We start from the raw sequence: 72,089 nt of genomic DNA, 5'->3' as shown, positions 1-72,089 counted from the left end.
AAAGACCCAGCCTCCCAATGCCTTACAGAAGCTTATATACCATCTTGAGGTTACAGAAATAATGGGGGCTTGGATCCTGGTAAAACAGGTTATGGGAGGGGGAGAAGAATTCTATTTAAGGAGCAATAAATGATTACTAGGGAGAATGATTGGATCAGAGAACAGAAATTAACTTGGAAATAGTTCTCTTTGGAATTTAAATAATCCTTGGCTGCAGTCATTATCTTGAGAAAGGATGTGTTACTATGATGGCTAATAGAGGGTGAATGAGAAAGGTGATAAAACCAGTTGAGAAACTACACAAATTTGTAGCCATGTTGTCTCAAGTGAATAAAGTATTTAATTATTCTGCTGATGGCTAGAAGTGATGTTGAGGTTAAAAATATGGGGTTAGTGGCAAGTAAAATTGGATTGAAGTACACTTTCCTTTAATTTTATGGAGAATATTAATGCAATGACTAAAAGAAACAGTGTAGCACCGATATTGCAGAAAGTGTGGTAACAAATCTAGGTCTAGTGAGAATTTGGAGAAAGGTTGGAGATTGGGGTAATTGTAACTTTCCTCTTTTTTTCTCTAGTCCAGTAAGTATTTCGGTGTCCATTGGCCACGATGTCCTGTTGGGAGATCATGTTGTCATTTAGATTAGTGCTCACCTTTGAGTTACACTATTTGTATCATTGTTTTCCATATCTTTTTTTTTTTTTTTGAGACGGAGTCTCGCTCTGTCGCCCGGGCTGGAGTGCAGTGGCGCAATCTCGGCTCACTGAAGCTCCACCTCCCGAGTTCAAGCGAGTCTCCTGCCTCAGCCTCCCGAGTAGCTGGGACTACGGGGACCGCCACCACGGCCAGCTAGTTTTTGTATTTTTTGTAAAGATGGGGTTTCACTATGTTGGCCAGGCTGGTCTCGAATTCCTGACCTAGTGATCCGCCCGCCTCGGCCTCCCAAAGTGCTGGGATAACAGGAGCGACCCACCACATCCCGCTTCTATATCCTTTATGACCATAAAGGTAGTTGATTAAGGTAAGAGTGGGGGTTGCTTTTATAAAGCCTTTCTCTCTTATTTAGATTAAAACACCCCAGGTTAAGAGCTTGTTGGAATGTGCTCGTTTAGTCTAAGGTTTTAAGTTCTCTTTTCGGTAGTCCATTTAATCTCTCCTTATATTCTGCTGCACTGGGATTATAAGGGACTTGGAAATTCCATTGTATAACCCATTTATCTGCTAATGCTTCTGTAGTCTTTGATGTAAAATTAGTTTCCTGGTTACTTTCAATTATTTTAGAAGCTCCATAGTACACTGCCCAATTTTCTATGGCTAAGATGGTATATTTGGCAAATGGGTGGCTCGCCACTATTGCTATGCCAATCTCTGTATATGTATCCACTGTTGTTACGGCATATTTTTGTGGGCTGGAGTGATTTAATGGTCCTATAAAATCTATCTGTAGACAGAAGTTAAAGGTGTTGGGTTTGTGTGTATCTATGCTTTAGTGTATCCATATTTCTCCAGGTTAGTTTTACATTGCTCACAATTAGTTATATGCCTTTTAAATTTGATGTCTTGTCACCTTTTGATTTCTGTCTTAACAGCCACCTCAACAGTGAGTGTGTGCCTAAATGTCCTTTCTGCTTATGTAATTATAAGAATGTTTGTAGAGTGTAAGCTGCTCACAGCACCTGTTTAATTTTAAATTCATCTTGCTTTTTTATTATGGCTACTGGGGGTACTTGGGGTATCTCCCATTCATAGTCTGATTTTCTTCTGAGTTGTAGAGGTGGCGATGAATGTCTTCATGAGTTGTGTGGATTTCAGTGTAGCTTTAATTTGGGTACATTTTGTGTGTCAATTGTTATGTTCCTTGTAAATTCATCTAATTATCTATTAAATTGGTGGCCTTTGAATGATCTTTTTATTTTTTGTTTTTTGAGATAGGATCCTTCTCTGTCACTCAGCCTTGAGTGCAGTGGCATGATCTCAGCTTACCACAGCCTCAACCTTCTGGGCTCAAACTATTCTCCTGCCTCAGCCTTCCAAGTAGCTAGGACTACAGGTGTGTGCCACCATGTATGGCTAATTTTTTTTCTTATCTTTCATAGAGACAAGGGTCTTGCTATGTTGCCCAGGCTGGTCTTCAACTCCTGTGCTTAAGCAATCTTCTCACTTCAGCCTCCTAAAGTGTTGAGATTACAGGCATAAGCCAATGTGCCCGGCCTAAGTTATCTTTTTGGTATGCTGATATGTGTCATAAACATCTTAATTCTGTTTGATTATTTATATAGTTCCTCTCAGTAAGATTCGGACCATCTGTCATTGTCATTAATTTAAAAATTATTTTGTTTCCATTTGTGTGATTATGGGGCTATGTTGTTGTGACTGCTCATGAATTTGTAAATATATACACATATACATATTCTTTTGATTTGCTGATACTGAGTGTCCAAATGCTCTAACAACTGCAATCAGTTCTGCATGCTGTGGAGAGAGTAATTCATTTGACTCCTTCAGGATTATATGGTCCTGGAGTCTGAGTGCTGCTGCTGTTCATTGGGTCTGGCCTTTGGGTCATGGAAGCTGATCCTTCCGTAAACCAGGTGTTAGGCAAGACATTAAACCAGACCAGGACCCATTTTCCTATATTGTCACAGATTTTTCTTGTCTTCAGAATAAATTCTGGCAAGTCTATTTTTGTCTTGTGAATCTGCTCCATGAGAAGACCTGGTTGACCCTCAAAGCCAGTGTCTCCACCCTGGATGTATCCATTCTGTGTGAGCAGTTTTGGACCAATTTGGATACCTGTCAGTTTTCCAGGACTCAATTTTATCCAGTGAAGAAAAGGCATATGACATTTTTTGTAATGTTGTTGTTGCCAGTCAGATGCTTAGTGTTTGTTAGGGCTTCATGTGTAAGCCGTATGTATTTTTGAATGGGCTGTATTTGTTGTTCGAGTATGGGAATTTTGTTATCTGAAATCCAACCAGTAGGAAAGATTTAGAATCTAATTTCTATGTCTGTAATGATCATGTTCTATATTCATCACTCATCAGAACTTTCAACCCAAGTTGTGAATCTGAAGATGGGTAATGCAGTGTTTGAAATGTGCTAATGTAGTCTTTGAGTGTTTCAAGTTCTTGTCCCTATGTGAAGTCTTGGGATTTTCTAGATATATTGGTTCCAAGATGACGTTTAAGTAAGGTGTATGCTGTCTCCAATATCCAGATAAAACTGTTAGTCTTTGTTCCTCCTGTTTGTTTTTGTCAGCTTAAGGGCTTTTATTTTATCTATTACTGTGGTTGAGATTTTTCTCCCTTCTGATGACCGTCGAACTCCTAAAAATTTGCAGTTGGTGTCTGGGCTTGTGTTTTTATCTATATTAATAGTCTATCCCAATAATCTTAAATGTGTTATTAATTGGGATTTTTTCCTGTTTAATTTGTTTCTAGTCATTATTTACCATTATGATGTTATCTGTGTATAATATTATTAGTGACTTGTAGCATGATGTGTCCCCCACCAGGTTACTTAAGGGTATGTGTCTGCTGCCTGAACCCTGAAGGCTGAGCAGTGAGCCAAAGCCATGGTGCCCAGCCTAGGAGCAGGTGTCCCTGAGAGCCCAAACATCCCATGGAGTATCTGAGAACCTTCCGAGAAAAACAGTCTCATTGCTTAAACACAGCAGGCAAAGAGCCAGAAAATTAGCTTAAGCAGTTTAGAAATGAGAGGTGGTGTGGATCTCTAGAGCTATCCTACCACCATCTGGGAGTCCCTGTATGTAAGTCCAAATACATTCATTTACTTCTCAAGCTGGACTTGTCCAGGTCATTCTTTGGTTTCTTGGTTTCTTTCCAGTTTGGGGGATGCACATAACAGTCCCAAGTTTTTCTTGTTATAGATGTATATTTTGATTGGTCTATGTGTGATGACAAAATGGAGTGAACTATTACCGAACTATTTAGATATCCCTGTGGTAATGTTTTGAATTGGTATTGTTTACCTTCCCATGTAAAGTTGTTATATTCCTGGCTTTCTTTATTTATTGGTGTGGCAAAGAACACATCTGACATGTCTGTGATTGTATAGTATTTGTCATTATGATTAATGATCTTACTAACTAGCTCTTCTACATCTGGTAATGCTCTTGGCATTTTAGTTGAGACTTTATTTAAATTTCTATAGTCAATAGTTAATCTATAGCTCCTGCTTCTTTTTAAGACAGGCCATACTGAACTATTAAAGTTATTTGAAATGACAATTATAATAATATCTTCCTTGAGGAGTTCTACAATCTTTGCTGTTATTTCTTTAAGTCCTTTCTTTAATGAGTACTGTTTGGTGCATGTAGCCTGCTGTGGTGTAGACAGTGTTATGGACTCCATTTTAATTTGTACTAGGTTAGAAAATTTTAGTTCCTTTAGTTTCCTTTAATATAAGTTAAAAAGATTTGGAATAAAATTCATTCCTGTAATGTCTTATAATTTGGGTAAGCAGTAAAAAGTGCAGGGTATAGCTGTAGAGTCATAGAGCAGTATAGAAGCAGAGGCAAGAAAGCTTCAAGTGTATTTACCTCTGAGTCCTTCTGTATGAATGTTTATTGTGGGATCTGGCCAGCAGCCCGCAACGCAATGGGGCTCTCTCTTTGTTCCCAGGCAGATCGGCAGGTTGAGAAATAATAGACACACACAAGATAGTGAAAGCTTGGTCCAGGGGGGTCACCGCCTTCTGGTCCCGTGGTGCCAACAATGCACTGGATATACCAACATTTATTATTAAGTTTAGTGAGGGCAGGGGTAGGTTAGTGAGGGATTTAGGTCATTTGATTATGAGGTGAGATAGTCACATGGGGATGAAGTAATTCTTTAACATAACATCTGTATGCAGAAGTACCGTATACAGAGATAAGAATTTACAATATAGTGTGTGCATCAGTAATTTCTAACACAGCCTTAAAACAGAAACACAGTATTTCCATAACCTATGATTAGCAAGATATTAATCAGCAGTAACAGTTGCAGCAAAAGCTGGTTACAAACAATCCATAGAAACAGGACATGAAGCTAGACAATCAGTTAGACCAGAAATTCTCAGAAGGGAGTATGCCTTAACCCTAAAGAGGCCTAGAAGAGCTGTGGCAAGATGAGGGCGTTTATAGCCCTGTCTTATCCGTATGGACAGGCACCCCTCATGCGTCTGTTTATAGGCTCTCCACAAGGGTTGCATTCCATTCCCAGAGCTATGAACATCTGTTTTCCTGGGATAGGAATCTTAGTGATGTGAAACCTCCCTGACTGCACATCCATTCATAGGATCTCTGCAGAGGGAAGCACATCACGCACTGTTGGCTCATTCTGGCAGTCCAACCTGGCATTGTCTTTACACAATCCTGCATGCAATTTTGTGTTTACAATAATCAGGAGCATTTCATCTTTTATTCCATAGCAATAGTTTCGGGGGGTCTCCCTACAAATGTTTATGTCAGAATGTGGTGCATTATATTTTAGAAAGCTTACTTGTGATCCACAGCCTTAAAAAAATGGTATGTATGTATATATTTGTCAATTTATATATAGCTAATTGTTCATATGGTCTGTTATCCCCAGGTTTGAGTGTTATATAGCCTGCACCTGGAGGGTTTCTAGTTTTTAAAGAATTTGTTTGTTTGTTTGTTTTTTGAGACAGAGTTTCACTCTTGTTGCTCAGGCTGGAATGCAATGGCGGGATCTCGGCTCACCGCAAACTCCGCCTCCTGGGTTCAAGTGATTCTCCTGCCTCAGCCTCTCGAGTAGCTGGGATTACAGGCATGTGCCACTATGCCTGGCTAATTTTGTATTTTTAGTAGAGATGAGGTTTCTCCATGTTGGTCAGGCTGGTCTCAAACTCCCAACCTCAGGGGATCTGCCTGCCTCGGCCTCCCAAAGTGCTGGGATTACAGGCGTGGGCCACTGCACCCTGTCCTTTGCCCATTTTTAAATGGAGTTATTTGTTTTTTGCTTGATGATTTGTTTCAGTTTCAGTTCCTTATAGATTCTGGATATTAGGCCTTTTTCAGATGTATAGTTTGTGAAAATTTTCTCCCAACCTGTCTGTTCACTCGGCTGATAGTTTCTTTTTCTTTTTTTGTTTTTGAGACAGAGTCTCGCTCCTGTCACCTTGCACCCAGGCTGGAGTGCAGTGGCACGATCTCAGCTCACTGCAACCTTAGCCTCCCAGGTTCAAGCAATTCTCCTGCCTCAAGTAGTTGGTACTACAGGTGCCCGCCACCATGCCCAGCTAATTTTTTTGTATTTTTAGTAGAGACTGGGTTTCACCATGTTAGCCAGGATGGTCTCGATCTCCTGACCTCGTGATACACCCGCCTCGGCCTCCCAAAGTGCTGGGATTACAAGCGTGAGCCACCACGCCCGGCCCTAGTTTCTTCTACTGTGCAGAAGCTCTTTAGTTTAATTAGGTCCCACCTGTCAATTTTTGTTTTACTTGCAATTGCTTTTGAGCACTTAGTCATAAATTATTTGCTAAGGCTGATATCCAGAAGAGTATTTCCCAGGTTTTCTTCTAGGATTTTTATAGTTAGAGGTCTTATATTTAAATATTTAATCCATCTTGAATTCATTTTTGTATATAGTAAAAGGTAGGGTCCAGCTTCATTCTTCTGCATATGGCTAGTAAGGCACAAAATTTGAGTTAAGCTGTGTTAATAAAAAAAACCAAACTCGGTAAAATATTTTAAAGTGGTTTATTCTAAGCCAATATAAGTGATTTCAGCCCAAGGAAACCAGTCTCAAGGAGTCTTGGGAAAGTGCCCTTGAGGTGATCAGATTAGTTTTTCATTTTTGTTTTTGTTTTTGGTTTTTTTTTTGAGACAGAGTCTCGCTCCGTAGCCCAGGCTGGAGTGCAGTGGCGCGATCTCGGCTCATTGCAACCTTCGCCTCCTGGGTCCTGGTTCAAGCAATTCTCCTGCCTTAGCCTTTTGAGTAGCTGGGATTACAGGCACACACCACCATGCCCAGCTAATTTTTGTATTTTTAGTAGAGACGGGGTTTCACCCTATCAGCCAGGATGGTCTTGAACTCCTGACCTCGTGATCCTCCCACCTCATTATAGTTTTTTAAAAACACATTTTAGGGAGGCAAGAGTTACAGGCAAAGACATAAATCAATACATGGAAGGTATACATTGGTTTGGCCTGAAAAGGTGGGCTATCTTGAAGCAGGGGCTTATGGGTTATAGATAGATTCAGAGATTCTTTAATTTCAATTGAATGAGTAAAGCTCTGTCTAAAACTTGGAGTCAGCAGAAAGAAATGTTTTAAGTTAGGATAATAATTCTATGTAGCAAGATTAATGACCCGCAGGTGTGCCTTAAGTCATGCCTCGCATGGTCTTAGGTCTTGTTTATAATTTGATATCTCATTACCACAATGAGTCTGTTTTGTCAATCTTATGATCTCTATTTTCAGATGAATCCTGGTCAGTTTTTGTGCCTTAAATTTAAAAGGAAGAGGGTAAAATGAGGTGTATCCTACTTCCCATCTCATAGTGGCCAGAACTCAGTTTTTTAAGTGAGACTGCAGACTTTTTTTGCAGTCCCCTTGGCCACAAGGGGTCTCTTCTGTCATTGGAGGACTTAGGATTTTATTTTATTATCATTTTTTTAGAGGCAGGATCTCACTCTTTTGCCCAGGGTGGAGTGCAGTGGCATAATCATAGCTCACTGTAACCTTGAACTCCTGGCCTGAAGTGATTCTCTCACTTCAGTTTCTTGAGTAGCTAGGACTACAGGCATGAGCCATGATGTCTGGCTAATTTTTAATTTTTTTTTTTTTTTTTGTAGAGATGGGGTTTTGCTACGTTTCCCGGACTGGTCTTGAACTCCTAGCCTTAAGTATCCTCTCACCTCAGCCTCCTGCATGGCTAGGACTACAGTTGTGTGACCCCATGCTCAGCTAAAAATTTTATTTTTAGTTTACATTTGTTACATCAGGAATAGAAAATTAATATGGTACCCAACAGAGCCACAATTATTTTAATTTCAAAACCCAGTCTTGGTTCAGAAGCTAGACCTCCTTCGAATTAGACATGGGACTAATGAATGCACCCCCTAACCAACTCTATCCCACTTAAAGATGGTGAGGGTAGGGACCCCAGGAGAAACAGTGCTTGACGAAGACAATCTTAACAGTTCTATAACCCCCACACTCATCCCGTTCTTTATATATTTGAAGCTGACCATAAGAGAGGAATCACGGACCAGTTCCCCGGCCATTTCCTTCCTAAATTCTGCATTGAGAGATCTGTGGTATCTGATGTATCTAAATTGGCAATTCAAAGTAAAGCAGAGATGCATTTGAATAACCTGCTACACATGCAAATAGTTGCTAAATAAACACATGCAGGCCTTGAGATGGAACTATGTATCACATTTTCACATCTGCCATTAGAACATAATGTCTTCCTTCTACAAAGCAAACTTTCCTACCCTGTCAGTTTACTCCTCAATAATTTGTCTAAAGGTGTTACAAGGATACAAATCATGAATGAAAAAAAAAAACAAAAAAACGTGTCTTATGATATTTTGTACAAATAATGGTTACCAAAGAAAGGCCTTGCTGATGTTAACTCTGGTTTGTACCAACTTGCCCCATGTCCAAACGAGGAAAGTGATGAAGACAGATCACAGTATAGTTTCCAAAACCAGAAAGTTATCATTGATACAATGCAATTGACTAAAATACAGGCCTTATTCAAATTTCTCCAGCTTTCTTACTAATGTCTAGTCCAGGATACCACATTGCATTTGATTGACACATCTTAATCTCTTTCCATCTCTGATGATTCCTCAGTCTTTCCTTGTCTTTTTTTGACCTTGACACTTGTTAGGAGTTCTACTCAGTTGTCTTGTTGAATGGCCCTGAGTTTGAGTTTGTTGGCTGCTTGTTCATTATTAAATAGAGGACATGCATTTGGCAAGAGTGCCACAGAAGTTATATTGTATGCTTCCTAGAGCATTATATCAGGAGGCATATAATACCAATCCATCTTGTTAGTAATGATGTTATTCTTAATTAGCAAAAATGAGTTTTCAGTTAGGAGATGATGGGAGCGAAACACACCAAACCAGTAGAATGCTCCAGTCTGCACAAGAAACTGGCTTGATGGAAGGCAATGGCTTTGTAAAAAATTAAATTTTAATTTTAGATTCAGGGGGTACTTGTGCAGGTTTATCATTAGGTTGTTGCAAAAGTGACTGTGATTTTTGCCATTACATTCAATGGCAAAAACCACAAACACTTTTGCACCAACCTAATACAAGGGCAGATTGTGTGATGAATGGCTTTGGGCTTCTCTTGATCCCATCACCCAAATAGTGGACATAGTACTCAATAGGAAGTTTTTCAGCCCTTGCTCCTCTCCCTCCTTCCCTCCTTTTGGAGTCCCCAGTGTCTGTTGTTCCTAACCTTATGTCCATGTGGACCCAGAGTTTAGCCCCCACTACTAAGTGAGAACACATGATATTTGCTTTTCTGTTTCTGTGTTAATTCACTTAGGATAATGACCTCCAGCTGCATACATGTTGCTGCAAAGGACATAATTCTATTCTTTTTTTATGGTAGTGTAGTACTCCATGGTATATATGTACCACAGTTTCTTAATGCAATCCACCGTGGATGGTCATCTAGTTGATTCTGTGTCCATGCTATTGTGAATAGTCCTGCAATAAACTAATGAGTGCAGGTGTCTTTTTGGTAGAACAATATATTTACCCTTGAATATATACCCAGTAATGGGATTCATGGGTTGAATGGTAGTTCCAGGTTCCTTGAGAAATCTCCTAACTGCTTTCCACAGGGGCTGAACTAATTTACATTCCCACATAAGTATTCCCTTTTCTCTACAGCCTTGCCAGCATCTGTTATATTGTTACTTTTTAGTAATACTCATTCTGACTGGTGTGAGATGATATCTCATTGTGGTTTTGATTTGTATTTCTCTGATGATTAGTGATGTTGAACTTTTTTTACATATTGGTTGGCTCTATGTCTTCTTTTGAAAATTGTCTATTCATGTCCTTTGCTCATTTTTTAATGGAGTTATTTGTTTTTTGCTTGTTGATTTGTTTCAGTTCCTTATAGATTCTGGATATTAGACCTTTGTCAGATGTATAGTTTGTGAATATTTTCTCCCATTCTGTAGGTCATCTGTTTATTCTGTCGATAGTTTCTTTTGCTGTGCAGAAGCTCTTTAGTTTAATTAGGCCCAACTTGTCAATTTTTGTTTCTGTTGCAATTGCTTTTGAGCACCTAGTCATAAATTATTTGCCAAGGCAAATGTCCAGAAGTGTATTTCCTAGATTTTCTTCTAGGATTTTTTATAATTTGAGGTCTTACATTTAAATCTTTAATTCATCTTATTTTTTGTATATGGTGAGAAGTAGGAGTCTAATTTCATTCTTCTGCATATGGTTAGCCAGTTTTCCCAGCACCATTTATTGAATAGGGAGTCCTTTTCCCATAAGCACTGGCTTTGATGCATTCTAAGTGTTTCTTACTTTTGACCATGACTTATAATAGCAACAATAACAAGAATGATAAAAATAAAAAATGAAAGACATGGGGTGGTAACTGTGGCTCATGCCTGTAATCACAGCACTTTGGGAGGCCAAAGTGGGCGGATCATGAAGTCAGGAGTTCGAGACCAGCCTGGCCTCCCAAAGTGCTGGGATTACAGGCATGAGCCCCTGCACCTGGCCTGAATCCTTAAAAACTCTTACTCTGCAAAAGAGTGCAGCTTCTGCCCTAACTAGGTCAGAAGTCCCCACGGGTTTGTTTTCTGAAATAAACCTGTCTACTGTCGAGCCACCCTTCATCTTTCTCTCCTCTTTCTTTAATTCTTACAGGTACTATTATTGTGTTCAAGTTTTTATATGAAGAAACAGATGCAATGGGATTAGGAATCTTGCCCAAGGTCACAAAGTTCCTATGAGCCAGTGTCAAGATGCAAGTCTAGGCTGCCTGGCTCCTGACTATTCTACACAAACCATGTGGTCTCTTACCAGTCCAAGGGCTACAGAATTAATCCATGTCATGAAGGGACCCAGCCCACTTACAATCACTAACCCCACACACTACATGCACCACACACATACCACATCATACACATTATACACACACCACACATACCACACATCACAGATACACACATGCACCACACACACCAACACTGACCCCCACACACACCCACACCCAGCTACACTACAGACCACACACATTACACATTATACACTACACACCTCTCACACCACACATCACAGATACACACATGCACCACACACCACACACACAACATACACCACACACACCCACACACACTGCACACCTCCCCACACATCCACAGCCCCCCATCACACTGCAGATGCTATGCATCACAGATACACACATGCACCACACACCACACCTCCCCACACCTCACACACACACCCCACTCACAAACACTACACCTCCCACCCCCCACACACCCACACCTCTCTACACACCACAGACATCACACATCACAGATACACACATTCACCACCCACCACACACCCACAATATACACGCAGTCATGCACATACCACTCACAAATCACTCACAAACTGACGCATGCACAGTAACAGAGACATACTCTTATAGTTACATAACTGAAGAAAAGTTATGCAAACAAAATTTGTCTCTGTCAGATGTGTTGCTCCAAGATTTTGTTTTGTCTTTCATTTTATTTTTTAGAGTGCTGGACACTGCCCACTACATTAATGGTTCTCTCAAGGTGGGGCAGCCCTGCCTGTAGCCGACTAGACTGAGATAACAGTAATCGCCTCTTCTCTACAAATCCAATTTGACGCCAGACAACAGAGGGAACTGGGTGGGTGAGGACAGTGTAGACTGGCTGTGCTATAGATATTTTTGAGAAAATTTGTGATTGTGAGTGGGGCATATGGGTTATACTTTTTGGGTTTCATGATATAAATTTTGAGAATGCTTGATTCAATGATTTGTCATCTCTTTTGCTTAATAAGAGATATATACTTTGATGAAGAGCTACAGGAGAATGTCTAAAGTACTTTTAAGAAATATTTTTGGGCCAGGCACAGTGGTGCACACCTGTCATCCCAGCCCTTTGGGAGGCTGAGGCAGGTGAATTGCATGAGCCCAGGAGTTCAAGACCAGCCTGGGTAACATGGCAAGACCTCATCTCTACTAAAAATTTAAAAATCAGCCAGGCACAGATGCCTGTATTCCTAGGTACTAGGGAGGCTGAGGCAGGAAGATGGCTTGAGCCCTGGAGGTTGAGGCTGCAGTGAGCCAAGATTGAGCCACTGCATTCCAGCCTGGGCAACAGAATGAGAGCCTGTCTTTTTAAAAAAGAAAAAAAAAGTGTTTTTGAAGAAAAGTCCAATCTCTTGTAAATAAAGTCTTCACAGTTAATTTACACTTTCTAGGTAATGACTAACACAATGAAAACTAAGCTCTTTATGAAGTCTTTGCAGTAAAGGGTTGATTCAGCAGAAAAAAAGGCCTTGCCTGTGTCAACCCCAAATAACCAAAAGGATCAGAATCTAGTTTAAAGAGAGTTTATTCAAGCACAAAGTTGAGGACAGGCCTGCCTGGGAAGCACAGATTCCGAAGAATGGAAGTCAGTGCTCCAAACTGTAGAATTTGAGATTGGTGATATAAACAAAGCATGGGGAAGTTTAACAGACTTTCAACATCTTTCTATATAACGGTTAATGCATAGTTACAACAATCTGAGTAGGTCAAGGTAGTCTTGTTCCTTCCTTCCCTCCCTTCCTCCCTCCCTCCCTCCCTCCCTTCCTTCCTTCCCTTCCTTCCTTCTTTCCTTTCCTCCTTTTACTTTCTTTCTTTCTTTGAGAGGCATATTTAGCATTCTACCCTGAAGATGTATGGTCATAGAGGGACTTGGGTGTCATCTGGTCTGAGTTAGGTACAGGACAATAAAGGGGCAGTTAATAAAAAAAAAAAAAAACAGTGATTGGAAGGAGGCAAGAAGGTCTGGTTTCTGGTCTCCTAGTCATTTATAGAACAAGAATAAAAATGAAGAGAGTTAAGCTGTAATCTAAGAAGCACAATTGTAAACATTCTATGTGATTCAATCTCGGGGACTTAACTTCTCCTTTGGCATAATATATTTAGAGGGTCCTGAAATTTTATTTTCTTTCACACCTGGCCATTAACAGGCTACCTTTGAGCTCTTGGAATATCCTGCCTGATAAAAGTGTTTTTATTTACTTGCAGCTTGGGCTACCCCAGACAGTCTATGTGAACAATATGATTTATGGTGTGGGCCTTGGCTCATGCAGTACCAGCTTGACCTTTGGATGGGTTGGAGACTTAGGTTAACCACTCAGGTAGTCAATCATATCTATTTGACTCACCTCTGAGGGAAACTCTGGACACCCAGGCTTCAGTGTCCTTCCCTGGTTGACAGTTGTCTATATGCATTGTCATACATTGTTGCTTGGAGAACTAAGAACTGTCTATACAACTGCACAGGGAAAAGACAACTGGAAGTCTGTTGTGGTCTTTTCTGGATACTATATATGTTTTACCTTTGGTCATTTATTTTTCCCAGCTTTATTGAGGTATAATTGGTATCCAGAAAATGGCACATAATTAATGTATACAATTTGGACATAGGTGCATACTCATGTTACCATCACCTCAGTAAAGGCAATGAACACATCCAACAATTTCAGAAGTTTCCTTTTATCCCTTTGTTGTTGTTTTTGATAAAAACATTCAACATGAGAAAAATCCTCTAACATTTTTAAGTGCACAATACCTTATTGTTAACTTATGCACTATGTTGTACAGCAGTTCTTCGGAACTTATTTTATGTAACTGTAACTTTATATCCATTGAATACCAACTCCCCATATCCCTCTCCCCCATCTCCTGGTAACCAGGATTCTATTGCCTACTTTTATATGTTTGACTATTTTAAATACCTCATATGAGAGGAATCAGGCAGTATCTGTCATACTGTAACTGACTTATTTCATTTAGTATCATGTCTTTCAAGTCCATCTCAATGACTGCAAATGGTAGGATTTCCTTCTTTTTAAAGGGCTGAATAATATTCTGTTGTCTGTATGTTTGTGTATACACATGTGCATTTTCTTTATCCACTCATCTCTCAATGGACATTTGGGCTGTTTCCATATCTTGGCTATTGTGGATAATGCTACTATCAACGGGAGTGCAAATACCTCTTCAAGATTCTAATGTTTATTCTTTTGGCTACATACCCACAAGTGTTATTGCTGGATTATTTGGCAGTTCTAGTTTAATTCTTTTTTTCAGGAAACTCCACTCTATTTTCCATAATAGCTGTATCAATTCACATCTCCACTAACAATGTATAAGGGTTCCCTTTTCATTACATCTTTGACAATATTCTTTTCTTTTTTGCTGATTAATTAAAGACATTCTAACAGGTATGAGATGATATTTCATTGTGGTTTTGATTCCTGTTTCTCTGATGATTAGTGATGTTGAGCATCTTTTTATATGTCTGCTGGCCACGGCCATTTGTAGGTCTTTGGAGAAATGTGTGTACTCAGGTCGTTTACTCATTTTTATATCAGGTTATTTTTGTTTTTGCTATTTATAGAAATTCCTTATGTTGGAAATTAACCTATCATCAGATATGTTCTTTGAAAATATTTTCTCTCATTCTTTGGGTTGTCTTTTCATTTTATGGGTTGTTTCCTTTGTAATGCTGAAACTTTTTAGTTTGATATAGTCCCACTTGTCTATTTTTGCTTTTTTTTTTTTTTTCTCTGTCTTTTTGCTGTCAGATATATGAAATAATTGCCTGGACCTAGAAAAGTCAAGGAGCTTTACTTCTATGTTTTCTTCTAGGATTTTTAGGGTTATATAACTTATGTTTTAGTGGTTAATCCATTTTGAGTTAATTTTTGTGTATGGTGTGACAAGACTCCGATTACATGCTTTTGGATGTGGATATACAATTTTCCCTATTTATTGAAGAGACTATCATTTTCCTATTGTGTACTCATGGCACTCTTGTTAAACATCAGCTGACAATGTATGCATGGGTAACTTTGCTGATTTTAACCTGTATTCTTTCACTTTAACAAGTCAAAACTCACTGTAATGAATATACACATTTTATTTTTTCTTTTTCCTTTTCTTCCCTCCCTCCCTCCCTTCCTCCTTTCTTTCTTGCTTGCTTGCTTGCTTTCCTTTCCTTCCTTCCCCTTCCCCTTCCTCTTCTCCTTCATTCCTTCCTTTTCTCTCTCTCTCTTTCTTTCTTCTTTCTTAGATGAGGTCTCACTCTGATTGTGTCACTGGCTGGAGTGCAATGACACAATCATAGCTCACTGCAACCTCAAACTCCTGGGCTCAGGTGATCCTCCTGCCTCAGCCTCCTGAGTAGTTGGGACTCCAGGTGTGCATGGCCTGCATCTGGCTATTTTGTTGTTGTTGTTGTTTTAATTTTTGTAGAGATGGGATCTTGCTATGTTGTCCAGGCTGGTCCCTAACTTCTAGTCTCAAGCTATCCTCCACCTCAGCCTCCCAAAGTGTTGGAATTATAGGCTTGAGCCATCACACCCAGCCTATAACAAGTTTTCTGAGTTCTGTAAGTCCTTCCAGCCAATCACTGAACCTGAGAGTGGTCTTTGGGTCAACCAACAACAGGCTGATGTTTGGGAACTTAACAAAGAGAAAGAAGCCAGAGAAGTGTGACTGTGGCCACAGTCTGGTTTTCCTCTGATTTCACAGGGACCAGTCCTGCCCACAGAGTGCTAGGCCTCCTCTTTGGTGGTGAGTGGCCCCCATATTTGTGGCTATACTGCCAGCCCAACCTGGCACACAAAGAGGAGGAAGGACAAAGAGGAGGAAGGTCTGAGTAGCAAGGGGTCTGCTGCTCAAGGAAGCAAGACTACCTTTAAGAATTGGCTCCTGTTCTGTTCCCCAATCCAATCATCCTCATGTCTGGTGCTGTTAGACATTTAAGGAACTAAATATCTTAATGATATTTAAGGCTTGCAGGGTATTTTTTTTTCTTCATTATTTTGGAGGAAACAGGTAGTTCTTGGTTACATGGATAAGTTCTTTAGTGGGATTTCTGAGATTTTGGTGCACTAAGATTTTGGTACCTGAGCAGTGTACACTGTACCCAATGTATAGATTTTTTTTTTTATAGCTATCTTGAAATTTTTTTTTTTGTTTTTGTTTTTTTTTTTTTTTAGTATTTATTGATCATTCTTGGGTGTTTCTCAGAGAGGGGGATGTGGCAGGGTCATTGGATAATAGTGGAGAGAAGGTCAGCAGATAAACACATGAACAAAGGTCTCTGGTTTTCCTAGGCAGAGGTCCCTGTGGCCTTCCACAGTGTTTGTGTCCCTGGGTACTTGAGATTAGGGAGTGGTGATGACTCTTAATGAGCATGCTGCCTTCAAGCATCTGTTTAACCAAGCACATCTTGCAATGCCCTTAATCCATTTAACCCTGAGTTGACACAGCACATGTTTCAGAGAGCACGGGGTTGGGGGTAAGGTTATAGATTAACAGCATCCCAAGGCAGAAGAATTTTTCTTAGTACAGAACAAAATGGAGTCTCCTATGTCTACTTCTTTCTATACAGACACAGTAACAATCTGATCTCTCTTTCTTTTCCCCACATTTCCCCCTTTTCTTTTCCACAAAACTGACATCGTCATCATGGCCCGTTCTCTATGGTCACTGACTCTTCAGAGCTGTTGGGTACACCTCCCAGATGGGGCAGCTGGGCAGAGGCGCTCCCCACCTCCCAGATGGGGTGGCCGGGCAGAGGCACTCTTCACATCCCGGACGCGGCGGCCAGGCAGAGGAGCTCCTCACATCCCAGACGATGGGCGGCCGGGCAGAGGCGCTCCTCACTTCCCAGATGGTCTGGCAGCCTGGCAGAGGCTGCAATCTTAGCACTTTGGGAGGCCAAGGCAGGCGGCTGGGAGGTGGAGGTTGCAGCGAGCCGAGACCACGCCACTGCACTCCAGCCTGGGCAACATTGAGCATTGAGTGAGCGAGACTCCGTCCGCAATCCCAGCACCCCGGGAGGCCGAGGCGGGCAGATCACTCAAGGTCAGGAGCTGGAGACCAGCCCGGCCAACACTGCGAAACCCTGTCTCCACCAAAAAGACAAAAACCAGTCAGGCGTGGTGGCGGCTGCCTGCAATCCCAGGCACTTGGCAGGCCAAGGCAGGAGAATCACGGGAGCCCGAGATAGGGAGGTTACAGCGAGCCAAGATCACGGCAGTACAGTCCAGCCTCGGCAACAGAGGGAGACCATCGAAAGAAAGAAAGGAAGAAAGGAAGGGAGGGAGGGAGGGAAGGGTTTTGTTTTGTTTTTTAGACAGAATCTTGCTCTGTCACCAGGCTGGAGTGCAGTGGTGTGATCTTGGCTCACTGCAACTTTCGCCTCCCAGGTTCAAGCGATTCTCTTGCCTCAGTCTCCCAAGCAGCTGGGACTACAGGCACGTGCCACCACGCCCAGCTAATTTTTGTATTTTTAGTAGAGACAGGGTTTCACCATGTTGGCCAGGATGGTCTCGATTGCTTGACCTCGTGATCCGTTCGCCTCGGCCTCCCAAAGTGCTGGGATTACAGGCCTGAGCCACTGCACCCGGCCCACTGTATAGTCTTTTATCCATCACGCCCCTCCAACCCTTCCCCCTGCCCCGAGTCCCCCAAGTCTGTTATATCATTCTTGTGCCTTTGCATCCTCATAGCTTAGCTCCCTTATAAGTGAGAGCATACAATATTTGATTTTCCATTCCTGAGTTACTTCATTTGGAATAATGGTCTTCAACTCCATCCAAGTTGCTGCAAATGTACGGCTTGCAGTTTTATGCAGTTTTAAATAGGCTCCCTGGTTCTCAGGCCGTTGACTCAAATTGGAATTACAACACTGGCTTTCCTGGGTCTCCAGCTTGCAGACAGCAGATTTTGAAACCTCTTAGTCTCCATAATCCATAAGCCAATTTCTCATAAATCTTTTCATATATATATGTATATATTGTCTTGGTTCTCTTTATCTGGAAAACTCTAACTCTCACAATCACGCATACATTTATCATTCCTTATGGATATTCTTTTTGTTTTAGAGATGGGGTCTTGCTCTGTCACCTAGGTTGGAGTGCAGTGGCACAATCACAACTCATGGCAGCCTCAAGCTCCTGGGCTCAAGCAATCTTCCTGCCTCAGCCTCCTGAGTAGCAGCACACCTATAGCTCCAGCTGCTTCTAATCGGCCATCTTGGCCCCTCCCTCCTACAAAAAACTTTTAGAGGGAAGGGACAAAATTACTGATTAGAAGCAGCTGCAGTCTTCAGTGCTCACCAAGAAGAATGAAAATGGTAAGTGCATTCTATACCTTCAACTGAGGTATCCAGTTGATATTGGATGCTGGCTAGGCAGTGACCCATGGAGAGCAAGGAAAAGCAGGGTGGGGCGACAGCCCACCTGGGAGCTGCATGGAGCAAGGGGATCACCCACTCCCAGGCCAGGGAGGCGGTGAGGGATTGCACTACCCCACCCAGGAAATCACACTTTTCCCATGGATCTTTGCAACTCATAGATCAGGATGTAAAAAGTAAAGTAGAGGTTCCTCTTCAAAGATTTTCCTCCCCATTTAATTAGGAATAAATAGTAACTTCTCTTAGAAGCAAAATTTATTCAAAGACCTGTGCTAACATTCTTAAATATCTGCTAGCCATGGTAAAGAAATCAGTGTACTTTATGTCACAATTTAGCCTAAATATTTGCCCTAGCATGCTTATACTGGTCCAAGCAAGCATTAGGTCATAGCCTGTTCCTCTTCCTTATGTGAAGGTGTTTTTACCTTTCTCAGCATTCCACAAGTTACTTCCTCCTTCCTTTGTTCCCCTCTACTTTTGCCTCTTTAAAAAAGTTCTAAGTTGCTAGCCAATCGGAACAAATATAGGATGTGAGGTCCCGTTCCAGCCAATGGAAACCAGACACAGCAGTAGGGTGGATGCATCAGGTTATAAATGACCCTGTCTTCTTTGTTTGGTGTACTCTCATGGCAAAACTGCTGGCAAGCATACCTTTTCTGCAGTAAGTAAAAATGGCCTTGCTGAGTAAATTAAATTTATGTTTAAGTGCTATTTCTTTACAGCACTGGGGAACAAGCATTTCAAACAAGGAGATTCCCTCTTGAGCCTATGCCACCAGGGCCTTGGGTCCCAAGCACAGAGCTGTGCAGACCTGGTGGCCACTCCAGTCAGCAGCTGCTCGGGAAGGCACAGAGATGCAGGAGTTTTTGCATACTGAAGCTTGAAAATTCCTGTGAGGCAGGAGATCTGTCTGTTCCTGTAGGAAGGGGGCTGAAGCCAGGAACCCAAGAGGCATCTTTCAGTGGGCTCCAATCCCACAAAACCTTACCAGCTAAGACCCACTGGCTTAGAAATCCCCATGGGCCAGTGGCAGCAGACTGGAGACTGCCTGAGATGACCGAGTTCCTGGGGAAAGGGGCAGCCGCCATCTCTGCAGCTCCAGTTGGCTATTTTGCCCTCCTAATGCTGGGGAGACTGGGTGGTTTGGACTGGGAGGGATTCCCCACAGTGGAGCTCAGCAGCTACAGCAGGTTGTGGCCAGATTGCTTCTTTACATGGGATCCCGACCCATTCCTCCTTACTGGGTGAGGCCTCCCTGTGGGAATTTCAGCAACTCCAGCCAGGGTTTTATGGACAGAACTCTGATCTCCCTGGGATGCAGCCCCTTGGGGGAGGGGCAGCCACAGTCTCTGCAGTTCAGCTGACAGCCTTTCCTGCCTGCTGGCTTTGGAGAGTCTGGGCAGTCCAGATGAGGGGGGTTCTCCCCAACAGTGTACCAACTCCACCAAGGGGCAGCCAGACTACTTCTTCAAGCAGGTCTCCAATCCTATTCCTCCTGACTGAATGAGACCTCCCAACAGGGGTCGCCGGACACCTCCAGGAGCCTTTGGGCTTGAATCAGGTCAATGTTCCTCTGGGAAGGAGCAGGCTGCCACCTTTGCTCTCCTGACCTCATGATCCACCCACCTCGGCCTCCCAAAGTGCTGGGATTACAGGCGTGAGTCACCGCACCCAGCTCAAAATTTTTAAAGAAAAGAATTTCAAACTCAGAATTTCATATCCAGCCACACTAAGCTTTATAAGCAAAAAAGAAATAAGACCCTTTTCAGATGAGCAAATGCTGAGGGAATTCATCACCACCAGGCCTGCCTTACAGGAGCTCCTGAAGGAAGCACTAAATATGGAAAGGAAAAACTGTTACCAGCCACTACGAAAACACACTGAAGTACACAGACCAACAACACTATGAAGCAACTACATAAACAAATCTACAAAATAACCAGCTAGCATCATGATGACGGGAACAAATTCACAAAGAAAAACATTAACCTTAAATGTAAATGGGCTAAATGCTCCAATTAAAGGACACAAAATGGCAAACTGGATAGAGTCAAGACCCATCAGTATGCTATATTCAACAGACGCATCTCACATGCAGAGACACAAATTGGCTCAAAATAAAGGGATGGATGAAAATGTACCAAGCAAATGGAAAACAAAAAAGCAGGGTTTTTTTGTAGTTTCTGACAAAACAGACTTTAAACCATCAGAGATTAAAAACACAAAGAAGGGCATTACATAATGGTAAAGGGTTCAATTAAACAAGAGGAGTTAACTATCCTAAATATATATGCACCCAATGCTGGGGCGCCCAGATTCTTAAAACAACTTCTTGGAGACTTACAGAGAAACTTAGACTCCCCTACAATAATAGTGGGAGACTTTAATACCCCACTGAAAATATTAGACAGATTAAAGAGACAGAAAATTAACAAAAATATTCAGGACCTGAACTCAGATCTGAATCAAGTGGATCTTATAGATATCTACAAAACTCTCCACCCAAATTCAACAGAATATACGTTCTTCTCATCACCACAAAGAACTTACTATAGTTGAACATGTAATCTGAAGTAAAACACTCCTCAGCAAATGCAAAAAACTGAAATCATAAAAAACAGTTTCTCAGAACACAGTGCAATCAAATTAGAACTCAAGATTAAGAAACTCACTCAAAACCACACCACTACATAGAAATTGAAAAACCTGATCCTGAATGACTCCTGGGTAAATAATAAGGCAGAAATCAAGAAGTTCTTTGAAGCCAATGAGAACAAAGAGACAACATACCAGAATCTCTGGAATGCAGCAAAAGCAGTGTTAAGAGGAAAATTTATAGTACTAAATGCCCACATCAAAAAGCTAGAAAGAGCTCAAGTCAATACCCTAACATCACAAATAAAAAACTATCCCCAAAGCTAGCATAAGACAAGAAATAACCAAGATCAGAGTAGAAATAAAGGTGATAGAGACATCAAAAACCCTTCAAAAAATCAGCAAATCCAGGAGCTGTTTTTTTGGAAAAAAAAAAAGTAAAATAGATAGACTACTAGCTACATTAATACAGAAAAGAAGGAGAAGAATCAAATAGATACAATTAGAAACAATAAAGGGGATATCACCACTGACGCCATGGAAATATGAACAACCATCAGAAAATACTACAAACACCTCTATGCAAATAAACTAGAAAATCTAGAAGAAATGGATAAATTGCTGGATATATACACCCTCCCAAGACTGAACCAGGAAGAAGTTGAGTCCCTGAATAGACCAATAATGAGTTCTGAAATTGAGGCAGTAATAAATAGCCTACCAAAAAAAAAAAAAAAAAAAAAGCCCAGGATCAGAAGGATTATAGCTTAATTCTACCAGAGGTATAAAGAGGAGCTGGTAACATTTCTTCTGAAACTATTTCAAACAACTGAAAAGGAGGGACTCCTCCCTAACTCATTTTATGAGGAAAGCATCATCCTGTTACCAAGACCTGGCAGAAATACAACAACAACAAAAAAACAGAAATCAGGCCAGTATCCCTGATGAATATCAATCCAAAAATACTCAGTAAAATACTGGCAAACTGAATCCAGCATCACATCAAAAAGTTTATCCACCATGATCAAGTTGTCTTCATCCCCAGGATCCAAGGTTGGTTCAACCTATACAAATCAATGTATGTAATTCATCACATAAACAGAACTAAAGACAAAAACCACATGGTTGTCTCAATAGAAGCAGAAAAGATCTTTGATAAAATTCAACATCCTTCATGTTAAAAACTCTCAATAAACTAAGTATTGAAGAAAATACCTCAAAATAATAAGAGCCATAGATGACAAACCCACAGTCAATATCATACTTAATAGTCAAAAGGTGGAAGGAATCTCTTTAAAAACTGGCACAAGACAAGGATGTCCTCTCTCACTATTCCTATTCAACATAGTATTGGAAGTTTTGGCCAGGGCAGTCAGACAAGAGAAGGAAAGAAAAGTTATTCAAGTAGAAGACAGGAAGTCAAATTATCTTTGTTTGCAGGTGACATGATCATATATCTAGAAAACCCCATTGGCTCAGCCCAAAAGCTTGTTAAGCTCATAAGGAACTTTAGCAAAGTCTCAGGATACAAAGTCAGTGTGCAAAAATCACAAGCATTGCTATGTACCAAGAACAGACAAGCAGAGAGCCAAACCATGAATGAACTCCCATTTGCAATGCCCACAAACAAAATAAAATACCTAGGAATAAAGCTAACAGGGGAAGTGAAGGACCTCTTCAAGGAGAGCTACAAACCACTGCTCAAGGAAATCAGAGAGGACACAAACAAATGGGAAAACACTCCATGCTCATGGATAGGAAGAATCAATATTGTGAAAATGGCCATACTGCCCAAACTAATTTATAGATTCAATGCTCTTCCTATTAAATTGTTATTGACATTTTTCACAGAAATAAAAAAAATATTTTAAATTTCATATGGAACCAAAAAAAAGTCCTAATAGCCAAGACAATCCAAAGCAACAAGAGCAAAGCTGGAGGCATCAGGCTACCTGACTTCAAACTATACAAGAAGGCTATGGTAACCAAGACAGCATGGTACTGGTACAAAAATGACAAATAGATCAATGGAACAGAATAGAGAACTCAGAAATAAAACTGCACACCTACAACTATCTGATCTTTGATAAACCTGACAAAAACAAGCAATGAAGAAATAATTCTCTATTTAACAAATGGTACTGGGAAAACTGGTTAGCCCTATGCAGAAAACTGAAACTGGACCCCATCCTTACACTTTATACAAAAAATAACTCAAGATGGATTAAAGGCTTAAATGTAAAATCCAAAACTATAAAAACCCAGAAGAAAATCTAGGCAATACCATTCAGGACATAGACACGGGCAAAGCTTTTATGACAAAAATGCCAAAAGCCATTGCAACAAAAGTGAAAATTGACAAATTGGATCTAATTAAACTAAAAAGCTTCTGCACAGCAAAAACAAAACCAAACACAAACAAACTATCATCAGAGTGAACAGACAACCTCCAGAATGGGAGAAAAATTTTGCAATCTATTCATTTGACAAAGGTCTGATATCCAGAGTCTACAAGGAATAAAAACAAATTTGCAAGAACAAAAACAAACAGCCCCATTAAAAACATCATTGATCATTAGAGAAATGCAAATCAAAACTATAATGAAGGCTGGATGAAATGGTTCATGCCTGTGATCCCAGCATTTTTGGAGGCCAAGGCAAGCGGATCACTTGAGACTAGGCGTTCAAGACCAGCCTGGCTAACATGGTGAAACCCCATCTCTACTAACATTACAAAAATAGCCAGGCATGGTGGCACACACCTGTAGTCCTAGGTACTTGGGAGGCTGAGGCAGGAGAATTGCTTGAACTCAGGAGGCGAAGGTTGCAGTGAGCCAAGACCATACCACTGCACTCCAGCCTGGACAACAGAGCAAGACTCCATCTCAAAAAAAAAAAAAAAAAAAAAACTATAATGAGATACCATCTCATGCCAGTCAGAATGTCAATTATTAAAAAGTCAAGAAACAATAGTTACTGGCAAGGTTGCAGAGAAATCGGAATGCTTTTACACTGTTGGTTCAAATGTAAATGACTTCAACCATTGTGAAAGACAGTGTGGTGATTCCTCAAAGATCTAGAATCAGAAATACCATGTGACTCAGCAATCCTATTACTGGGCATATACCCACAGGAATATAAATCATTCTATGATAAACATAACATGCATGCATATGTTCATTGCAGCACTACTCACAACAGCTAAGACATCGAATCAACCCAAATGCCCATCAATGACAGATTGGATAAAGAAAATGTGGTACATATACAACATGGAATACTATGCAGCAATAAAATGGACTGAGATCATATCTTTTTGCAGGGAGATGCATGGAGCTGGGAACCATTATCCTCAGCAAACTAATGTAGGAACAGAAAACCCAACACCACATGTTCTCACTTATAATTGGGAGATGAACTATGAGAACACACAGATGGGGCAGTGGGGGTGGGGTGGTGGGGGACAACACAGTGGGGCCTGTCAGGGGCCTATGGGGAGGGGGAGCATCAGGAAAAGTAGCTAATGCTTGTTAAGCTTAATACCTAGGTGATGGGTTGATCTGTGCAGCAAAATCAGCATGGCACACATTTACCTATATAACAAAGCTGCACACCCTGCACACGTACCCCTGAACTGAAAATAAAAGCGGAAGAAAAAACAAGTTTTTTTTGTAGAGATGGGATCTTCCTATATTGCCCAGGCTGGTTTCAAACTTCTGTGCTCAAATGATCCTCCTGCTTTGGCCTTCCAAAGTTCTGGGATTTCAGACATGAACCATTGCTCCTGACTCCCTATCAACTAATTCTTAACTTTAATTTATTTTTATTTTTTGTTTTCTTTTAGAGACAGGGTCTCATTCTGTCACCTAGGTTGGAGTGCAGTGGCATGATCATAGCTCATTGTGGTCTCAAACTCCTGGGCTCAAGCAGTCCTCCTGTCTTAGCTTCCTGAGTATCTGGGGCTACAGGTGTGCACTATCACGCCTGGCTAACTTTAATGTAGCATAGTCTTACTATGTTGCCCAGGCTGGTCTTGAACTCTTGGCCTCAGGCGATTCTCCCACCTCAGCTTTCCAAAGTGCTGGGATTACAGGTGTCAGCCACCACTGCCCAGCCTGATTCTTAACTTTATGCAGGACATCAAATCCTTAATCATACATAGTGCGTCAAATCAATTCAATTGTCATCGGAATGCATGCCACCTCCATATCATTTCTTAACAAGCAAGCTTCAAGAAACCAGCAATCTCTTCTTATCCTGGGCCCATTAATCATGGGCGCTTGGGAGTTCTAGCCTGAAATTATTTGGCATCTGGTTCTTTCTTCAGGTCTGGCTCACCTGATATCTCTAGTAATTTCCTTAACTAAAATATCCTGATGGACTAATGAGTATCTTCTCATAATTCCATACAACTGTGGTTTCATGTATGTGACATTCTTAATTGTTGGGTAGGCTGTGATACTGCTATGGCTGTCAAAAACTTTAATATAGTCAGCAACTTGTAGCTGAGCTTTAATTGCTGCTATGTACTAACATCATTAACCATAAGGTGTTATTTAGTCAATGCGACATGAGAATTTTTATATGTAAAATCTCACCCCATACATACACACAAAGACATGTACAGGTGAAATAAACTAAATGAAATAAATTAATAAATATATAAGTTTAATTCCCTAAGTCCATTTTCTTCTTCTTATTTTTTTTTTTAAATTTGTTAACTCCCTAAAGCAAGATAGTATCTATAAGCAAACTAGGCTGCAAGGCTTTTATGAAATTTGCTCATAATACACATAATTTAAATATTTTTCCCCCAATTTTTTCCTTAAAGCTTATTTAGCCTATTTCTCAATTAAAGACAACTTCAAAATATGTATTTTCCTCAAAGGATTCTAGCTTAACGGGCTAAGTTTTTTTTTTCTCCCAATTCCTATCATGCAGTTCTTCTGCCATTCTACCCCAAATTTGACATTGTTTTCAAAGATCTGACTTTGTTTTTAAACATAGCTTTATACAAAGCAATGCACTGAAAATGTCTAGATGGGCCCTTTGCAGCTCCATAAACACTTACACTTGGTTCCGATCTTTTTATTAACTTTAAATTACATATGCAAGTATCCAAATTGCAGTGAGAATTCTCTCTGGATCATAAAGGTATGGAAGAAACAGCCAGCAAGCACCTTATTACTCCTTGTTCAACTTACCGCCTCTTTGACCTCATTTCTTTGACTCTCTTCTTTTGTCTCCAGCCATTCTCAAATGTGCTAGGCTTGCTTCGCCTCAGAGCATTTGCACATGCCATTCTCTCTGCTTCAAATATTTTCCCCCTTGAATTCTGCATGGGGAATTTGCTCTTCATATTCTTTGGCTTTTCCCTCAAATACAACCTTCTCACTTACCAACCTTCTCTGACCAAATTATTTAAAACTGAATTCACAACAGTCTTTTTGGTCCCCTTTGCTTCCTTTATTTTCTTCCTAGCACTTTCCACTTTGACATACCATATATTTTGTTTACTGTCTGGTTCTCCCACTGAAACGCAGGCATCATGACAAGAGGGTTTTTCTCTGTGCCTTTTTTTTTTTCACTGTTCTAACATCACTGCTCAGAGGAGTGACTGTCACAGACAGGACACTCATTTAACACTTGAATGAATGAATGAATGAGACAGGATCTGGGGAACAAAGCAAGTTAGAAACACCACCCTACCTTACCTAGAGTAGCACTCCTATTTTCCCAGGGCTTATTATCTGTTTTCTCAATTTGCTCATATGTGGAATGAATGACAAACTAATACGTGCCCTTCACTCCAGAATCTCACAAATGAGCATGATTTTTTTTTTCTTCTGATCCAGGTGTTTTGGAATACACTTTACAGTGACGAAAAAACCTTTGTGAAGTGTCAGGGTGGAGAAGCAAATACAAACTCTTCACTAAGTGGCCCTCTTTTTGAATGTTAACAGGGTTTGGTCCCAGGGATTTCTGTGTTCAAAGCCTTTCAGGGCAAGGCAGTTTTCTGTGGAGTACACTGTCCTATATACCTAATGGGCTACTGGGTTTCAGCTGGACAAAGTCCTTATAGAGCCGTGATTCTCAAGAAGTAGGGGGAGATACTTTTATTTGTCATAACTAGAGTGGAGAGAGTGTGGTGTGCTACTGGAATTTAGTTGCTAGGGATGCTCAATATCCTACAATTAGGGTTCTATTTTTACCAAGTAAAAATATAGGTAGGCAAGGTAGCCAGATGAAAGACAGGGATTTCCAGTTAAATGTGAATCTTAGATGAACAACACTGTTACCTGAAACTGAAATTTAACTGTATTTTATCCATGACCCTGCCTCCTATAATGCACAGGACAGCCTCCTTCCCTCTCAACAAAGAATTATCCAGGCCCAAAATGTCAAGAGTGGAGGTTGAGAAACCCTGCCATATAGCAGTGGTTCTCAAGCCCTAGTTTGTACCACAATTACCTTCAGGGTTGGTAAGGCCGATTATTGGGCGCACCCTCAGAGTTTCTTATTCAGTAGGCCTGTAGTGGGGTCCCAAGATTTGCATTTCCATCAATTTCCCAGGTGAAGCTGCTGTTAGATTGGTGGCACATTTGAGAACCACTACCCTAGAAAGTCCCCATGCTCTCCTGATTAGGAAGGAGCGAGGAAGGTTTCCAAGGTAGGACAGAGGTGGAAGGGTAAGGGAGAGTGGCGGGAAGAGCTGGCCCGCTGGGGTGGGTTATTTCGGCTGTTCTGGCCTCGCAGGCGTTTTTTGGGATCCCTCTAGGCGCCGCGGAGGTCCCGGAGTCTCGATGGTCGCTGGGGCCGGGGCGTGGCCTGGCCCGGGGGCGTGGCATGGAAGGCCGGCCGAGGTGCAGCGAGCGCTCTCGTGCCGGACGTTGCGCGGCCGCGACGCCCGACGCCAACGCAGGCGCAGCGCTCCGGTTCGGCGCGGCTCATGGTCCGGTTCGGGCTCGCGAGTCTGCGTCTGGGGTAGGGCAGGTAGGCATCATTGTGCTCGCGCTGCAGGCAGGGCTTCGCTTGAGTACAGGAGCGGTTGGCCTTGATGTTGCGTTTTCTCAACGGCGGCGTCCAAGGAGTCGGTCCTCATTGCTGCGCGCCGACGGTGGGCTGCCGGGACCAGGACAGGAACAATGGGATTCCGAGGGCCGCAAGGGGGCGCTCCTTCTGCGGGTTGGAGTGCGAGGCTGAGGCCGGGCCGGCTGAGCGGAGGCGGAGCGGGGTGGGTGGGGACCAGGGCGGGGTCGGGCTAAAGAGGGATGGATTCAGGGCGGGGTGGGCGGGGCTCATGAGGCGGGCCGCCTGAGGCTGGCGGCCGGGCTGCGAATACGACGTCACATCCTGGGGCGGGTTGGCTCCCTGCCGGGGCGCGCTGAGGGCGGGTCGTTTTTATCTCCGTCTGTTAAAGCGGTCTGGGAAGCCGTTGAGGTTTCTGAGGGTCTTTGTTTGCCCTTCTTTCTCTTTTGCTATTGAGGTGAAGAGAAGGGTTCCTCTGTATCCCACAAAAGCCATTCTGAGCTGTTGGGTGAAGGGGTGGCCTGCCCTTCCACACCTGTGGGATATCTTGTCAGTTGCGAGGAGAGACTGAGAAAAGAAATAAGACACAGAGACAAAGTATAGAGAAACAACAGTGGGCCCAGGAGACCGTCACTCAGCATACCAAGGACTTGCACCAGCACCAGTCTCTTGAGTTCCCTCAGTTTTTATTGATTATTGTTTTCATTATCTCAGCAAGAGGAATGCGGTAGGAGAGCAGGGTGATGATAAGGAGGTCAGCAAAAAAACGTGAGCAAAAGAATCTATGTCATAAGTTCAAGGGGAGGTACTATGCCTGGATGTGCACATAGGCAACATTTATGTTTCTCTCTGCCCAAACATCTCAGTGGAATAAAGAATAACAGGGCAGTATTGCTGCCAGCGTGTTTCGCCTCCCGCCATAGGGCGGTTTTTCTCCTATCTCAGAATTGAACAAATGTACAATTGGGTTTTATACGGAGACATTCAGTTCCCAGGGGCAGGCGGGAGACAGTGGCCTTCCTCTATCTCAACTGCAAGAGGCTTTGCTCTTTTACTAATCCACCTCAGCACAGATGGGTGTCGGGCTGGGGGACGGACAGGTCTTTCTCTTCCCACGAGGCCATATTTCAGACTATCACATGGGGAGAAACCTTGGACAATACCCAGCTTTCCAGGGCAGAGGTCCCTACAGCTTTTCGTGGTGCATTGTTCCCCTGGTTTATTGAGACTAGAGAATGGCGATGACTTTTACCAAGCATACTGCTTGTAAACATTGTTAATAAGACGTGTCCTGCACAGCCCTGGATCCCTTAAACCTTGATTCCATACAACACATGTTTTTGTGAGCTCAAGATTGGAGCAAAGAGGTTGGGGCAAAGTTACAGATTAACGGCATCTCAGGGCAAAGCAATTGTTCAAGGTACACGTCAAAATGGAATTTCTTATGTCTCCTTTCTACGTAGACACAGTAACAGTCTGACTTCTCTTTCTTTTCCCTACAGTTAGGCACCTGGCTCAGCTTTGGGGTGTTTACATCTATAAAATGTCTTTTGAATAATTTTTATCTTGAATTAATTTCAGAATTTCAGAGTGTTGTAAAACAAGCAAAAATTCCCATGTACAGTTCGCCCAGATTTCCTAGGGGTTAACATCTTGTTTTACAGAACAGTCAACAAAACCAGGATATTAACACCTACAGGCCGTACTCAAATTTCTCTGCTCTTACCTATTTCTGTTTTGTAATTTAGGTTCCAAGACAGCATTTAGTTGTCCTGTCTTTCCATGGAGAAATTTACATTTTAAACAGCAGCTCTCCCACCTCCCAATCCCCTAGGACCCTTTAGAGTGGCCTGGGGAGCTCCAGGTCTCACACCAAGTTGCTTTTTCTTTGCCGAGTGCCTGGGCCAGTTTAGTTGAGAATGCCCAGTTGGACCTCTGGGCAGCCCGTGACCACCCTGTGTTCCTCCTCCCAGTGCTGCTAGGCTTAGTGAATGGCACCTCTGTGCACCAGAAATCTAGGAAATCTGTGCCTGAAATCTAGGAGGCTGCCACGATCAGCTTTCTCCCCTGCCCTACCCCCTCAACCAATTATCCAGACTTGATGGTTTTACATTTTAAGTCCTCCTTAGGTGTGTCCATTTCTCTCCATAGGCCCCACCCTTTTGCCGTAGCCTTTTTGTCCATCTCCCTGCATCTGTGTTGGGGCCTGCATACTCAGCTGTCCATACTGCACCCAGAATAAGCTTGTTAACATACACCCTTCATTCTGTTATGCTCTGCCTGTAATTTTTTTTTTAACTTCCCATTGCTCTTATAAAGACAGGCCTCCTTAATAGGGTCTTCAAGTCTCTGCAGGGCTGGTACAGCCTCTTGTACCCTCTCCCGCAGATTCCTTACTCTGGTCTGACTGCTTTGCTTCTCCTGTGCTGTGCCTTTTGCCTGGGGTGCTATTCCCTGCCTGCTGAGGGAATTGTTACTCTTTCTGCAGCTCTCCATTATTTTGTCTTTTCCTCAGGGAGATATTCTCTGACCTCCCTGACTAGATCAGTTTCTGTTTTACGGGTTCTGATAAACACCTCCTTTCCTTCTTAGCCCTGTCATAGTTACAATTTTATGCATATATGCCTGGCACCCAGTAGATACTTCAGATGTTTGCCAAACGAATGAAAAAGTGATAGTGTGGCTGCCTAACAGCCTCTATCTAGACATTATTCCCTTTGTGAGTTTGCTTGGTATGTAGGGGCACTGGCTATCCATGTCCCCTTCCTCTGTTGGTTGTCTCAGGCAGGGCAAGAAAGATGGAGGAGCCACATGTGAGGGGATGGAGGGCCTGGGTTGCACAGTCTACAGACTCCTGAAAGGTAGAATGGGTTTTTGCTAAGCTTCTTACGTATGTAAGACCTCTGACCTGGTTGAGTCCACTGTATTAGATTCTTCACTGACAGATATTTCCTATGCATGGTTTCAGAGACTCTTTTAGGAGTATATTTTAGTTAGGGTCAAGCATATATCAAGAGCTTCTGGTTCTTTTCTAAATAGTTGTCTCAAAGCCAAACAGTAAAGATGAAAATGAAAGTCTGCAGCAGGTTGAAATGGATGGGGTGCCCTGGAGTGTGGCCATTTGGCTCTGTGGCATGATTAATTTGGTTCAGCGAGTATTTATTGAGGGCCTGCTGCATGCCAGATGCCATGTTGCCTTCTGGGGATACAGAGGTGGGGTCGACCTGAAGATGGATTATTAATTTCAGTCTATTTTGGTGAAAGCTGTGATAAGAGGAAGACTTGATTGGAAGCTTGATGGATGAGAAAGACATTGCAGGGGATCCCATAGGCAGGGAATAACACCCCAAGCAAAAGACACAGCACACAAGAAGGAAGCAAAGCAGTCAGGCCAGAGTAGGGAACCTGAGAGAGACAGGATACAAGAAACTGGACCAGCCCTCAGGAGTGGTCTGAACCTAGAGGCAGAACTGGGTGGGGATAAGGCTGGGGACCAGGCTGTGAATGGCTTTGATTTTACTTCAGAGCTTGGTTGGATTGTGACCCAGAGCAAGTTCTTGGTAGGCTGTGAAAATGGGCTCATGCCCTAATGGCTGGAGGCTGTCAGTCTGGATGTTAGCAAGTGGATGGGGCCAGCCTGAGGCACAGTGGAGGAAAAGGTGGTAAACTGCTGAGAGGTGGAGCAACTGTGAAATGGTAACACAAGTCAGGCTTCTTGACCCAAACCTGGCTGGAGCTAGGGAAGAAGTCAGACTGTTTGAGTTTTATCAGTCATACTGACGCATCCTTAATCAAACATAATTTCTGCAGCAAAATGTATGGATATTTATAGTAACAGAATTAGACATTATGAAGAGCCTCAGGTCAGTCCAGGTTTTGCTTCCAAAGAGTTTGTTGCAAAGTTTTGAAAGAAAGTTCAGTTTTTAAACCATATTTGACTTTTGGAATTGCAGGTGAGGGGTTGTGGACCTGAAATTATAGTTAACACTTGGGAATCCGGGCTTGTTGTGTCTGCTTTACACACATTGACTCTTACTGTTTTCACAATGCAATGAGGGTAGGTACCATGATGATCCCATTTTAGATGTGAAAGACAAGGGCACCAGGAAGTCTCTTTGGTAAGTGACTTTCCAAAATCTCACAGCTCATCACTGGTGGCTCCACATTACACATTTTTCCTGGGCTACAGACTTGTGAAAGAGGGTGGGGAGATTGAGGGACTGAGGTCTTTCTTCTGCACCTTACACACCTGGCATCTGCCTGCAGCAAGCCTGCCTTAGTGCCAAGAAGGTCAGAGCAGAAGGGAAGCTGGAGCCCCACAGACATCACAATCACACACTTGGGCCATGAAGGCCCATGGGGACTCATGTCTGTGATTACTGGAGCTTATGATCTAATCAGGTGATGAGCTTTTCTTACAAGCCATAGAGGAATTTAAGTGTGATGTCATGTGGACCAGAGGTGATCAGAGGCCCTGTGTATGGATAAGTTGGGATGCAGGCTGGCTGGGCTTTGAAGAAATTCAGGTAAACAATTTTATAAGGATTTCATAAAGAGATTCTTTATAAGGGACACAGACTGTTACATGTGGAGATGACCTAATTTTCTTCTTTTAGCTGTGTGAGATGTGTGTGTTCTGGAACATCACAGATGAACATCTTTTGCTTGCGACTCCCTCATCACTGCAGAGCAGCATTCCCATCAGGCACTGACTGGGTCAGCTGGAGAGTGTTTGTTCAGGTGTTTCTTTGCAAGTGTCCCTGTGCCTGTGTGTGTTTGTGTGAGTGTGTAAAATATACATACCAAAATATATAAAATGCACAGGAACAGTTTAAAGAATAATGAACAACTCTGAATATCCTACTCAGTTTAAGAAATTGAACCTTATGAAAACTTTATTTTTTATTTCCATGTTTTGGGGGAATAGGTGGTATTTGGTTACATGATTTTTTTTGTTTTGTTTTGTTTTGTTTTTTTGAGACAGAGTCTCTCTGTCGCCCAGGCTGGAGTGCAGTTGTGCGATCTCGGCTCACTGCAAGCTCTGCCTCCTGGGTTCATGCCATTCTCCTGCCTCAGCCTCCCGAGTAGCTGGGACTACAGGCATCTGCCACCATGCCCAACTGATTTTGTATTTTTAGTAGAGATCTGTGTTAGCCAGGATGATCTAGCTCCTGACCTCATGATCCGCCCGCCTCTGCCTCCCAAAGTGCTGGGATTATAGGTGTGAGCCACCGCGCCCGGCCCAAAAGTTCTAATTTTTCTACATCCTTGCTGATACCATTTTCTGTTTTCTTGATAGTGGCCAGCGTAATGGGTGTAATGTGATATCTCATGGTTTTGATTTGTATTTCCCTTATGACTTTTAAAACTTTTCTTAGGTAGTTTAGTTTTTATTCCTATTTGTTGTATTTGGTTCTTTTTAAGTGTGCTTGACCTTTTTTTTTTCATTTCAGATTTTGTTTCTTGTTCATATTGTTTCTTACAATATATTAAACTATATATTTTGTATTCTATGGTAATTATGACATCTGTAGTCCATGGGTCTGATTATGCTGTCCGTTGTTTCTGCTGACTCCCATTCATGGTACTTTATTTCCTTGTTTACTTTTTTATTTCCTTGTTTATGACTTTTTTTTTCAGAATGTGAATTCATCTTTGGAACTGTTATCAGTGGAGCTCTTCAATGTTTTTGTTGGGGATATAGTCCTCCAGAGAGGTTTTATCTGTTTTCACTATTCCTGGGGAAGCACTGCTAATGAAGGGCACTTAGGGTTAAAATTTTTACTTGAGGTTATTGAGTCCATTAAGCAGTATCAATTGGCCTCATAAACCTTCATAGTTACAAGTTCTTAGGAGACACTCCGTCCTCGACTTTTATTCAGTGGTATGGTTAACTCAAGCATGTTTGTTTTCTGGCCTCTTCTTCAGAGTTGGGTTACTTTTCATTTATCCTTGTCTCTTGGGTGCAGCCCTTTGGTAGGCCCTTTGTGCAGGCCTATTTTCCTAGCCCTTTGTGCTGGCTTGCCTTTAGTTTCCTCTAGTTTTTATACTCCATGTAGTTCAGAATAGGAGGCTTAATGTCACCACAATTCATGAGAATGCCTCAGAGTGAAAGCTAGCTGAAGACTCCCTTGCTCCTTAGGGCTCCCAGATTGATTTTGCTTTTTGACCCAGTGAGATTCCATATTTTCTTGTCAGGTCAGTGCAGCACTTAAAATTTTATCCAGCTCTTTAAGTTTTCATCAGGAGAGATTTTTTGGGATCTGTGGTCTGCCATACTGCTGGAAATGGAATTTAGGCATCTCATTTGGTGGGTGTCTTTTCTACTTCCCCTTACTCCTGAGAGCCACCTTGAGGCAGGAGCGAGGGGCCCATAGGAGTGGAGGTCACTGATTGCAGGAGCTACATTTTCTCTTATCTTCTGTGTCTGCGGAACCCAGGCCAGGATCCACCCCACAGGACATGCCAGCCACTGTTACTGCCTGACCACAAAAGCTTGAGAATGAACCTACAGAGACTAGAAATTGGGTAGTTGGGGAGAGGAAGTAGAATAACATCAGGAGGATAATATACTTGTCATCCTTTCTGGAGGGCTAGGGGGGCATAGGAGGTGTGTTGGAGCAAGATTGATTGTATGTATGTGCATGCATAACACTTAGAATTGGCTGCAAAGGGGCGGATGGAGTCAGAATTTGCTGAGTTTGGTTTGCTTTTATGGGTTCGTAGGTAGACGATTCAGTGAACTTCCTGGCAGGCTGGCAGGGTAGAAGTTCATTGGTGAGGTTGGGCTTAAAAGCTTCCTGACATAGCATGGGGAGTCTGTGGGATTAGTCCTTTGGTAAGGGCTCTTGCCACACAACATTGAAGTTGTATTTTCAGGTTACCAGGACAACCAGTTGATGATGGGGTCATTTGGGCCATGGTTTGCATGTAGGGTACTAAACAACTCCTAACACCCTTTTTCCTGGCCACATAGCATTTTCACTTTATCGCTATGTGCCTTGTGGTTTGGGAGCTGTTGGTTGGCCCCTGAGAACAGCCCACTGAGCATCCATTCACCTCCTCCTGGTGGATAAAGGAGAAGAGGCTGGAGGCATTAGTGTTCCCCTGCTCTGTCCCTGTTATGGGAGGAAATGGACTCGAGGAGCTACTTTACTGAGTATTTTTGCATTCAAGGCCCTGGGTTCTATAGTCGAGTCTGAAGGATAGGGGCAAGTGACCCATTGGTGATACGTGCCTGGAATGGGCTCAGCTAGGCAATAGCAGAGGGGGCAGAGGCCTGGTGTGTCTAATATATTAGAGAAGACTAGGAAGCAGACCTGGAGAAGATTAGGAAGATGATGCTGAGGGTTTTATTTTAGCCTTTAGGAGAGGCCTTTGGATTCTCATAGAAAAAAAAAATTCTCAAGGCCTCTCCTGAGGGTTCTGGCCCAGCTCCTGTGTCTGCTGGATCCTGTAAGCAAGCACTGTGTGTATATATAATATGGATCAGACCCAGCTACTATGTAAGTGTTGTATATACAGTTGTGGTTAGGCTCAGCCTCCCTCTGAGTGTGCTTTGGTATACAGTGGAGATCAGACCCAGACCAGAGCAGATAGTATTCATGAAATGGTCTCACAAACAACAAAAGGAGACTGGTCTGTGAAGGGCATGCTCTGAGTAGCTGACAAAGGGGCCCTTGGCTCAGTTATCGAGAATTGGTCAGAAGCAGTGTGACTGAGCTGACTTCAGGGCCAAGTGGGGCTTCCTTTGGTGGGGGTGAGGTAGGAATTTAAATGAATTTTAGACAAGGCCACATTCACCTGAAGAGTGTTGGCACTTGTTCTTTGTATCTGGCACTGTTATAGAAGGGTTGCATATGCATATGTCAAGCAACCATGAATGCGATAGCTACAGATACAAAAGGACCTATGTGTGTTGCATTGATGGTGACTTGCATCACAAACATTGAAACTATTGGTGATGTAATTTTTCAAAATGGTCAACAAGTGTTGGTAAAGCTCTGATAAAAAGATCTTCATTTTCTCTACTATTAGGATGTTTACTATATTAAAATTGTGCAAAAGATGTTTTATATTTATATAAATCTGAGTTTGATTCTAAGCCCAAGTTAAATCATTGCACTTAGGTTTTGGCAGGACAGATGGAAGTTGTGAGGGTATGAGACAGGTGTGGTTCTGGGACTGACCCACACATTGTGGGACTGCTGTAACCCTTTCCACCCTTCTCCCATTGTGACAACTAACCTTCTCCCCCAACAAATTTTAAAGCACCCTCTGGGTGCTCTACTTCCTTCCTCCACTAACTGCCGCTGTTCTGGGTGCAGCAGGGAGACAGAGAAGGATATGACGCCAGGTGGGAGAGCTGTTGGAGATGTGCAGAGAGGGGTTGTTGGTCTATTCTTGTGGTTGTAAAAGTGGCCCAGAGTGAGTTGTCCAGGGAAATTAAAATGCATAGAAAGTTTAATATCTTAAAATGAGAAGTTAACTTGAATCAGCTGTCCAGGTGGCTTGCTAGCAGTCATCACCGTTTTGAAAATATTGGCATGGGGTCCCTGTGGTGCTGAGATATTTGCGTAGCTGGAATCCTTGTGGAAACTCCCATCACCATTGTGCACACGTGCAAATCCCCCTACTCCTATAATTAATTTCTGTGAGCTCTGGATAAACAGGGATGCCTCCTGACTTCTGTTTGTATTTCCCCCCAGTATTACTGCATTTTATCAGTGTATTGACAGGCTCAGGGCGACTGGTTTTCCATTAAATTATTCAAGCGTGACTGTCTAATCTCCTGGAAAACTAATTAGATGCCCTTGGACACTAACACTTTCCAAATCTGTTGTGATTTTGTTCTGCATCGCTCGGCAAGTCACTTCTTTCCATGCCTCAGTTTCCTCAGTGGTTAAATGGGGGTTATTACAACCTCAAGAAGATATGAAAGGAATGAAATGCATTGACATCGGTAAAAATGCTTAAAACAGTACTCTGCACTTAAGTGCTCACTTGCTAAAAGGGTTTCTAATGTCTTTACTCCAAAATATTTCAAACATACAAAAAATACAGAGAAAAATATATCAACATCCATGTCCCCACCTCCCAGATTTAACACATAGTAACACATTTTGCCATATTTGATTCAGATTTTTTTTAAATATGGAACTTACGAATTTGCATGTCATCTTTGTGGACAGGCTATGCTAATCTTCTCAGTATTGGTCCAATTTTAGTATATGTGCTGCCGAAGTGAGCACTCAGATTTTTTTTTGTTGTTGTTGTTGTTGAGATGGGGTTTCACTCTTGTTGCCCAGGCTGGAGTGTAATGGCGCGATCTCGGCTCACTGCAACCTCGCCTCCTGGGTTCCAGCGATTCTCCTGCCTCAGCCTTCTGAGTAGCTGGGATTACAGGCATGTGCCACCACGCCTGGCTAATTTTGTAGTTTTAGTAGACACAGGGTTTCTCCATGTTGGTGATGCTGGTCTCGAACTCCCGACCTTAGGTGATCCACCCACCTCGGCCTCCCAAAGTGGTGGGATTACAGGCGTGAGCCACCGCGCCTGGCCAGAGCACTCAGATTTTATAAAAAGAACTAACAGATCTGGTTGGCCTTCCTCTCCCCCCTCACCCCATCTCATCTTCCACTTCCTCACTCCAGTTTCCCTCCCTCCCCTGTGGGTACCCCTTCTGTAAAGAGCTAGCGTGTAGCCTTCCAGTTCTGGTTTTATACTCCTTCTCTGCCCATAGTATCCACTGAGAACACAGGGAATTTCTTGTGGGTATTTATAGTTATATAAGTGGTGTTCTACACTTTCTGTCTGCAGCTTTGTTTCATTAAGTGTTGTTTTCAGGATCTGTCTGCTGTCTAGGTAGTTCATTTTTTTAAACTTCTAATTAATATAGTTATATTCATTTCCCAGTTGGTAGTCTTTTAGGTTTTTCTGATGTTTAGCTATTATGGACAGTGCAGTGGGATGCTCTACTGGCATCTATTAGTAGAAGCCAGGGATGCTGTTAAACGTCCTAGAATGCAGTGGAAAGCCCCTTGCCACCCCACAAGGAAAGACTCATCTAGCCCCAAATGTCATCTACTTTAGAATGTATTTTGGTGTGAGTTGTGAGATGAAGGAGTTTGTTCTTTTCCCTCTGAATAACCAGTTGACCCAGACACTATTAAGGTAGTGAATCTTAAGTCAGATATATTTTTCCCTTAAATGGTAGAAAAGATCCTGTTGCCTTGCTTCTTAGGATACAATTTTTTTTTTAAATTGACTTTTCTTGTCTTACAGGTTCTTAGACTCTGTGAGCAAAGACAGCTTCGTCTTCCTGGTTCATCATGGCTTCAGCATCCAGGTAGGAGTGCCGTTTGATCACATATTTTAGTGAAGAATTTATTCCCCTATGCTTTTGGAAGGCCAAGTCCATGACATTTTTAGCTCTTGGCCTCACTATAACAGTTGGTGTCCAGGAAGAATAAAGGAAGAAGGGAGAGGAGATGGGAGAAGAATGGGGAAAATGGGAAAAGGCCGACGGTTGTGTGGTATGGGTGTGGTCATGTAGCACTAATGTTTACACTCGATAGAAAACCGTGACTTCACTTTCCTCATCTTTCAAGATAAAGACACCAGATGGTTACTCCTGGGGCCACCTCAGTCCCTGCAGGCTTTCTCATGCCTGGGGTTTGAACAGTCATGTGCAGAAGTTGTTTGAGAGTCTGGAGGTGAGCAGGAGCTTGGGCAGTCAAACCTGGTAGAGACCTTGAGCTTGCAGCCTTGGATCTGCCCCTGTGAACTGGGTGAGGACAGGTCAGGAAAGTGTGAAGATGGCTGCTGTCCCCTGAGAACCTTACTCCAAGGCCCATGAGAAGGGCTTTTAATTTCCTTCCCCTTCAAACTGGTCTCTTTTCCTGGCCCATGCAGAGCTTGGATGAGTGAATACCTCACCTCCCTGGAGGTCAGCATGGCAGCTGGCAGTCAATCTCCAGGAAGTGAGGTTGGAGGGAATTTCTTGCAGCCTGAACCCAAAGTCCATGGGCAGGTCTGCACTGATGTAGCCTCTGTGGTAAATCCTGCATCCTTCCTTTGGGATGGAGGGTCCTCACGTAGAGGTTGGGGCCTGCAAAGGGGCACAGGGAAGCTGCAGGGACCTCTGTGCCTACCCTCCCTGCTGAGTCCATTCTCATAGCCAGGGTGATGTGTTTACAGCCTAGATATGACTCCTCACTACCCTGTTCCATGGTTCACCCCCACCCCTGGGGTACCTATGGCAGCTGAACACTGGAAGTCCTGGCCAGGGCCTGTGGAGTCCTGTGGGGCCTGGTTCTCTCTGGCTCTGCTCTGCTCTCTTGTCCTCATTGCACCTGTAGCCTCGCTGATCTCCTTGCCGTTCTGCAGATGTCGAATCCCTTCAGTGTCCGGGCCGTGTGCCTGTGGTTCTTTCTGTCTGCCTGCGACAGCTTGTCTCCAGCTGTCTGCAGGGCTCTTTCTCTCGCCTCCTTCAGGTCTCCCACCCTGTGAGCCTTCTCTCACCATTCTGTCCAAAATAGCAGCCCTAGCTCTACCCCTTTGTTGCATTCTGTCCCTTATCTGGGATGGCATTCATTGCTACCTGACACCATCCTGCATAGCTACTTGTCTGTTGATTTGTTGTCTGACTCCTCCAGTTAGAACTAAAATACTGTGCAAGGTGGGAGTGGAGTTTACCCATCGCCAGCCCCTGGGCAGCACCTGCTCACTGTCTGTGCTCAAATGCAAGTACAGAGAGTCTCCCACTTAGCGTGGTTCAACGTAAGATGGTGTAAAAGCCAGATACATTCTGTAGAAACTGTACTTTCAGTACCCATACTGTCACTCTGTTTTTCACTTTCAGTCCAGTAGTCAATAAATTATATGAGCTATTTAATACTTTATTATAAAATAGGCTTTGTGTTAGATGACTTTTTTCCCAACTATAGGCTAATGTAAATGTTCTGAGCATGTTTAAGGTAGGCTAGGCTACACTACGATGTTTGGTAGGTTAGGTGTATTAAATGCATTTTTGACTTATGACATTTTTAACTCATGATGGGTTTATTGGGATGTAACCTGATTGTAAGTCGAGGAGCACCTATATCACTCACCATCCATTTGGTTCCTATGTCCACAGGGCCAGAGAGTATCAAGAGTTTCCATGTTTTCCAAATTGATTTGGCTTCTGAATTGCAGTTAGCATACAGTAGGATAGCCGCAAGGGAGCTATCTGAAAATCCAAATCTGTTCAGTTCTTGAATTTGGGTAGTGAGAGTTCAAGTAGGGAGGGTTTGAGAATTTGGGGAATGAGGGAAACTTCTATTTGTCAATAAGAAAGGGAAGGTATAGTAAGACAAATGTAATTGCAGAGCTCCTAGGGCCATTGAGTCTGAGGGGACAGGAGTGGGTGTCACTCCAGCTGACCAGGGCTCCCTGTTGCCAGTTTCTGTTACCTGGGGTGATGACAGCAGTGTCTGGATTCATCACTGAAGGGGATCCTCTGTTTTAGAGCACATCATTTAAGAAGGAAAGGAAGTAGGTAAGACCTCTTTATTCTGTCTCCCATTGTTAAAAAACTTCTGCACTGAAAAGCAAAATCTGTGGGCCAGGTGCCATGGCTTATGCCTGTAATCCCAGCACTTTTGGAGGCTGAGGCGGGTGGATCACGAGGTCAGGAGATCGAGACCATCCTCACTAACACGGTGAAACCCCATCTCTATTAAAAATATAAAAAAATTAGCTGGGCTTGTAGTCTGGCTTGTAGTCCCAGGTACTCGGGAGGCTGAGACAGGAGAATCACTTGAACCTGGGAGGCGGAGGTTACGGTGAGTTGAGATTGCGCCGCTGCACTCCAGCCTGGGTGACAGAGCGTGACTCCGTCTCAAAAAATAATAATAATAATAAACAGCAGAATCTGTGGGCCGGATGCCATGGCTTACGCCTGTAATCCCAGCACTTTGGGAGGCTGAGGTGGGTGGATCACGAGGTCAGGAGATCAAGACCATCCTAACACGGTGAAACCCCATCTCTACTAAAAGTAGAAAAAATTAGCCGGGCATGGTGGCACGCACCTGTAGTCCCAGCTACTCGGGATGCTGAGGCAAGAGAATCACTTGAACCCAGGAGGCGGAGGTTGCAATGCGCCACTGCACTCCAGCCTGGGTGACAGAGCATGACTCCATCTTAAAAAAAAAAAAAAAAATTATGATAATAAAAAGCAGAATCTGTGTTTAGCTGGAAAATTTACTTACTAAATGCTGTGCCTTGTGGTGCCAGATCTGTGAAGCCATTCAAGTGAAAGTGTTTTATAGTGGGAGCACCCTCCTCTTTTCTGCTGAAGCACTGGCTTTCTGGCATGGCCTCTTCCTGATTCTGTTTCCTGTCATAACAGAGATGTCATTGCTGGGAGAGGTATCCACTCAAAGGTGAAGTCTGCAAAGCTGCTTGAGGTTCTGAATGCTATGGAGGAGGAAGAGTCCAACAACAACAGGGAAGAGATTTTCATTGCACCTCCCGACAATGCTGCAGGGGAATTCACTGATGAGGACTCAGGTGATGAAGACAGCCAGCGAGGTGCTCATCTACCTGGCAGTGTGCTGCATGCTTCAGTCCTGTGTGAGGACTCTGGCACCGGGGAGGATAATGACGACCTGGAGCTGCAGCCGGCCAAGAAGAGGCAGAAAGCAGTTGTGAAACCTCAGCGCATTTGGACCAAACGAGATATTCGTCCAGACTTTGGCAGTTGGACGGCATCAGATCCTCATATTGAGGATCTGAAAAGCCAAGAGCTGAGTCCCGTGGGCCTTTTTGAGTTGTTTTTTGATGAAGGAACAATTAATTTCATTGTTAATGAAACCAATCGTTATGCTTGGCAGAAAAATGTCAATCTGAGTCTTACAGCTCAGGAATTGAAGTGTGTTTTGGGCATTTTGATTTTAAGTGGGTACATCTCTTATCCAAGGAGAAGGATGTTCTGGGAAACCTCTCCTGATTCACATCATCATCTTGTGGCTGATGCAATTAGAAGGGACAGATTTGAACTAATCTTCTCATACTTACATTTTGCAGATAACAACGAACTTGATGCAAGTGATAGGTTTGCCAAGGTCAGACCTCTCATCATCCGGATGAACTGCAATTTCCAGAAGCATGCACCCTTGGAAGAGTTCTACAGCTTTGGCGAGTCTATGTGTGAGTACTTTGGGCACCGGGGGTCCAAGCAGCTGCACAGGGGGAAGCCTGTGCGACTTGGCTACAAGATTTGGTGTGGGACAACCAGCAGAGGCTACTTGGTGTGGTTTGAGCCCTCACAGGGCACATTGTTTACCAAGCCAGACAGGAGCTTGGATTTAGGAGGCAGTATGGTAATAAAATTTGTGGATGCGCTTCAGGAGCGTGGTTTTCTGCCATATCATATATTTTTTGACAAGGTTTTCACAAGTGTTAAACTGATGTCCATTTTGAGGAAAAAGGGGGTGAAAGCCACAGGAACTGTTCGTGAGTACAGGACTGAGCGATGTCCCCTAAAAGACCCCAAAGAACTGAAAAAAATGAAGAGGGGTTCATTTGATTACAAAGTCGATGAGAGTGAGGAGATCATTGTGTGCCGCTGGCATGATAGCAGCGTGGTCAACATTTGCTCCAATGCTGTGGGCATAGAGCCAGTGAGGCTGACCAGTCGTCACTCTGGAGCAGCTAAAACGCGGACTCAGGTCCACCAGCCATCACTGGTGAAGCTGTATCAGGAGAAGGTGGGCGGTGTTGGTAGGATGGATCAGAATATTGCCAAGTACAAGGTGAAGATCCGAGGCATGAAGTGGTACTCAAGCTTTATTGGCTATGTCATTGATGCTGCCCTCAACAATGCATGGCAGCTGCATAGAATCTGCTGCCAAGATGCCCAGGTGGATCTCCTTGCCTTCCGGAGATACATTGCCTGTGTGTATCTGGAGAGCAATGCTGACACGACCTCTCAAGGGAGGCGAAGCAGGCGGTTGGAGACTGAGAGCCGCTTTGATATGATTGGACACTGGATTATCCATCAGGACAAGAGGACCAGGTGTGCCCTCTGCCACTCACAGACCAATACCCGGTGTGAGAAGTGCCAGAAGGGTGTCCATGCCAAGTGCTTCAGGGAGTACCACATCCGGTGACATCATGAGACATGCTTGTTTGGTTTATAATGAGATGTTTACAGTTAAATACAGATAGCAGTTGAGCACTTCTGTTTTGTGTTGGAAAAAAGACCTGAATTTCTGATGACTTGATTTTCTATTTTCTCCCTACCCACAATACAGTTATCTTTTTTATTGTATTCTATTATGCCTACATATGATATAAATTAATATTTATATTCATTTATATTTATATTTTTGAACTTATTTATTTAAAGTTATGGATCACTTTTTATTCAAATAAAAGTTGTGCTTTGGGGTATATTTGAATCCTAGCAAGAATAATCAAAGGAAAACTTGCAAGAACAGTAAGAAGACTACCATTGCATGCCATGGTTTATAATCTAAGATAGGCAATAGTGTATAAATATCATGTAAATGTGATGGATTTCTTAATCATATATGTATTTCATATTAATCCAAGGTTATCAAACTTTCGAGGGATAGATAATCTGCCTTGTATTTAGTCAGAGGGCTAGAGGTGCAGAGTTCATATTTTCTTGATGAAAATATTTTCCTAATACACATATATCCATGTGGGATTCATTTTTGTAAAATTATTTTTTTAATTTTTGTGGGTACATAGTAGGTGTGTATTTTTATGGGTTACATGAGATATTTTGATACAGACATGCAATGTGTAGAAATCACATCAGGGTAAATGGGGTATCCATCTTGTCAAACACTTGTCGTTTGTGTTTCAGACAATCCAATTATACTGTTATTTTAAAATGTACAATTAAATTATTTTTAACTATATTCACCCTGTTGTGCTAGCAAATACTAGGTCTTACTCATTCTATTTTTTCATACCCATTAACTATTCCCACACTCCCCCACCCCCTAACTACCCTTTCCAAGCTCTGGTAACCTTCTTTCCACTCTGTATGTCCATGAGTTCAGTTGTTTTCATTTTTAGCTCCCACAAATAAGTGAGAACATCTGAAGTTTGTCTGTCTTTCTTGGCTTATTTCACTTAACATAATGACCTCCAGTTCCATTCATGTTGTTGCAAATGACTGAATTTTTTTTTGTGGCTAAATATTAATAATACTTCATTGTGTATATGTACATTTTCTTTATCCATTCTTCTGTTGATGGACACTTAGGTTGCTCCCAAATCATGACTATTGAGAATAGTGCAGAAAATAAACATGAGTTCAGATCTTTCTTCAATATACTGATTTTTTTCTTTTGGGTGTATCTTAGGAATGGGATTCCTGAATCATATGGTAGCTCTATTTTTAGTTTTTGAGGAAGCTTCAAACTGTTCTCCATAGAGATTGTACTAATTTACATTCCCACCAACAGTGTTCAAGGGTTCCCTTTTCTCCACATCCTTGCCAGCATTTGTTATTGTCTGTCATTTGGATTACAGCCATTTCTGCCCGGATGAGATATCTCAATGTAGTTTTCACTTGCATTTTTCTGTTGATCAGTGATGTTGAGCACCTTTTTTATACCTGTTTGCCATTTGTACCTTTTGTTTTTGTTTTGAGATAGAGTTGCCTTGTCACCCAGGCTGGAATGCAGTGGTGTGCAATCTCGGCTCACTGCATCCTCTGTCTCCTGGGCTCAAGTGATTCTCCTGCCTCAGCCTCCCAAGTAGCTGGGATTAGAGGCACCCACCACCACACCCAGCTAATTTTTCTATTTTTAGTAGAGATGGTGTTTCACCATGTTGGCCAGGCTGGTCTTGAACTCTTGAGCTGAAGTGATTTGCCCACCTCAGCCTCCCAGTATACATCTTTTTTTTTCTTAATTATACTTTAAGTTCTGGGGTACATGTGCAGAATGTGCAGTTTTTGTTACATAGGTATACACGTGCCATGGTGGCTTGCTGCACCCATCAACCCGTCACCTATGTTAGGTATTTCCCCTAATGCTATCCCTCCCCTAGCCCCCCACCCCCCGACAGGTCCTAGTGTGAGGTTCACCTCCCTATGTCCATGTGTTCTCATTGTTCAACTCCCACTTATGAGTGAGAACTTGCAGTGTTTGGTTTTCTGTTCTTGTGACAGTTTGTTGAGAATGATGGTTTCCAGCTTCATCCATGTCCCTGCAAAGGACATGAACTCATCTTTTTTTATGGCTGCATAGTATTCCATGGTGTATATGTGCCACATTTTCTTTAGTCTATTATTGATGGGCATTTGGGTTGGTTCCAAGTCTTTGCTATTGTGAATAGTGCTGCAATAAACATATGTATGCATGTGTCTTTGTAGTAGAATGATTTATAATCTTTTGGGTATATGCCCAGTAATGGGATTGCTGGGTCAAATGGTATTTCTAGTTCTAGATTCTTAAGGAATCGCCACACTGTCTTCCACAATGGTTGAACTAATTTACACTCCCACCAACAGTGTAAAAGCGTCCCTATTTCTCCACATCCTCTCCAGCATCTGTTGTTTCCTGACTTGTTAATGATTGCCATTCTAACAGGCATGAGATGGTATCTCATTGTGGTTTTGATTTGCATTTATCTAATGACCAGTGATGATGAACATTTTTTCATATGTCTGTTGGCTGCATAAATGTCTTCCTTTGAGAAGTGTCTGTTCATATTCTTTGCCTACTTTTTGATGGGTTTTTTTTTCTTGTAAATTTGTTTAAGTTCTTTGTAGATTCTGGATAGTAGCCCTTTGTCAGATGAGTAGATTGCAAAAATTGTCTCCCATTCTGTAGGTTGCCTGTTCAGTCTGATGGTAGTTTCTTTTGCTGTGCAAAAGCTCTTTAGCTTAATTAGATCCCATTTGTCAATTTTGGCTTTTGTTGCCATTGCTTTTGGTGTTTTAGACATGAAGTCTTTGCCCATGCCTATGTCCTGAATGGTATTGCCCAGGGTTTCTTCTAGGATTTTTATGATTCTAGGTCTTATGTTTCAGTCTTTGATCCATCTTGAGTTGATTTTTGTATAAGGTGTAAGGAAGGGGTCTAGTTTCAGTTTTCTGCATATGGCTAGCCAGTTTTCCCAACACTATTTATTAAATAGGGAATCTTTTCACCATTGCTTGTTTTTGTCAGGTTTGTCAAAGATCAGATGCTAGTAGATGTGGATGTTGTTTCTGAGGTCTCTATTCTGTTCCATTGTCTATATATCTTTTTCCCCAGAACTGTCTTGGCTATGTGTGCTCTTTTTTAGTTCCATATGAAATTTGAAGTAGTTTTTTCCAATTCTCTGAAGAAAGTCAGTGTTAGCTTGATGTGGATCGCATTGAATCTATAAATTACTTTGGGCAGTGTGGCCATTTTCACGATATTGATTCTTCCTATCCATGAGCATGGAATGTTTTTCCGTTTGTTTGTGTCCTGTCTTATTTCTTTGAGCAGTGATTTGTAGTTCTCCTTGAAGAGGTCCTTCACATCCCTTGTAAATTGTATTCCCAGGTATTTATTCTGTTTGCAGCAGTTGTGAATGGGAGTTCACTCATGATTTGGCTCTCTGTTTGTGTGTTATTGGTGTATAGGAATGCTTGTGATTTTTGCACATTGATTTTATATCCTGAGACTTTGCTGATGTTGCTTATCAGCTTAAGGAGATTTTGGACTCAGACGATGGGGTTTTCTTTTTTTTTTTTTTCTGAGACAGAGTCTCACTCTGTCGCCCAGGCTGGAGTGCAGTGGTGCGATCTCGGCTCACTGCAAGCTCCGCCTCATGGGTTCACGCCATTCTCCTGCCTCAGTCTCCCGAGTAGCTGGGACCACAGGCGCCCGCCACCACACCCAGCTAATTTTTTGTATTTTTGGGAGAGATGGGGTTTCACTGTGTTAGCCAGGATGGTCTGGATCTCCTGACCTCGTGATCCACCCGCCTCAGCCTCCCAAAGTGCTGGGATTACGGGTGTGAGCCACCGTGCCCAGCTGAGACAATGGGGTTTTCTAAATATACAATCATGTCATCTGCAAACAGAGACAATTTGACTTCCTCTCTTCCTATTTGAATACCCTTTATTTCTTTCTCTTGCCTCATTGCCCTGGCCAGAACTTCCAATACTGTGTTGAATAGGCGTGGTAAGAGAGGGGCATCCTTGTGCCTGTTTTCAAAGGGAATGCTTCCAGTTTTTGCCCATTCAGTATGATATTGGCTATGAGTTTGTCACAAATAGCTCTTATTATTTTGAGATACATTCCATCAATACCTAGTTTATTGAGAGTTTTTAGCATGAAGGGCTGTTGAATTTTGTCGAAGGCCTTTTCTGCATCTATTGAGATAATCATGTGGTTTTTGTCTTTGGTTCTGTTTATGTGGTGGATTACATTTATTGATTTGCATATGTTGAACCAGTCTTGCATCCCAGGGATGAAGCTGACTTGATCGGTGGATAAGCTTTCTGATGTGCTGCTGGACTCGGTTTGCCGGTATTTTGTTGAGGATTTTTGCGTTGATGTTCATCAGGGATACTGGCCTGAAATTTTCTTTCGTTCTTATGTCTCTGCCAGGTTTTGGTATCAGGATGATGCTGGCCTCATAAAATGAGTTAGGGAGGATTCCCTCTTTTTCTATTGTTTGGAATAGTTTCAGAAGGAATGGTGCCAGCTCCTGTTTGTACCTCTGGTAGAATTCGGCTGTGAATCCATCTGGTACTGGACTTTTTTTGGTTGGTAGGCTATTAATTGCAGCCTCGATTTCAGAACTTGTTATTGGTTTATTCAGGGATTCGACTTCCTCCTGGTTTAGACTTGGGAGGGTGTATGTGTCCAGTAATTTATCTTTTTCTTCTAGATTTTCTAGTTTATTTGCATAGATGTGTTTATAGTATTCTCTGATGACAGTTTGTATTTCTGTGGGATCAGTGGTGATATCCCCTATATACTTTTTTATTGCGTCTATTTGATTCTTCTCTCTTTTCTTCTTTATTAGTCTGGCTATTGGTCTATTTTGTGGATCTTTTAAAAAAGCCAGCTCCTGGAGTCACTGATTTTTTTTGAAGGGTTTTCATGTCTCTATCGCCTTCAGTTCTGCTCTGATCTTGCCACCAGTGCACCTCACATCATCGTTTACATGGAAATGTTGGGACTGAGGTGACCTCATGCCTCTCAGTTCCCAGTAAGCTTTCTCTCCCACTGGCTCTTAGCCAGCCTGTTAAACAGAAAATAATCAGACAAATAAAAAACACCCTAGTGTTCTAGCAAGTTACACATTATTGCTTGCTTACCAATTGTCTACCTTACAACTTTCTTTTCCTCATACAGTCAATATAATCATCCATTTTAAATTTGGCTTTTGCCATTTTACAGTCCAAGATGCAGGACTTTGCATAGGGCATGGATGGATTTCCACAGTCAGTATGAGGATGGGAGGAGAACAGGGCAGATCCAGCCCCACTCAGTGAGAGTTCTGGCTAGAGTTACTTGGCTGGACCTCACTCCAGGGAGAGGAGACCTTCCTCTGGACCAGCTACCAAGACAGCTCCTAGTTGGAAAATGTTTTCTTCTAAGGTGAGATGCAGCCCCCACTGGACAGGAAAACACCAGAGAGTTTTAAAAAGGAAAAACCAAGGTAAGCCATGGAGCTTCTTGACAGGGGACACAGCAGAGTCCACCCAGCTGGGGTGAATCTCCATGGTTCCCCAATGGGACGGCGTGTGGGAGCCCCAAGTCACTGGCCCCTACAGTGTGGGAGCAGCGTGAGCCATCTGCAGTGGCATTGTCTCCTCTGGCAGCAGCCTCCATCCAGAAATCCATCTCAGGGTCTGTCCTCACAGGAACCTGATGCCAGAGCTGTGTGCTGAAAGGATTTGGACACAGGTATTTTGTGGAACTCAGCATTTTCCAGGTCTTGCTGGAGGTCATTCTGTGCGAACTTGATGGAGCTCTTTCTTATGCGCTTTTTTACTAAGTGTGGGAGAGCATGGCCTGCATGACTGCTGGCTTCCAGCATGTGGCATGCAAACCCAAGCCAGGGTGTGTAATTCACTGTAGCCCTTGACAGAATAACAGGATAAAAGTCATTTTTTAATCTTCTATTTATTACCCTCAGCCAATTAACTTGTATCTACAGTAGAAGATATGTTGCCAAATTTTTTTTTCAAAATGGAGAAATACCTTGCTCTTAAGTCTTTTAGAGGCACAGACTTCTCAATTTCATTAAATTAAAATCACTAAAAGATATAAAAAAGTGAAATTCACATATCAAAAGAAGTTCTCTTTTGTCAAAATACTCTATTTTGGTTTCAAATGTTTGTGAATTTTCCATGCATGTGTCCAGATGCATAGGGAGTTTATTCATTCAATTAAGTTAAAACATTAGATAACATGGTAAATTCAAAAAGTAGCGAAGACACATTTTGTTTCTGACTCTTTAACTGAGAAAACTGGTTGATGCCTCTTGTGTGCGAGCACTATGTAGCTGATGCAGATACAGAAACCGAGGTTTTCTTACTTGCTGCCACTGGCCCCGGCACTGGAGGTTGGCTCTGGGAGGGCAGGGTGTCTGTTTTTCTTACCACTCAGCAGGTGCCACACAAATATACATGGGTGTCTCTGCCCTCTAGTGGATTCTGGCAGGCACTGGGAGCAAATGTGACTATAAAAAAAGTGAAAGATTTAAAAAATACACATTATCTCCAGAGGGGATTTAATTCTAATGGGGGGCTTTTTTTTTTTTCTTTTTCAAATGGGCTGATGGGTAAAAATGCAAGACTGGAGATGTTTGAAAAAAGCCCACTGCATTTGCTTTTCAGCATCTGTGATGACTGAGTCCTTCCTCAGCGCTGCCACAGGGAGCACATTCACACGTGTGTCACACAAATACCAGGGTTAGGTCAAAAAACCAAGTGTTACCTGGAGGAAGCCACAAAGGCTATGAGACCAAGCCTTCACCTGGAAGACACCTGACAGTTCAGTAGCTGAGATCCTGTGAGGTGTCTCGGAGAGCTCAGCTGTGACCCCGCACTGTATGGAAGGGTGGGCAGTGGGGCCCAGGCAGGGGAATAGAATTGTCCACTGTTGAGCATCATCAGCCTAAAACCCACATGCAATGCTATTGCTGCAAAACCGCTGATGTTGAAGCCGCAAACCACAGAAACAGACTCCCTTTATGGTCCTCACTGTGCAACCAGTGGCTTTTCAGAAGATGAAGATTAAACATATTAATCATAAATTCAAAGCATCAGAAGAAATACTAGGAGATTTTCTAACCTCTGCTACCATGACTTTCTTTTTTTTTTTTTTTTTTTGGCGAGATTTGTGAATTATTGTAAATAAGCTCACAGAAGCCAAAGTGCTCCCCTGAGGTCATCCAGAAAGAGGCAGGCTGCTAATCCCCACGTCTGAGACATCTGTGTTTTCTTAGGATAATAAAAAGTTAAGGGAAAGAGAGAGGGACAGAAAGAGACAGAAAGACAGAGAATTGGAGCTAAGAGGAAACATTTTCACGTTTGCCCCCCAAAATTCCCAGTGAACATTCCCATTGCTAGCAGGTGAAATCCAAGGCCCTGGCTCCAGGATCCTGCTCTTTGGTGACTCCTGTGCAGATTTGGCATAGAAACAATATGGAACTTGTTACACTTCTCTGGACAAGTCATTATGCTTTTGGCTCACAGGCTCCACTTTTCTGGACACCCCTTCACCCTAAGCTTCAAGTAATTCAGCTTCACCCTTCAGAGAGGAGCTCAGATGTCACTTTCTCTAAGGACCCTCCCTAGCCACCTCTCCAGCAGAAGGGCCTCCACCTTGCTCTTTGCACATCTGTCCCTCGAGGTGCTGCTGTTCTCTGTGGAGGGTGGGACCCTGGGAACTAGGGCCCCTCTCGTGCTGGAGACACTTGGCACTCAGTAAGTGTGTGCTGAGTGGATACAAGTGCAGCGAGCTTGCACAGCCTTACAATGTATACTCTCATGTCTGTAATTGGTAAAATGAGTAAGTGGGGCTGGGTGACCCATACTCTCTTTTCAACTCAGAAGTCCACATTGAGCCTGACATCAAATAGCTTCCCAGCCAGCGCCAGGCCAGGACCCAGGTTGTTCAATGTGCCTGTGTCCCCCACAGAGTGGAGAAAGCATGGAGAAATGGGACAAGCTCTGCTGCCTGCTGCCCAGTGCCAGCCAGCAACTCCAGGCTCACAAAGCCAAGGCAAAGGCACCTGCAGGAGATCTTGGGTTTTTTTTGTTTTTTTTTTTCTTTTATTATTATTATGCTTTAAGTTTTAGGGTACATGTGCACAATGTGCAGGTTAGTTACATATGTATACATGTGCCATGCTGGTGTGCTGCACCCATTAACTCGCCATTTAGCATTAGGTATATCTCCTAATGCTATCCCTCCCCCTCCCCGCACCCCACAACAGTCCCCAGAGTGTGATGTTCCCCTTCCTGTGTCCATGTGTTCTCATTGTTCAATTCCCATCTATGAGCGAGAACATGCTGTGTTTGGTTTTTTGTCCTTGCGATAGTTTACTGAGAATGATGATTTCCAGTTTCATCCATGTCCCTACAAAGGACATGAACTCATCATTTTTTATGGCTGCATAGTATTCCATGGTGTATATGTGCCACATTTTCTTAATCCAGTCTATCATTGTTGCACATTTGGGTTGGTTCCAAGTCTTTGCTATTGTGAATAGTGCCACAATAAACATACATGTGCATGTGTCTTTATAGCAGCATGATTTATAGTCCTTTGGGTATATACCTAGTAATGGGATGGCTGGGTCAAATGGTATTTCTAGTTCTAGATCCCTGAGGAATCGCCACACTGACTTCCACAAGGGTTGAACTAGTTTACAGTCCCACCAACAGCGTAAAAGTGTTCCTATTTCTCCACATCCTCTCCAGCACCTGTTGTTTCCTGACTTTTTAATGATTGCCATTCTCACTGGTGTGAGATGGTATCTCATTGTGGTTTTGATTTGCATTTCTCTGATGGCCAGTGATGCTGAGCATTTTTTCATGTGTCTTTTGGCTGCATAAATGTCTTCTTTTGAGAAGTGTCTGTTCATGTCCTTTGCCCACTTTTTGATGGAGTTGTTTGTTTTTTTCTTGTAAATTTGTTTGAATTCATTGTAGATTCTGGATATTAGCCCTTTGTCAGATGAGTAGGTTGTGAAAATTTTCTCCCATTTTGTAGGTTGCCTGTTCACTCTGATGGTAGTTTCTTTTGCTGTGCAGAAGCTCTTTAGTTTAATTAGATCCCATTTGTCAATTTTGGCTTTTGTTGCCATTGCTTTTGGTGTTTTAGACATGAAGTCCTTGCCCATGCCTATGTCCTGAATGGTAATGCCTAGGTTTTCTTCTAGGGTTTTCATGGTTTTAGGTCTAACGTTTAAGTCTTTAATCCATCTTGAATTAATTTTTGTATAAGGTGTGAGGAAGGGATCCAGTTTCAGCTTTCTACATATGGCTAGCCAGTTTTCCCAGCACCATTTATTAAATAGGGAATCCTTTCCCCATTGCTTGTTTTTCTCAGGTTTGGCAAAGATCAGATAGTTATAGATATGTGGCGTTGTTTCTGAGGGCTCTGTTCTGCTCCATTGATCTATATCTCTGTTTTGGTACCAGTACCATGCTGTTTTGGTTACTGTAGCCTTGTAGTATAGTTTGAAGTCAGGTAGTGTGATGCCTCCAGCTTTTTTCTTTTGGCTTAGGATTGACTTGGTGATGTGGATCTTGGTTTTTCATTAGCTGTGATTGGGCTGGGAGGCGAGTGTGTTCACTTCTAATTTTCCAGGGACTAGCATGAGACAGTAAAGTTTGAAATGTGGTGTTTTTTTGTCTTGGCCAAAACAAAACAAAAGGCCTTTTTACCTTCTCATCCTTGGAGCCACTGGCATTAGCTTTGGGCCTGATAGTTTAAGAAAACTTGAACTATGTGAACCAGTATTCTCCAAAGTAATATTTTGATAAATAGTGTAATTCTTTATTGTAGCAAAACCATTGCTTAAGTGGGCAAAATTCTAGAGGATAGGAAAACACACTCTTGAAAAAAGGTGGTGATGCTCTGAAATTCAGCAAACTGCAGGGACATGTGTTGTTCTACCCCAGGTCAGAGTGTATCGGTCATCACTCAATGCCACTCAGAGACCACCAAATTCAGAATATCTAGGTGTAAAGCTCTGTACAAAAGTCATAACATAATAGTGTAAATAATTTTACATTCTTATTAATAAATTATTTATATAACGCTATTACATAATGTAAAGGCTATTAAAACATGTTTGTCTTCAAAGAATGGCCTTGGTTTCTGTGGGCAGTGTCTCCTTATGGAAAGGTAGTGCATTCCTGCTAAGTCATGGACAAAACGGGCCTCCAGGAGCTGCAAGCTGTAGTAGCAGCTTCTCGTCTACGTCCTTCACTGCATGATACTGTTGATTTTGAAAGCTTCTTTTGGTGTAGTTTTACCAACAGAGCTAGTATTTCATGAAGATCTACTGCATACCAGGTTCCAGAAAGCTAAATGCCTTTTGTTTGTTATTACTCACTAAACACAAACCACAACTCTCTTCTCATTACTCACACAACAAAATTTAGCTGAGGAAGATGGAGTGACTTTCCCAGGGTTGCACAGCTACTAAGAGCAGAGTTGTGTTTAGATTCATGTGGGAATACTGAACACTGAAATGAACCAGCAGAAATATCCTACATTTCAAAAGCCTACTCAAGCCATATGTTCTTATTTTAAGGAAAATCTTTATGCTAATTTTAAACTCCAAATACTTATGAATGGCAGAGCTCTACAGATTTGATTCTGATATAAGAGATGATGCTCACCAGCTGGTTACTGCTACCACCCCACAACCCTGAGCATAAAGGACAAATGTCTAAGCCTCCTGGTTAGTGGAGACAATGCTGGTGGAGTCTGAAGTTGTCATGGAGTGACTCATGCAAGCTTAGGCAGATTTGGTGATATATGACACAGAGATGCTAAGAAATGCTGTAGCTGACACACACAGGCTGGCTCTGGGAGATGCAGAAGGAGCATGTCACCCAAAATAGAGCCAGACAGACATCCTTAAGAAAGGGGCAAAGGGGCTGCATCTTAAAAAATGATGAAGAGATTTGTCATGAGAGATGGGACAGGGAGTTCTTGAGAGGCAGAGGGAGAGCATGAGAATGTCAGGAAGGGAGGAGAGATTCTCGCACATCTGGGAAGCTGACAATCCATCAGCATGACCAGAAGGAAAATAAGGAGGAGGAGCGGAAATAATAGATGACGCTGGATATAGAACCAGAGCTGAAGCTGTGTCGATTGTGGTAAAGAGTTGTGATTCTATCAAGAAGGCAATAGGTAGCATTCTAAACAGAGATCTTTTAAAACAAGAGTCAGCAAATATTTTCTGCAAAGGGCTAAATGTTAAATATTTTAAGTTTTCCAAGCCATGTTGTCCCTCTCTCAACTACTCAGCTCTTCCATTATACCATGAAAGTAGCCAGAGACATTATATAACACATGTATGTGGCTGTGTCCCATTACAACTTTACTTACAAACGCAGACTGTGTCAGACATGGCCCATGCATTGTAGTTAACCACAGCCTGTTTTAGAAAGCTCAGGTTTATGATGTGTTAGAGAATGCCTACAAGAGCTCTTGTTTTAAATGGTAGAGTGAACATACACTGGAATTCTATCCTGCTAGACCCAAAGTCTTGATAGAGAAAGGTAGAAAAAATAGATAGTAAATAGATGATAGGCAGGTAGATAGATAGATGATAGATAAAGAAAATACATAGCTGTTCCAGAAAACAGAAAGGGATAACTTCATGAACCAAAAACAAAGTAATATACTTTAGAAAGGGAGCAGGCTGGGAAACTCACAGTTGCAAAGCAAATAGAATTTCCAGCTGCCTCTTGTATGTAGCCCCTTCCTGGAAGTAGTCACAACCCATGGTGTTTTGACTTCTTCCTGTGTCTTTTGTTTGTTTGTTGTTTGTTTTTTGTGGGTTTTTGTTGTTGTTTGCTTTTTTTAAAAAAAGTCCCTTTCCCTGCTTTTTTGTCACAGCAGCCTTTGTCACTTCAAACACTGCAAGTTTTCTTTTTTAAAAAATTATATCAACCTTTCAATTAAAATGCAACATGTCTGAAACTTGGTATCTAGGGAGGTGAGATGGACAAAGGAGCCCTTGTGAGTGCACATTTTCTTTTTCCAGACTTCATCTTGCACACAGCAACAGACAATGCACAAAGCCACTTCCTTATGGACTGAAATTCTGAAATCCTTTTATGACTGGCCTTTCCATCCTTCAACTTCCCCTCTCCCATGCTAAGAATGATTCTATTGGACATTTTTGTTTTAATCTCAGTGACAAGGGAACACAGGTAGCTCTAATATAGCTGTGACCCAAATGCTTCTGTTTCTAGCATGTATTTATTTTGTAGCAAACATTTACATCCATCATTTTTCACTGTCTTTTGAAAACAAGTAAGCAATATCTCATGTGAGGTAGGATGTTTCTAGTGGTTGTGTTCTGAGGGAGAAAAACTAATCTGTTCTCTTCCCACTGCATTCCAGGAACAGTAAGAGGACCTTGTGCATGAATAATTTGTTTCCACACTACAGAGTGGGTAATAAGCAGATTAGTAAAAACAATTCTGCTTCACTTCAATAACAGCCTCCTCCAACTCATTTTTTCTCAACAAACTTATTTTTCCAGCAGAAGAATCCCAGACTTCTGAGAGAACCCAGTGACTTTTCGCACCTTAAATCTGTGAGATCCTCATGTTTTCTTCTGCCATATGCATAGTTCAAACATACAAAGAGGAGGCAAAGCCAGACACATTCCTGAAGGAACCTAAGAAATTCCTCTCTTTCTCTCTCTGGAATGAAATGAATTCTCTAGACCATCAGTTCTAACCTTCAAAACCCAAACCTGTTTGTGAGATCTCCTTCAAATACTACTGTAGACTCCAGTGTTTATTCATTAAAATTTTAAAGTATTTGTTTTATTTGGAATCCATTTATTTGTAATTTTAGTATTTGTATTAATATAAGGGAGAAATGTTTAAATCTGTCTACGCCATATGTGCCTCTGGCTTATTGCCCAATTAATTGTAGCCTCAGGCTAAACTTTGGTTTCTGTCTTTATTTTTTTCAGAGCAAATATAACTGATCTCAAAACATCTGCTTTTATTGTAGGGAATTGTGCTGCCATCTCCATTCCTCTCTCTTTCTTTGCAATCTGGGTGGAAGTTCTTTAATATGAACATTCCAACCACCTTCACTCTACCATGTCCACTATCAGCACATTCAAACATATCCAGCCAAGGCTGTCATCCTAGGACAGGGATTTTTTAGGAATCTATTTTGCTGTGATGAGGATGGCACCCCTTTGACTCACTTTATCACCCCAGGGTTCTTTTCATTTTGGGAGCCCAAGAGGGCAGAAAAAGAAGTAGGTGAGCAATTAAACCCTCTGAGTCAGGAGCATCTCCCCTTGTGTTAAGCAATGTTGTAGAACATCATATTTAGTAAGCTCTTAGCAGATGAGCCACATGGCTGCTGAGCACACATGCCTGCTTGCTGCTGTGAGCTCAGACACCATCATCATTGGTCTTTTCCACCTCTGGAGGGAATTATAAGGGCCACTTAATAACCTGTAAATCATAGAGAGTTTAAAGGTGCTTCCCCAAAACACTGATGACAGAATGAAAGGTGAAGAGTGTTAGCCACGGGTCAAAAGTGCAGGGAAGTCTCTTAGTGTGGGTTGTTGAAGAAATGCAGGTCTTTTTTCTTTTGGAAGTCTCCCTAGAATGGGTTCAAGGACTCTGTCCATTCTAGGATGAAAAATTGGGATATTAGACACCCTCAGATATTTATCCCAAGCCTTCATTTTGGGCTCTTAATTAGTTAGTTCAACCATCACAATCTCAAATGCTAAGCAGGACATTTGAATCTCTCCACAGTCCAAATCAGCACCATCTTTTAAAGTTGAGTTTCTCATTCTCACCTGAAATACCTTATTTATCCCACACCCACCCCAATAATATATCATGCTCACTGTTATCTTTGAGCCAACACTTGAATTTTACTCAGCCTGGAGTGCTCTTCACATGTCTTGTCCGGATTCAGTTCGGACTCATTCTTCAGCACTGCATCAGTCAATGGGGGCTAGGTTAAACTGTGGTGACAAACAACCTCCAAATTTCAGTGGCTCAAAAATCTTTTTCCTCATTTATTTACTTCTCATCATGGGTCAGGTGAGAGGTAGCTCTGTGCTGTGTCATCCTAACACAGGAATCCAGATGGAAGGAGGGACCATCAATAAGATCCCTATTGCTATAGAAAAGAGAAAAAAGCATGCAGAATAGAACGCTGTTTCTTGGGGATTTCTCCTGAAAAATTCACATGTTATTTCTTCTCACCTCTATTGGCAGAAAAAAAAAAAGTCGTGGCCATGCGAAAATTTAAGTAGGTGAGATGGAACAGTCAGAATGCATTCATAAAAAATGAACTGAAAATATCTGGAGAACAGCACCAATGACTATCATGAATGCCAACATGCATCCCTAACAAACCAGTTCTGTTACCCTCCAAACTTTTTATGTCTTGCAAAGTATAAGAACTTCTTATCTGAAGCCATACCACTGACAGGGAATGCAGAATACATAATGACATCTCCTTTAGGATGTCCTTAGAGAATTCAAGGAAAAGAAGTTAAATACTTTAAAAGTGCTTTTGGGTACAGCTATTTAGCACTAGACGGTAAGATTAGAGATAGATCGTAAAGATAATAATAGGGTTAGGGTTAGGATTAGGATCTGGGTTGGAGTCAGGGCCAGAAGTATGGTTAGAGGTGGGGTCATGGTCAGGGTCAAGATCAAAGCCAGGGTCAAAGTAAGGGTCAGAATTAGGGACCAGGGTTAGGGATCAGGGTTTAGGTTCAGGGTCAAAGTTTTGGGACAGGGTTAGGGTTAGAGTTAGAACCAGAGCTTTGTTCTCCTCAGGACCCACCTGAGGGTGGGTCACCATGGCTTTGGAGCACCTGGTAGTGTGTCCACAGTGAAGACCAGAGTTTCGTTGTCCTTAAGACTGACCTGGGAGACGTGGCTGCAGGCCATTGAAGGTGAGGCAAAAGCTTCATGTCTGCTCCCTGTGTGCTGAGGTTGGAGCTCTGCCATGGGCTTTACTTTCACATGTTACATTCTACAAGTCTTGTTTTACAAAAGCATCCCTTCCTTGAGGCTTTGGCTGCTCATCGCTGCTCAGCATCATAGTGTGCCATAACATGGTAATATTTTGGTTTGTTTCTGGGAGAGATCTTCATATAGAGAAAGGAGAAATGCTTCGAGCCACCATCAGGACAGTTGGGATGAAAGCTGGGGATGGGCAGAGGCTGGAGGAAGCATGTGCACCCCTTGTAAACACTTTTATTCATGTTTTAATTACTCACTTTTCTTACAGTGTTAAAGTAGTAAAAACAGTATTGAAAAATTGAAAAGTAGGCATATTTAAACTTGCAACATTATTTAAGTTTAAATCTATTATTTGTACCTCATGAACATTTTTTATTTTGTTGAGAATGTCTAAGGTTAACTGGCAGCATATTTGTAATAGTAGATAGAATAATGTCTGTTTTATAAACATTGACATCCTACATTACATGTGTGAACCTTGAAAATCTGAGAGAGCTCTCAGATTTTTTAGAAAGTTTATTTTGCCAAGCTTGAGGATGCTTGCCTGTGATGCCTCCTCAGGAGGTCCTGACAACATGGGCCCAAGGTGGTCGGGGCACAGCTTGGTTTTACACACTTTAGGGAGACATGAGACATCAATCAATATGTGAAAGATGTACATTGGTTCGGTCCAGAAAGGTGAGAAGGCCAGACAGGGGGCTTCCAGGTCATAGGTAGGTAAGAGACAAATGGTTTCATTCTTTTGCGTTGCTGATTACCCTCTCCAAATGAGGCAATCAGATATGCATTTATGTTGGTGAGCAGACAGGTGACTTTGGATAGAATGGGAGGCAGATTTGCACTAAGCAGTTCCTAGCTTGACTTTTCCTTTTAGCTTAGTGATTTTGGGTCCCCAAGATTTATTTTCCCTTCACAAGGTCTAACAAGTTTTCCTATGAGCATTAGTTATTCATTGTGTATTTTATTACACAAATAAGGCACAGATTTTTAAAAAATCATGGCCAGCTACATAGACATAATTACATAGAAGCTCAACTAAATTTGCAAACATTCCAGAGTTTAGGTTTCCAATAATTCCTTGTGATTCTTTAAAAGGTGAAGTATTTTTTCCCATAAAACATAGCAACATCTAAAATCACCCATAGAATGTCCTGCCATTTTTGTTTCTCTAGTTTCCTCATTTTCTGCAAAGCCTCACTGAGGAAATTGACTTTGAATATCCTTTTATACTATTCTGTTTTAGAAAGCATTGTGGTAAAACTTTGAATCATCATGGTCATAAGTTCTGTTCACATTCTTTCTTTGAATATTTTTTTCAAACTAAAATGGCCAATATTTGATTCTGTTGTATTATGGCTAAAAGATAGGCATGGGAACAAAATAAAGACAAGAAGCCTTTGGAATAAGTGATCCCATCACAATGAATCAATTTGCCATTGGAACATATTTTTACAAAGTCACTCTTTTGAAAATATTTAGCTATGAATTGAAACAGAGTCTGTAAGGTTATTTTTTTTTCCTGGTCTAAGGTGAACAGCATTTTAGAGAATGAACCCAGGACACAACCACAGCACAAGAAGAAAATATGATAATTAAGTTTACACATATGTGTTACTACTGTAACAGAAAACATGTAAAGAGCATTTGTTTTGATTTATTTATCCGTCTGTACTGTTTCATTTTTTGTGTCATAAATGCTCTTATTTAAAAAAACAGGACTAGTTAACAGTGTCAATGACTAGTAATTCATGGTTTAAATAATTAAATAAGGAAGTGTTCACAAAAATATAACAATGTTTTAAGTAAAGTTTTATTTTACATCTTTTTTTTACTTACACAGAAATTGCCACACACACACACAAAAAAGAGATTTCCCATGTGGCCGCAATCTAGTTTCCTCTCTTATTAACATCTTCTATCAGTGTGTCTCACATGGCTTATTAATATCTTATATAATTTGTCACAGTTAATGAACCAATACTGATAGACTATTATTAACTAAAGTTCACATTTCATTTGGATTCCCTTAGTTCTGTCTTACTCTGACCCAGGATCCCATCTAGGATCCCACATGACATGAAGTCATCACGTAGGCTCTTCCTGGCTGTGACAGTGTATCAGGCTCTCCATCTCATGATGACCTTGATAGTACTGAGGAGGATTGGTCAGGCATTTTGTAGAATGTCCCCCATTGTCACTTCATGTCCTCAAGGTGAACTGTCATCTTTGATGTTCACTTGGATCATTTGGCAGAGCTACTGTTTGTCAGGTTTCTTCACTGTGAAGTTATTTTTCTTCCTTGTCCATACTGCATGTGTTCTTTTGGAGCAAGTCACTATGCAGAGCCTCACTCCTAACGGAGTGAGGAGTTGGCTCCACCTTCTTGATGGCTGAGTGTCTACATCAATTATTTGAAATTGGCAAAGGAGATTTCTATGCAACTCCATTTGCTTATTCATGTATGTATACAAATACAGACACCTAGATAATTACTTTATGCTTTAGTTATTATTCAACACTGCAGCATTATGTTGCACAATTCATTCCTGTGTTGGCCATCGGTAGCTGTTTTTATTGGCTCTTATTTTTCTTTGATATATGTTAAATTTTTTTAGTACTTACTTACTTTCTGATACTTCAAGATTATCCTGGCTCCTATATTTACTGTCCCAGTTCTAGTATCAGACATTTCTTCAAAGAGCCTGATTCCTTTCAGAATGGTAGGAAAACTTACATCTGGCTGCCGAATGAGCACATTGTATCTTGTCCCTCATTAGCAATGCTAGGAAGTATATGTGTGTATCTAACCTACCTACACACACCTAATTATAAAGGTTTCTAGGTGGAACTGTATGTATCTATATTAAACTACACATAAGTTTACATTTGAAGGGGTGGCCTGCCCCTCCACACCTGTGGGTATATCTCATCAGGTGGGACGAGAGACTGAGAAAAGAAATAAGACACAGAGACAAAATATAGAGTAAGAAAAGTGGGCCCAGGGGACTGGTGCTCAGCATACCAAGGACCTGCACCAGCACTGGTCTCTGAGTTCCCTCAGTTTTTATTGATTATTATTTTCATTATCTCAGCAAGAGGAATGTGGTAGGAGAGCAGGGTGATAATAAGGAGAAGGTCAGCAAAGAAACGTGTGAGCAAAAGAAACTATGTCATAATTTTAAGTTCAAGGGGAGGTACTATGCCTGGATGTGCACATAGGCCAGATTTATGTTTCTCTCCTCCCAAACATCTCAGTGGAGTAAAGAATAACAAGGCAGCATTGCTGCCAACATGTCTTGCCTCCCACCATAGGGTGGTTTTTCTCCTATCTCAGAATTGAACAAATGTACAATTGGGTTTTATACCAAGACATTCAGTTCCCAGGGGCAGGCAGGAGACAGTGGCCTTCCTCTATCTCAACTGCAAGAGGCCTTTCTCTTTTACTAATCCACCTCAGCACAGACCCTTTACGGGTGTTGGGCTGGGGGACGGTCAGTTCTTTCTCATCCCATGAGGCCATATTTCAGACTATCACATGGGGAGAAACCTTGGACAATACCCGGCTTTCCAGGGCAGAGGTCCCTGAGGCTTTTCACAGTGCATTGTGCCCCTGGTTTATTGAGACTAGAGAATGGCGATGACTTTTACCAAGCATACTGCTTGTAAACATTATGTTAGCAAGGCACATCCTGCAGAACCCTAGATCCGTTAATCCTTGATTCCATATAACACATGTCTTTGTGAGCTCAAAGTTGGGGCAGAGTGGCTGGGGCAAAGTTACAAATTAACAACATCTCAGCAAAGCAATTGTTCAAGGTACAGGTCAAAATGGAATTTCTTATGTCTTCCCTTTCTACATAGACACAGTAACAGTCTGATCTCTCTTTCTTTTCCCTACATATCCCCCTTTTCTTTTTGACAAAACCACCATCATCATCATGGCCTGTTCTCGCTGGTCGCTGTCTCTCTGGAGCTGCTGGATACACCTGTAGACTAACAACAGAGAGAACAGACATACAAGGATTAATACAAAATTTGCAATAGTGGATCTTCCAATGGTTTTAACCCAAGTGATGGGGGTTAAGATGTGTGAGGCTATCAACAGCTTTTACCATTGCCTCAGTTTCTGGTACCAGATTGAATTGGGCTTTTGATGCCTCAAAAATTTGTCCTTTTAATTTTGAAATATCTAAAGTAAGATTATCTTCTCTTCCTTGTAGATGGCATCTAACCATGTCTCAGTGATGTTCAGATTCATTATAGGCTCGAGGTGTAATACAAGAATCTGATGTATTCCAGTCACAATGTAACTGAAAAAGATATTCCAAGCTTATCAGCCTATCTCCCATCCAAATGACAGTTTGTCTAAGGTCATTAATTTGGTTTGCCAATTTTTTATCTATTTGGGTCTGAGAATTCCACAATTTTGAGGAATTCTTTTGCCAATTATTCACATATTCTGCAGTTTGAACAGAGGAGTGTAAAGCAATTCCAGCCACTGCAGCAGTAGCTGTGACTGCAATAAGACCCATAATCACTGCAATCAAAGTAAAAATGAATCTTTTGGATCTATTTAGAACTCATTTTAATACTTCTGTTAAAATATGATGGATGGGGAAGCCTCCCACAGTCAGTCCATGGACACAGGGATCCACACGTCCTCTCTTGCCCTCACCAGCAGAATACGGTGTTGCCAATCAAAAGTTGAATCAATGCAAGTAAACAATCTACAATTTTCACAGGTTATAGTTTGGGAATCTGGTTTAATAACTATGTTTCCTACAACCAGCATATAAGGGGATTTTACACACCCCATTTCCATGGATAAAGTGATTCTAACCTGCTATAAACCTGGTCCAGCCTTTCAGTTAAATCACTATCATAGGCCAGATTAATGGGCCAGATGGATGGGACCTGTAAATATGATTGAGTCTGGCCCATACAATTATGATATAATTGGCATCGAGGGGCCCAGTCTGTAATAGTTCTGAATTCATTGTTTTGTAGTACCACTGCAGTATCAGCCACACATTCTTCCCAAAGTAAGACTTCCGGGCTTTTTGATTCTTTGGGAATTTCCTTTGGGGCAAGGCTTCCCCTTAGGCCTAGATTGTAATGATCTTTGATAAGAAGGGTCCTGTAAATTATTTATCTGTGGCCCCAGTGACATTCCACTTACCATGTGATAAGTAAATCTGCTGGTGGCACTGACAGTAGGCACTTCTACCAACCAATTTTGGGTTGTAGGCATTAAGCATCCTGGTGCTTTCCCCAGGCAAATAGGAGGATAATGATACCCAAAGGAAATTCCTTCTTCTTCAGGTTGGGCAGGGCCACGGTCATCTGTGGGGCCTGGTACTCATGCACTATTATTAACATATAATTCAATAGAATTATCCATCCAAGTCACTGCCCGAATTAAGGGTGGGAAAGGCACATATGTCCAGTAGGTATAATTCACTGCAGCTACTCTTGCAGACATAGGGAGACTTTCCACCGTTGATACAGTCATTAAAGCTGCAAGCAGCATATTCTCTGGAGTTTGTGTTACCCTTGTGTTCTTCAGGCTTTTTTCAGCTAACTGTGTCAACTTCTTTAGTTGGGCCCAGGTCAGCGGCTCTACTTTCTTTGTGGATGGCAACTTCATCTGTTCTTCTGATATCACCATATTGTTCACCTGGTGAGCCAATGATGCTCGGTTGTGGGTTTTCTCTCTCTGCGCAGGCACTTTTCTTTGCATCTCTGATGGGTTCATTGTAGAACTTTAAATGGCTAGTGGGTATCCAAACAGGAAGCTGATTTTCTCCTGGTGAAACACAAGCAAAACCTCTCCCCCATGTTATCACCTTACCTATTTCCCATGTCTTATTTTTTATGTCTTTCCACCAAATCAGTTTTCCCTCATGTGGGGTGTTCTTTTTGCCAGTAAAATGTTGTTCTGCAGAAGTAGTGGTCTGATTTCTATAAATGTTTTTAAAAATTAAAATATAGAGTGCTAGATTAAGTTGCATCTAGGAAGTGTTATACTCCTTACTCTCTTTTTCCTTTTTTTGTTTAACCAATTGAGCTTTGAGTGTTCTATTAGTTCTTTCAATTATGGCCTGTCCTTGGGGATTATAAGGGATTCCTGTTGTATGTGTAATTTTCCACTGATTTAAGAATTTTTGAAATGCTTTACTACAGTATCCTGGCCTGTTATCTGTTTTAATTTTTTCTGGAACTCCTATGACAGCAAAACAAGACAAAAAAGTCTTTTAACATGGGAAGGAAGTACTTTCTCCTGTCTGGCAGGTTGCCCATATGAAATGTGAATAAGTATCAACTGTCACATGGACAAATGACAATTTTCCAAATGAAGGTACATGCGTGACATCCATTTGCCATAATGCATTAGGACGTAAACCTCTGGGATTAACTCCTGCCTCCTGAGTGGGCAGGTGTAGGACTTGACACTGAGTACAATGTTGTACAATATTTTTTGCCTGTTTCCATGTGATATTAGATTTATTTTTTAATCCTGTTGCATTTACATGAGTCAAGGCATGAAGTTCTTGTGCTTCCATGAAGGCAGATGATACTAGCAAGTCAGCTTGTTCATTTGCCTTAGTTAAAGGCCCTGATAAATTAGTATGTGCTCAAATATGAGTAATATGAAATGGGAAAGTTCTTTTTCTTACAGTTTGTTGTAACAAATTAAACAGCTGATTCAACTGATGATCCATACTATATTTGATTAGGGCTGTCTCAACATCCTTTGTAACCTGTACTAAATATGCAGAATCTGAAACAATGTTAATAGGCTGATTAAAATCTTGTAACACTGAAATTACAGCAACCAACTCTGCTCTTTGAGCTGAGTGATATTGAGTTTCAATGACTCATTCTTTTGGCCCAGTGTAAGCCGCTTTTCCATTGCTGGAACCATCAATAAACACCATCAGAGCATTTTCTAAAGGTTTATATCTGGTAATTTTAGGTAAAATCCAAGTCGTCAATTTTAAGAACTGGAAGATTTTTGTTTTTGGGTAATGATTATCAATAATTCCCACAAAATCAGCAAGGCCAATCTGCCATGCAGCAGAATTGATAAAGGCTTGTCTAACCTGTTCCTTGTTTAAAGGAACAATGATTTTATCTGGGTCACTTCCACACAATTTTACTATTCGTAGTCTTGCCTGACCAATTAATGTAGCCATTTGATCTAAGTACAATGCAAAAGTCTTAACTGTACTGTGAGGAAGGAATGACCACTCCACAAGATCTGTATTTTGAACAATAATGCCTGTTGAAGAATGTACAGTAAAAAAAAAAGTGGCTGGGGCAAAGTGGCTGGGGCAAAGTTACAAATTAACAGCATCTCAGCAAAGCAATTGTTCAAGGTACAGGTCAAAATGGAATTTCTTATGTCTTCCCTTTCTACATAGACACAGTAACAGTCTGTTCTCTCTTTCTTTTCCCTACAATGTTGATGTCTCCATCTCTGATCTACTATCACATGAATCATTCTAGCCTTCTCGCCTTGCCAATTTGTAACCTCCCAATTCAACAGTGAGAGACCTGGTTCCTACCATCTGCGACTTATGTAAGTCATTGTTTTATTCCAGATACAGATACTGTGGTTTTACAATTGTTCACAATTGCTTCTTTCTGTTGGAAAGAACTTTATAAAATGGAATCCAGTGATGACGTATAGTTCATTTGCCTTCAGCCTACAGATTCTATTCATTTTCAAAGTGACTTGGGTCAACACCATTTTCCCTACACCTTCAGTGAGTTTTTACCTACATTTGTGTCTTAGTCCATTTTGTGCTTCTGTAACAGAATACCTGAGGCTGGGTAATTTATAAGTAAAAAAGGTTCATTCGGCTCACAATACTGGTGAGTGGAATGTCTGAGATTGGGCAGTTGCATGTGGTGGGGCCTCAGTCTTTTTCACCTCATGGTGGAAAGTGGAAGGGGGCCAAGGGGTACACCAGAGATCACATAGCAAAAGTGAAAGCAAAGGGAAGCCAAGGAAGCCAGACTCTTTAACTACCTACTCCTGCAGGAATTAATCCATTCCTGTGTGAGCAGAACTCACTCACCCCCGTGGGAGTACAATAATCTATTCATGAGGGATCCATCCTCATGATCCAAACACCTTCCACTAGGCCCCAGTGCCCCACACTGCCACATTGGGGGTCAAATTTCAACATGAGTTTTTGCGAGGACAAACCACATCCAAACCATAGTAATTTGTAGCATAGTTAAATTCTTTTTTACATGATGTATTCTGTGCTGGGATACTCCACATCCTGAGTAATTTTATTTAATTTGAATAGAGTTTGATTTAACCATTTGGCTGTAAAATTCTGTGTATTTTGACAAATGCAATGTGGCAGGTATCCCACTATTAAAGTATCATACGGAATGCTTCAAACCCCCACCCCATGGAGCTAATGGCTTCCCATCTGTGTAGTTTGCCTTCTCCAGTGTCTCATTAAATGAGGTCACACTGTGTGTATCCTCCTCAGACTGTTTTCTTTCACTTAGCAATGTGCATGCAATTTTGTGTGCATGATAGCTTGTTTGTGTGAGTTGTGTGAGTTGATAGCTTGTTCCTTTCTATGGCTAAATAGTATTCCATTATATGAATGTACCACAATTTGGTCATGCATTTTGGGGAGCAAAGCCTTCCTCTTCTAACTTTGTTCCAGGGTTGGAGACCTTCAAATTAACTGACAATAGATACATTAGTAGAAGAGACAATACTTGGCTTCTTGTTCCCCAAGTATAATTGTGGGACAAAATGCAGCAGATGGCAGGATCCAGTTTACAAAGAGGTAAAAATAGCCCAGAAACAAGAAACAAGACTAGAATGTGATAACTCACAATGGCTATAGTTTTCCTCTAAAAAATTTTTTTTGAGACAGGGTCTGGCTCTGTCGCCCATGCTGGAGTGCAAAGGTGCAATCTCAGCTCACTGCAACCTCTACCTCCAGGGTGCAAGTTATCCTCCCTCCTCAGCCTCCTGATTAGCTGGGACTACAGGCACATGCCGTCATGCCCATCTAATTTTTGTATTTTTGGTAGAGACGGGGTTTCACCATGTTGCCCAGGCTGGTCTTGAACTCCTGGCCTACCAAAGTGCTGGAATTATAGGCATGTGTCGCCATGCCCGGCCATGTTATAGTTTTCCATTGAAACATAAAATATCTCTCTGTAGTAACCATCATTTTTGATCATAATCAAAGTAAGACTATTCTTGTTTTAAAAATAAGTCTAGTTTTGTTAGATTATGCTTGATTTTTTTATGTAAGTGCAGCAAGAACAGGAGATGACCACATAGGTGCTTTCAAGTTTCTTTGCTGGAAGTTTTCATACAGAATATCAGATTTGACTTTTAAAAGCCTTATTCAGGCTAAAAGCCAAGCTAAGAACATACTATCAGATTTCAGCTGCAGTCCTTATAGCTTTGTGTGAATTCCTCTCTTCTTGAAGCCCCCAAAATATCCCTAATTTCCTGGGCCTACCAGGAAATGACCTTCTTTACTAACCTGTAAGGCTGTGAACCCTGTAATCTAGGTATCAGTCTGGCTTTGCTCAGAGTGCTGTTGGGAATGAAGTTTTTGGTGTTAAAAAAAAAAAAAGAATTAATGTGGGAACAAACGATCTCTTAGCAAGGCGAGCTTTACTTTCTGTAGAAAGGGTTCTACTCAATAGCTGTCCAGCCAGAAGAGCACACCAAACAAAGGAGACAGAGTCACTTATAACCTGATGTGTCTACCCTACTGCTGTGTCCAGTTTCCATTGGCTGCAATAGGACCTCACATTTTACACTTTACCCAATTGGCTATTAGTTTAAAACTTTCTTAATTAGGTAAGGGGAATAGAACAAAGAAAGAAAAGGAAGTTGCCCAGGGATAGTTAAGGAAGCATCTCCAAATAAGGAATGGCATGCTCTATGGGCTGGGGCTTGTCTAGTTCTGTCCAGGCATGCTTGAGCAAGCTAGGACAACTGATTTGGAATACACACACACACACACACACACACACACACACACACATATATATAAATAGTGGATAGCAATCTTATAGTAAGAAATTGTGACTTTATAATCTTTGAAGAACTTTCCCATTTCTCACAGTGCTTTGTAAGCATTGTCTCCATAAAAGTCAACCTTACGTCCTTAAAATTGCTGGTCATAACTGATCTTAGGTACAATTCCTAAATATGATATTCCAGTAAAAACCTTGATAATATAACCAAAATTTCCAATTATATCCGTTATAAGGTAAACAGATTCTTATTGGACTTTTGCTAACAACTATATCATCATGAAAATATGAGTATTCAGTAAGGATTTCAAAATTCTGGAAAAATCATGCAGAAAAAAAGATAAATGCCTCGTTTCTGTTTACAAAAGTATAATCTACTAAATTGTTGTAAGTTACGGTTAGATTAAGAGAAAGAGGTTTCTTAAATCCAGAAACTAGAACATTAAAGAACCAGCAATGCTCCAAAAAGCTATAAAATTACAATCAATTTTCATCAGTTCATTCAGTGCCATGTAATCAATTCCAGTCTTTTTGGATCTTGGGTTAGCAGTGTCATGAACCCATCAATTTCTCAACCAGACTTCTGGAGATCTTCACCGAGTCAAATGCATGGTCTTAAAGTTATTTAAGCAATATCATCAGAAGCCTATAACCAGAGTACCTGTCATAGTCTTTTCCGTGAGTCTCAGAGGGAGTCCTGTGTTGGAGACGAACATTCTGACCTGTAGCTGATTGCAGGAGCTTTCAGGAAAGCATCAGGGGGAGATAATATCTAAATGACAAAGAGTATGAAATGGCTGTGATGAAAGATCTGATGAGAGTTCATTACACCACAACTGACAAGGATATTCGATTTTTTCTGTGGCATGCAACATTTATTTATTTATTTATTTATTTAGAAACAGAGTCTCGCTCCATCGCCCAGGCTGGAGTGCAGTGGTGCGATCTCGGCTCACTGCAAGCTCCATCTCTTGGGTTCATGCCATTCTCCTGCCTTAGCCTCCTGAGTAGCTGGGACTACAGGTGCCTGCCACCACGCCTGGCTAATTTTTTGTATTTTTAGTAGAGACGGGGATTCACCGTGTTAGCCAGGATGGTCTTGATCTCCTGACCTTGTGATCCACCCGCCTCGGCCTCCCAAAGTGCTGGGATTACAGGTGTGAGCCACTGTACCCGGCACAACATTTAAAATAATAATTGGAATTACGACTCATTACTCTATACTGACACATAGCATGGATAAGGAGGACATTGACAAATTTCCAGGAATTTTATATAATTTCTGAAAACATAACATTTTACCCATACAAATATAACACAGAGAAGGTTAGGTATCTCTTTTTATTTGTATATTTTGTGCGGGTTTCCTTATAAAAAATACAACCTACTTTACTTGCAAAACATGCCCTACTTTTCTTGCATGCTTTATAATTTTAATACTTAGTAATATTTTATTTTAGTATTATAATTTATTTTAGTATTTTAGTATTTTATTTTAGTATTATTTTAGTATTTTATTTTAGTATTATAATTTTAATACTTAGTAATCTTTTATTTTCCAGAGAAAACTAGGAAGTAGACAGTTATAAACTGTCACATATTAGCATTCTATAGTAGGTTAGAAAATGTATGAGTATACTATCTCCCAACACCTAGAGGGATGTGTTTCCTCATAGTACAATTTCTCAGTGTGGCAGACAAAAACATGTTTATTAAGGGGCCAAAATATTTTTAGTCTCTCTGTAAAAATAGGAAGCCAAAAGTATGTAAACTTGAATTATTTATGTTCAGTAATTACTGTTTTAGTATTGTATCTTATTTATAAATGGTCTAGATATTTAATGCAAATCTTTTACTTACTTAGCTTAACTTTAAGGTTTAAAATTACCAAAAGTATTTTGGAAACTACTATTAGGCAGATTTACTGTAAACAAATTATTTTTGAAATAATGTTTTTTGCTTTTCACAAGATGGCACTGAAAGCGAAGGAAGCTCCTGCTCCTCCTAAAGCCGAAGCCAAAGCAAAGGCTCTAAAGGCCAAGAAGGCAGTGTTGAAAGGTGTCCACAGCCACACGCAACAAAGGAGATCCGCATGTCACTCACCTTCAGGCAGCCCAAGACACTGCGACTCCGGAGGCAGCCCAAATATCCTTGGAAGAGCACCCCCAGGAGAACAACCTTGACCACTATGCTATCATCAAGTTTCCGCTGACTGCTGAGTCAGCCATGAAGAAGATAGAAGAAAACAACACACTTGTGTTCATTGTGGATGTTAAAGCCAACAAGCACCAGATCAAACAGGCTGTGAAGAAGCTCTATGACAGTGATGTGGCCAAGGTCACCACCCTGATTTGTCCTTATAAAGAGAAGAAGGCATATGTTCAACTGGCTCCTGATTATGATGCTTTGGATGTTGCAACAAAATTGGGATCATCTAAACTGAGTCCAGCTGGCTCACTCTAAATATATGTGTATCTTTTCACCATAAAAAAGTAATGTTTTTCATAAGAATGACAACTTAATTAGAATCAAATCTATAAGCTTTAAGATTTTATGTTTCTAGTAAGTATAATATTAGCTTATTTGACTAGAACTCAAGCAGAATAGGAATTTATGTTTGTTTTATATTCAATAGTGATAACTTTGAAGATATAGTTGTTTTATTACACCAAAAATATTATATTAATCTTATTTAACTAAGTTTTATGCAAATCGTGTTAACTTAAAAAACATTTGATCAATTCCTATATTTCTAGGAGTTTGGTGAATATTTATTTATAAATGCTTATTTTTTTCCAAGCCAAGTTAGAATAGAGCACTTTTAGAGGATTTTATAAATGGATTTTGCAATGCTATCTGTAGTTAAGAAAATATCACATATACATAACATACATTAATAGACATACAAACACAAATAGAGATTTCATAGCTTTCATCCTGAAATTTCAGCCATGAATCAGGCATAAATATTCTGATGGTTAATTTTAGACATCTACTTGATTGGATTAAGAGACACACAATTTCTGGGCATATCTGTGAGGGTGTTTCTGGAAGACACTGAGGTAACCCCGACCCAATGTGGATGGGCACTGATATAGTTTGGCTGTGTCCTCACCCAGATCTCATCTTGAATTGTAGTTCTTATAATCCCTACATGTCGTGGGAGGGACCTGATGGGAGGTGATTGAATCATGGAGGTGGTTACTGCCATGCTGTTCTCATGATAGTGTGTTCTCATGACCTGATGGTTTTATAAGGGGCTTTTCCCGTTTGGCTCAGCACTTCTCCTTGTTGCTGCCATGTGAAGAAGGACATCTTTGCTTCCCCTTCTGCCATGATTGTGAGGCCCCTCCAGCCATGTGGAACTGCCAGCCCATTAAACCTCTTTGTTCTTTAAAAATTGCTCAGACTCAGGCTCATAGCTGTATAAAAATGGATGAATACAGGCACCATCCAATTGGTTGAGAGCCCAGATAGAACAACAAGGAAGAGGAAAGGTGAATTATCTCCTTCTGAAATGGAAACATCCTTCTTCTCCTGCCCTTGACATCAGAACTTCAGGGTCTCCGACCTTTGGCCTCAGAATCAGAGTTCCACCATTGGCTTCCCTGATTCTGAGTCCTTTGTATCTGGAGTGAGCCATGCTACCAGCTTTCCTGGTTCTCCAACTTGGAGACAGGCTATTGTGGAACTTCTCAGTCTCCATAATTATGTGAAC

The 72,089-nt window shown here is 41.6% G+C and overlaps 1 protein-coding gene, 1 non-coding gene and 1 pseudogene across 4 annotated transcripts; 2 read left to right on the top strand and 1 right to left on the bottom strand.

Moving 5' to 3' along the window:
- The first annotated feature begins 27,370 nt into the window (after window positions 1-27,370).
- On the top strand, window positions 27,371-44,027 carry PGBD2 (piggyBac transposable element derived 2). 3 transcript variants are annotated; one of them, XM_054448820.2, is made up of 3 exons: window positions 27,371-28,056; window positions 38,377-38,440; window positions 42,163-44,027. In XM_054448820.2, exons 1-3 carry the CDS (start codon window positions 27,910-27,912, stop codon window positions 43,245-43,247), a joined length of 1,296 nt encoding a protein of 431 aa, XP_054304795.1. In that variant the 5' UTR covers window positions 27,371-27,909; the 3' UTR covers window positions 43,248-44,027. The 3 variants fall into 3 exon arrangements, with proteins under 3 accessions (XP_054304795.1, XP_054304779.1, XP_063526561.1); XM_054448804.2 differs by having other exon boundaries at window positions 27,984-28,056; window positions 41,486-44,027; XM_063670491.1 differs by lacking the exons at window positions 27,371-28,056; window positions 38,377-38,440 and adding an exon at window positions 38,458-40,633 and having other exon boundaries at window positions 41,486-44,027.
- Window positions 37,240-37,343, bottom strand: LOC129023309 (U6 spliceosomal RNA). Its single transcript, XR_008496763.1, has one exon. It is a non-coding gene; the product is annotated as a U6 spliceosomal RNA (small nuclear RNA).
- On the top strand, window positions 38,378-70,963 carry LOC129012792 (large ribosomal subunit protein uL23-like; annotated as a pseudogene).
- Window positions 70,964-72,089: the final 1,126 nt, after the last annotated feature.

Source organism: Pongo pygmaeus, chromosome 1 (genome assembly GCF_028885625.2).
Source record: "Pongo pygmaeus isolate AG05252 chromosome 1, NHGRI_mPonPyg2-v2.0_pri, whole genome shotgun sequence".
Lineage (NCBI taxonomy): Eukaryota > Metazoa > Chordata > Mammalia > Primates > Hominidae > Pongo > Pongo pygmaeus.
The sequence above is the reverse complement of the archived record's forward strand: the minus strand, read 5'-3'. Positions and strand labels throughout refer to the sequence as shown.